General features: G+C 51.4%; 2 protein-coding genes and 1 long non-coding RNA gene across 3 annotated transcripts; 2 read left to right on the top strand and 1 right to left on the bottom strand.

The window, feature by feature from the left end:
- Nucleotides 1-8,012: 8,012 nt before the first annotated feature.
- On the top strand, nucleotides 8,013-23,260 carry SFT2D1 (SFT2 domain containing 1). Its single transcript, XM_055536175.1, has 8 exons — nucleotides 8,013-8,170; nucleotides 14,732-14,818; nucleotides 15,362-15,444; nucleotides 17,240-17,321; nucleotides 18,233-18,268; nucleotides 19,816-19,874; nucleotides 21,280-21,309; nucleotides 22,622-23,260. The coding sequence occupies exons 1-8, from the start codon at nucleotides 8,108-8,110 to the stop codon at nucleotides 22,659-22,661; spliced, it is 480 nt and encodes a 159-aa protein (XP_055392150.1). The 5' UTR covers nucleotides 8,013-8,107; the 3' UTR covers nucleotides 22,662-23,260.
- A 7,818-nt stretch (nucleotides 23,261-31,078) lies between these two features.
- Nucleotides 31,079-32,065, top strand: PRR18 (proline rich 18). Its single transcript, XM_055534719.1, has one exon. It carries the CDS (start codon nucleotides 31,079-31,081, stop codon nucleotides 31,853-31,855), a length of 777 nt encoding a protein of 258 aa, XP_055390694.1. The 3' UTR covers nucleotides 31,856-32,065.
- Nucleotides 32,066-62,214: 30,149 nt separating this feature from the next.
- LOC129619505 (uncharacterized) lies at nucleotides 62,215-62,742 on the bottom strand. The gene is made up of 2 exons (XR_008697916.1): nucleotides 62,569-62,742; nucleotides 62,215-62,453 (listed from the first exon to the last, which is right to left on the bottom strand). It is a non-coding gene; the product is annotated as an uncharacterized LOC129619505 (long non-coding RNA).
- Between the last annotated feature and the right edge of the window lie 983 nt (nucleotides 62,743-63,725).

Raw genomic sequence — 63,725 nt, 5'->3', positions numbered from 1 at the left:
TGGTTCATTAATTCGAAGCTGTGAGAGGTCCACTCGTTTTCAGAGGCCAGCAAAGGGGTCTCCTGCAGGTCTCAGACGGATGTGAATAGGACGCCTGGAAGCCCCATTCACAGCAGAGCTGAATCCGCCGCGGCTGCGGTGTAATGCTGAGGACGCCACCTGTCGACAGAGGGTGGAGGAAGACCAGAGTCCTGTTCTTACCGGCCAGGCCCTCTCTGCTCTTGGGAGACAGGATTCAGGGAAGGCATTTTCGCTCGTCAAGCAGCTCGAGGTGTAAAACCTTCTCTCGGGGAAGGCATAATGCCCATCAGATAATCAGAAAAAGAATCACTTTTGTGTCCTTCTTTGGAAAACCACATGTGAGTAAAAAGGAGAAGCGGGATATTTTCCAACAGAGCAGACCCCTGGGGAACACACCCCTCCACTTCTCACTCGGGGGCTCACGTGGCTCAGTGCCGGGGCAGGGACCCGGGGTCAGGGCACACTGGGCACCGCTGGACACCACCTAGCTGGCACATGGCCCAGGTTCCAGACCTACTCAGCCGTGGGGGAGGGCCGGTGGGCACCCGGGTGGAGGAAAGGCCTGGGTCATGTCAGCCGTTTGAATACCCAGCTTATCTTTCTAGATCTCACCAGCCCTCCGAGGGGGAGCTACACACAGGACGGGCTCCGCACTGTTCATATACTGACAACTAGACTAGCTTTCTCCCCACAACTAACTTTAGATGGCAGATGGAGGCAACTTTTGTCTCAGACTCTTTAAATATACTCTACTTATATTACTCATGAGAGTCCCTGGGACAGCAAGGAGATCCAACTAGTTAATCCTAAAGGAGATCAACCCTGAATATTCACTGGAAGGACTGATGCTGAAGCTGAAGCTCCAATACTTTGGCCACCTGATGCGAAGTGCTGACTGATTGGAAAAGACCGTGATGCTGGGAAAGATTGAGGGCAGGAGGAGAAGGGGACGACAGAGGATGAGATGGTTGGATGGCATCACTGACTCAATGAACATGAGTTTGAGTAAACTCCGGGAGATGGTGAAGGACAGGGAAGCCTGGTATGCTATAGTCCACGGGGTTGCAAAGAGTCAGACACCATTTAGTGGCTGAACAATAATTGTTACTCATTTATTCATTCTGAAAATATCCTCTGAGCATCTATCACAGGGTGGGGTCTGGACACAAGGCTGCCCTTGGCCAGGCAAAGCCAGGGAGAGACTGGTGACCGTGCTTAGGGACGGACACAGCAGCATGGAGAGCTCCAGGCAAGGGACCCTGGTCACGTTGTAGGAGTTCCAGGAGGGCTGCCCAGAGGAGACCGAGGAGATCAAGGGAGCTGGCCAAGAAAGGAAGTCTGGAGGAGCTCAGGGTGGGTGGGGCACACGGGAGCAAGATTTCAGGCAATGAGAACAGGGTAGACAGGCCTGTTGGTAGGACTGTGGCTTCTGCAGACTGAGCAGGAAGAGCTGGCTGAGCTGTGGGTCTGTGTGGGTGTGAACTGTGTGTATGTGTGTGTGTGTATGCACGGAAAGGCAGTTGCAGTGATGTGTAAGGCTGCAGTGAAGAGCTGGGCTGCGTCATGACCAGCTCTGCGAGTTACCCGGTTTATCCGGTCTTTTGTTACTTCGATAATGTCCTTCACTCTGAGGATGGAGGGGAGTTGTTGGAGGCTCTTCAGCAGAGGAGTGACATGAACAGGCTTAAAACGACCTCCATGCCACGTGTGGACAACGGCCGGAGCGGGACCAGTCTGGGCAGATCAGCTGGAGCTGACGTCAGCCACTTGTGTGCCGCGTGTCTCCCGGGACGGTGGTATTGTCACGTGTCATTTACTGGCTCCCACATCTGTCTGCCCCGGGGCAGGGGGTGGTCTGGTGATCATCTCAGGGTCCCTGCTGAGTCAGGAGAGAGAGTGGGGATGGCGCCAGGCTCCTGTTGCAGTGGGACCCTCGGAGCATCTCTTTGCAGGGATGTCGTTGGGGATGGCACAGAGGAATTGGGGTCTCTGCAGGGCCACAGGGATCATCAGAACTAAGGCTGTTTCCCTAAAGGCTTACCTCTTCTCTGCTCACTTCACCCACGTCCTCCGAGGCGTGCGTGCCTGCTAAGTCTGTTTAGTACACACTGTGGAGGTGTTAGTCATTCAGTCGTGTCTGACTCTTCGAGACCCTGTGGACCGTAGCCCACCTGTCCATGGGGTTCTCCAGGCAAGAATACTGGAGTGGGTTGCCATGCTCTCCTCCAGGGGATCTTCCTGACCCAGGGATGGAGCGCACATCTCGTCTGTTTCCTGCACCGGCAGGCAGTTTTGTGTGTTTTCTTTTAACCACTAGCACCATCTGGGAAGCCCATCTTTCTAGGTGAAACAGTGACAGACTTTATTTTCTTGGGCTCCAAAATCACTGCAGATGGTGACTGCAGCCATGAAATTCAAAGACACTTGTTCCTCGGAATAAAAGTTATGACCAACCTGGACAGCATATTAAAAAGCAGAGACATTACTTTGCCAACAAAGGTCCGTCTAGTCAAGGCTATGGTTTTTCCAGTGGTCATGTATGGATGTGAGAGTTGGACTGTAAAGAAAGCTGAGAACCAAAGAATTGATGCTTTTGAATTGTGGTGTTGGAGAAGACTCTTGAGAGTCCCTTGGACTGCAAGGAGATCCAACCAGTCCATCCTAAAGGAGATCAGTCCTGAATAGTCATTGAAAGGACTGATGCTGAAGCTGAAACTCCAATACTTTGGCCACCTCATGTAAACTGACTCCTTGGAAAAGACCCTGATGCTGGGAGGGATTGGGGGCAGGAGGAGAAGGGGACAACAGAAGATGAGATGGTTGGATGGCATTACCAACTCACTGGACATGAGTTTGAGCAACCTCTGGGAGTTGATGATGGATAGGGAAGCCTGGCATGCTGCAATCCATGGGGTCACAAAGATTCAGACATGACAGAGCGGCTGAACTGAACTGAACCGAACTGTCCCCAATTCCTTCTCTTCTACCCACACTTTGACAACTGGTCCTGACCCTCTGCCTGGGAGTAGCCTCACAGCCTTAATGGGAAACTGACTTTATTCACTCAGTCCTCACGGAGGGAAAGCTTGGTGTTACATTTCGTACCAAGGTTTTCTGTTGTGTCCCAAGAAGCAATTAAGATGAGCTGATAAGACAGAGTAAACGGCCAGTGATGAACTGTTATCAACTCTATCCCGAGTTCTGCACTCTTTCTAAGGTACTTCTAGCTGCACAGGTACTCAGATTTGAGTGTAATTTCCTAGCTGAATTGTCACTGGAGAGCGTCTGATACAACTTTCTACCAAGTATCGTATGAAACCTAAGAAATGAGAATAGGAAATTTGAGATGCTTTATATTATCTTTGTTTCAAGATGCTTAAAATGTTGCCATGGGGTTGGGTTCCCGCATACCTCTCCCCAGTCCCCTCTGGGAAGCCAGCCCCTGTCACTACCGTCAGCTGGTGGAGGGGTGGTGGTTGGTGCATGGGGTTCCTGGGGGCAGGGGTCCTGAGGTGGGGTGGAGAGGCCTCCGAGGGCTGCTCTGGGCCCGGCTTGTCTGCAGAGGGGACAACGTGTTCCCCGGTGGGGAGCTCCTCCTCCATGACTGGGGGCTCTGCCCCTGGGACCTGTGTTTGCCTTCGACACCCCCTCTCCCCTGTGGTCAGGTGAAGGGACGGAGGGAGGAGGGACGGACGGCAGGTCTGGAGACCCCTCCACCGGCCCCCCAGCAGGACTAGAGGAAAGCCAGGACTCTTAGCTCAGGGCCCAGAAAAGACTCCCTCAAGCCTCACTTCTCCCCTCTTGGAAACTTCTTGTCCCATTGCCTTGTGTGTGAAAAGGCCAATGGCTCCAGAAAGTTCTGTGTCTGAGAGGCAGGAAGAGGAAGGAAGTCGGCAGCTCCGGGCTTTTGTTCTGGGATTATGGGCGAGAGGTTGGTTTCCTTACAGACTGTTCGCCAGGATGTGTCTGCCAAAATATGTCACACGGGAGTCTGCAAACAGGAACAGTTTATCTGGGGCCTTAAGGAGGGCAATTTGGAGACACAGATTCAGGGTAACCCCAAAGGAGAAAGGATCAGGGGCTTCTAAAGACACAAAGCCAGGGAAAAAAAGGAAAAGAAAGAAGAAAACAAGGCAGGAAGACACGAGAAGTTGCCTGGAGAGAACTGTGACTGACGGATGCCGAGTCAGAAGAGATCTGTCCTTAAGGACTCCTTTGTCCTTTAGGACAAAGATTCGTCCTGAAATCATGTTTTTGGGCCAGCGTCCAATAAGCAGATAGACGGCTCCAAGTCATTTTAGGGTAAATGTCCTGGTGTCGTGGGGCTTCCCAGGGGCGCAGTGGTAAAGAACCAGCCTGCCAATGCAGGAGCCACAGGAGAGGCAGGTTTGATACCTGAGTTGGGACAATCCCCTGGAGGAGGAACTGGCAACCCACTCCAGTATTCCTGCCTGGAGAGTTCCATGGACAGAGGAGTCCCGGTGGGTTCCAGTCCCTGGGGCGGCAAAGAGTCGGACTGAGCCCGGCCGCCTGCAGGCACATCTGCCTGCAGGTCTGACATCTTGCCTTTCCAGCAGGTGTTCTGGACGACTTCATCAGGTCAAGAGGTCAGGCCCCCCTCCAGGCGGAGGCAAGCGAGTCACCTTCCTCTGTGGCCTCCCAGCTCCAAGTCACAGAGTTTGCTGAGCAATACTGACTCCGTTTAGATTTTCCTTCCACAAATGGGAAGGGAGACAGGGAACCAGAGCAGGAATTACACATGATGAAACAACAGTAATGATTACAATCACGAAACCCAACACTGATTCAGCACTTGCTGTCTACACCTACAGTCGGTTCTTGTTATCTGCAGGCTATGCTTGACCAAGTTGCCGCAAAACTGGTTTACTAAGACTGAGGCACTGCTCCTAGGAGAGTCATAGGTCAGGTTCCTGTGAGCTTCTGAGAGCACTTTCCTCAAATGATCAGCCTACAACCTTGCCTGATGTACTTCTGTTTAAAAACTTCTTAGCACACATTATTGATTCATTCACGTGGAACTCACAGCTGTCAGCGTATAACTCAGCCTGAACGCAGCTTCTCTAACACACATTCCCCTCCACAAGCTTTCTTGTGCTTAGGGCACCAGGCAGCACTTCAGCACGAGGCTTGGGGCCTATTTTAAACAGTGAGATCACCGACAAAAGGCGCAAATGTGTGAGAAATGTGGCAGTAGGCAGACCATGAAAGTGACGCTGGTTTGCAGAATGAGTGGAAACAAGGAGGCACAGCAGTCTGGCTCCACCCCAGCCCGACCATGAGTGCTGGGTGACCAGCTTTTCACGGCTCTGCCCCCAGTCACCGAGAACGTGCATGCAAGTGTTAACTTTGGGTTACAAATAAACTGTGGCCAGTGAGTGAGTTTGCTACATAGAACCCCTGAATAAAGAGGGTCAGGAGATGTGTTATTTTTATTTCATCCTCATAACAACCCTGCAAGATAGGAACCACGATCACCTTGATTTTCACATGACACAGTGAAAGGGGAGTGGAGGTTGATTTGCCCCCAACATCACAGCTACGCAACAGGGGCGTCAGGACTCTAGCCCAGGCCTCTGACTCCAGAGCCTAGACTCGATCATCGTTTCCAGTGGGTTATGCCTTCAGTGCATTTTACACAGTATTTTTTTCTTTTGGGAAACTAAGTTTGACTCACAGGGCATGAGAAGTGAGAAAGTCCGGATCACACTCTTAAATCTCCAGTGTTATATTCTAAGTAAAATTTCTTAAACCCAGGTACAGGTTGAAAGATGTGAAATTTCCCTTTTCAGGTTAAACAGAGTCAGACATTGGCAATTTCACATGGTTCAGCCTCACATATCCTTGGAAAGCTTTCTCCCCATTAATAGAGATAATTTATTCCATTGTTTTGTATACATAAAACTCAAGTTACTATACTTCAAAAGGAAAAATTTTTTAAATGGGATAGATGTACTCTTTTTGTTAAATGGAAGCATAGAGATTTACCATTTTACAGCAGATGTGTTCATCTATTTTCTGATCTTTTTAAATTAAGGAAAAAAGGGGAAGATCTCACACTTTAGTATAAATAGGCCAAATATAAGTATTTCCACCTAAAAGATGCTTTATCAGAGCAAGTGCATCATGTTTTTCTCGGGGGTCTTATGTTTTCTATCTCACTGAGATTAGATAAAATTCTACTGAAGACAGTTAGAATGGACAATAAAAGTTTTGGGGACTTCACCTTTTAAATGTGAGATTTTAGGGAAGGAATAAAGTAGGTGATTTAATAAGCAAAACAGTAAGCAGGCATTTTCATCACAATCACACCAAACTGTAAGGCAAAACGCATCACTTGATGACCTTGGAAGGAGCTCCAAGGGCTTTCCTGGTGGCTCAGCGGTAAAGAACCTGCCTGCCATTGCAGGAGATGCAGGAGACTTGGGTTTGATCCCTGTGTTGGGAAGATCCCCTGGAGAAGGAAATGGCAACCCACTCCAGTATTCTTGCCTGGGAAATCCCATGGACAGAGGAGCCTGGTGGGCGACAGTCCATGGGGTCACGACTCAGAATTGGGCACGACGTACACACCCAAGAGTCCGTGGAATTCACTGTACAGGAAGCCCTAGTTTCTCCTCTCTCCTTAGGGTGGTAGAGAATGAGAGAAAAAAGCCGCTACCTCACTGCTAGTGTCCACCCCCCTAGTGCAGGCGGGGAACTGTGTTTACTCTGTTCAGAGGTTTGCAGTGTTTATGTACAACTGGAAAGGGGCGTTGGATTAGCTATTCCTTTTACAGGTAGCGTTTCGCTCTTACAAACTTAAACACCTTTCACAAGGAAAAAGGAAGAAGGCAGCAGCCTCTTGCTTTTTCTTGAGACAGTCTGAAGTTCAGCTGACCCTTAAACAAAACAGGTTTGAAATACACAGGTCCACTTAAACTTGGACTTTTTCCAAAGTAAATACTACAGCATTACTGGGTCCTCAGCTGGTTGAGCCCAACATGCAGAGCCCTGGACACAAAGGAGCCAAAGACAGAGATGATTCACACATATGACAGCCCTGCTGTAAGCTATACGACAATTTTAGACTGCAGTTTGGGCTGACGCACCTAACCCCCACATTGTTCAAGGCACAACAAGGCTACTCTTTAAGACTGAACCCTTGTCCCTGTTTTCACATTGTACTAAGTTGCTCAGTGGTGTCCGACTCTTTGAGACCTTATGGACAGTCGCCCACCAGGCTCCTCTGTCCGTGGGATTCTCCAGGCAAGAATACTGGAGTGGGTTACCATGCGCTCCTCCAGGGGATCTTCCCGACCCAGGGACCGAACCCGCGTCTCTTACATCTCCTGCACTGGCAGGCCGGTTTTTACCACTAGCACCACCTGGGAAGCCCGTTCTGATACTAGCCCCCAGCATTCTTCCGTCAGGCCTGGACGGGGGTCTACGGCACGGGGCCTCGGGTCTGCGGCGCTGGACAGGAGTCTGCAGAATCAGACTCTGGTGCAGACACTGGACGTGCATCTGGGCGCTTGACCTCTGGCCTGCAGTACTGGACGGCGCCTGCAGTAATGCATATCCAGTCTGCAGAGCTAGACTTCTGGTCCGGACACTGGACCCCCTAGTCTGCAGGCCTGGACCTGGGTCCGAGGCACAGGCGTCTAGGACACCTGTGAGGATCCATATTCGTGGGCCTATTCATCCAACCAGCAATAGCCATGCGCCCGCTGGGTACCGACTCCTGGAGGTAGGGGGTAGGTAGCGACGGCTGAACTCGAGAGGAGCGGAACCCTACTCTGCGCGTTGCAGAGTAGCCGCTTCGTCTCCGGGGGTGCTGGGTGTTGGGGGGGCCGGCGAGCGCAGCACCGACGCCCCGCCCCAATCCCCGCCCCCCGCAGCCGCAGGGGCCCAGTCGGGCAGGCGGTCGAGCCCGGCGCGCATGCGCACGCCGCTAGGCCGGCCTCCGGGGGCGGAGCCGGCGCGCCGGAAGCTGGAGACTGGGACTTCCGGCCGGCCGGAAGAGTCTCGACTTCCGGGGTTTCTCAGGGGTCGAGAGAGGGGCGGGGCGGGCGCCGCGGCCGCGGCAATGGAGAAGCTGCGGCGGGTCCTAAGCGGCCAGGACGACGAGGAGCAGGGCCTGACCGCGCAGGTAGCGAGCCGGCGCCGGGGGCGCGCCCGTGCTGGGGCGGGCGCGCGGAGCTGGGTCGCGGGCAGGCGCCCGGCGCCTCCCGGGAGGGTCTGGGGAGCCTTCTGGGTGTGCGTGGAGTCTCTGTGGCGTCTGCGGGTGCCGTGTGGCCTTGAGACCCTCAGGAACCCGCTTCGGTGCCCGTCTCCCTCCCCCAGAGAGCCCGCCCGGCCCCGCGCCGCCGCCCCCCAGCCTCGCCCGGTGCTCCGCGCCCGCTGTGGACTCTGAACCCAGGCTGGCGGCGCGGAAGGCGCGCGGGTGCCCGTGCTGCAGAGCGGGAACCGTGAAGCTCCGCCGCCTCTGTTAGCCCCTGGGGTCAATAGAGGTGTTGTGAGTGTGTCTAGTCTTGTGGAAGGAGGGAGACTGGAGGGAGAAAAAGAAAAAACAAACCCGGATCATTGAGAAGTGAAATAATACGGAATCAAAAGCTATCTGTTGAGCTCTATTAAGAGATTTAACAAGAAACAAAAAAACCCTTGTCTCTATGGTTTACCCACGAGACTTGATCGGGGTTACTTCCTCTATTTAGAGGGTTAAAAATAGTGCAGCAGGAACTGCTGTGTAAGTATCTGTTATTTGCCTGCAGACAAATTCATGCTTGCCTGTCACCGAAGTGGAACATTTAAAAGGATACATATTACAGAAGGACCTTTTATTTGTCCCCTCTCCTGTCCTAACTTCTTTCCTTGTGGTCATAATTGTTCGGCACCTCTAGTGAACAGGATTCTGGACGACTATGTGAGGGTTCAGAGACTAAAAGCAAAGCGTCTGCTCTAAGTGAACTCTAACCAGTTTGGCAAATCATAACCTTAACATAAGAACCAGTAAATAGTAATATGAGAAACATCCATCAGGCAGCAATGGTTCACCCAGCTCATTTATTGAGCCACTATTCTCTGCTTCCCTTTTGGCTCTAAATCTGTGCTATACAAGCGGCAGCCCTAGCGACATGTGGCTGTTTCAGTTTAAATTAATTAGAATTAAATAAAATTTAAAATTACTTGCAGCCACACCAGCCACGTTTCAGGTGCTGGCTAAGCATGGAAGTTAGCGGCTGTCGCATAGGACATTGCAGGCTTGGGACATGCTGCTCAGAAAGTCCTGTTGAGCTGCTCTAAACCTTGGGGACAGGAGGGTAAGGTGCTTCTTCTCTTGAGCTCACTCTCTAGAGGGGAGAAAGATTGCGTAGAGAAGTCACTGATGGAAGCTGGGAGTGACTGGAAGGGACATGTGCTGTGAATTCAGAGAAGGTGGTCATTTATTCGTTCAACAAATATTTTGGTACCTACATGTGTTTGGTTCGGCTTCCCCCACATGGAATTTATGTTTTAATTGGGGAAAGCAGTTACTAAACAAGTAAATATAAAAATATGTCAGTCAGTGGTAAGCACCGTGGAAGAAGGTAAAGCAGGTTGAGGAGGTTGGGATTGCCTGATTGTGTTGGACGGTCATCGAGGGCCTGTCTGTCAGGGTGCCATTATGGCGTCCCTCCAAAGAGTCCTGGGGCTACCTGGGCTACTTACGCAAATGTAGATCCTGAGAACAGCGCTCAGTTTGTTGAAGGCCAGTAAAGAGACCGGAGTGTCTGGAGCGCAGGGACAGCACAGTGGGGCTCCGGATTACGTGGGGTCTTGCAGGACCCAGTGAGGGTTTCAGCTTTTACTCACAGCGCGCTGAGGAGCCGTGGGCAGAGCGGGGATGTGACTGATTTGGATTTTAAAGGATCCCGCTGGCAGGCCCGTGGAGAACACACTGGAGGGGCAGAGGACTCGGGGAGTGGTCCTGGGGAGAGCCCACTGGCTGGATCAGGGAGATGGGGGTGACGGTGGTTTAAAGTGAGAGTGGCCAGGCTCTGTAAATGGCTTGGGTGTAGAGCTGGCGGAATTAGTGGTTGACAGGTTGGATGCGTGAGTGCTCAAGGAGCCAAGGGCTCCTCTGGTTTTGAGCTGAGCAGCTGGAGAGAGGGAGTCTCCCTTAGCTGGAAGGTGCAGGTGGTAGGGTGGGGAGTGGGGAGAGTCTGGGTGTTGAGTCTGAGATGCCAGCTGCTGAGTTAAGAGGCAGGAAGGCTGCTGGGTGTGAGATGCTGGAGGAAGTACTCGCGATAACCAAGGGACTGTGGGTAAGCAGACAAGAGATAAGGCTCGGTTTAACCTCTGGGCCTTTCTAGTGTGAGGAGCTCAGGAGAGAGGGGGCAGCCAGGGAAGAAGCGGGGAACCTGGAGAGGGCAAGGGCGGGACAGAGACCAGATAAGTTCATATGAGAGCCAAAACTGAAGGGGCTCACGCAGCCATCAGTCACTTTGGCCTGTGGCTAAAGCCGGAGGACACACCAGCTGCATTGGGCTCCGTCTTCCCCCAGCGGTGGGTGTTGATCAAGGATCTGGTGGGGCAGTGAAGGCCAGGGGTCAGCCAGTTTTATGGCCTCCCAGGTCAGGGGAGAAGGGCAGGGACTGAGGGGTGAGTCCGCAGGGCCCCTCCCCTGCTGCCTGGCTCTCCTGAGGGCCTCGGGGCTGGGAGTGCGGGGGATGGAAGGACAGGCCAGCCGCCCATCCCTGACCGTGGGCAGGGGTTTGTACACCAGGCCTGCACCTTCCCCCAGCTCCTTTTAACCAAGAGCCAGACCCCTTGCCTGGCACTTAACACAGGCCCCCAGGAGCCCGCAAGAGGGCCTGTGTTAAGTGTTAACTTTGTTGAGTGAATCAGTGAATGAAGGAGCGGAGGCTAGAGGGTGAAGTCATGCTTTCTGTGTGTTTAAGATGGAAGAGGCTTAAGCATGTTGTCCTTGACAGTTGGTGGTGTGGGGGGTGGGGGCGGTGCCTTTGAGGCAATGCGGTTTTCTGTCGACCTTGGGGAGAAATCCGACTTGGTCAGGTCCCTGGGAGGTCAGAGGGTGTGGCATATGAAGCCCTCCTGTCTAGGTTGACCTTTGTCCTCTGTGGTGGTGGGAACCGGAAGAGGTGAGGGTCCCAGGGGACCCTGGTGGTGGGGGGGCGTCCGTTCCCTGCGGGAGATGGAGGAAGCCCAGGGAGGAAGCCCTGGTGCCAGCAGAGGCGCCTGGCGGAACTGGAGGCTGAAGTGGCAGTGGGGCGGAGTGGTCAGCAGTGGGAGGGCAGGGTGCTGTGGACAGCTATGCGCAGGGGAGGCCCAGCAGGCCGGGGACAGGGCTCCTGAAGTGCAGACGCCCTGGTTTGATGCCCTGTCGTGCGTGACTGCCCAGAGGACGAGCAAGGAAGGCTTGAGTCACGAGGGGGTGTTGGTAGGTGGCTGGAGAGAAGGGGAGCCTCTGCTGTCTGTCGAAGCGAGGCGCCCTGCCATTTGTGCTGGAAAGAGGGGCTAGTGCAGCGGTGAGGCGGGGCGCAGGGGGACGTCAGGGCTGGAGAGCAGCGGCCTGGGCTTGGACACAGGGTCATTTCAGGGCGTGAGGGACCCTGGGTCCCCCAGGGGCGAGGAGCAGAAAGCCTGGGCTGCCAGTAGATGCAGCAGTCGGCCCAGGCTCTGCCAGGAGGGGGCAGGACCTGCGGTTGGGGTCCTGGTGAGAGAGGGTGACCGGGAGAGGGACCCCGAGGGGCTCGAGGCGTGGCCCCTGGGGAGGGTGTACACGCCTGCTTCCCCTGCTGTCGTCCGGGTGGCTCCGTGTCCTTGCCGTATCTGCAGGCGCAGCTCTGGGAGCTCAGTGCTCAGCGGTTCCCTTGACTCGTGGGGTGGTGGCCTGGGAGGTGGGCTCTGGCCGCCACTGCCCGCCTTGCGCTGGTGCCCACTTCCCGACTCCTCTGTCCCCAGGCTCCGTTCCTTCACCTGTAGTACTGGTGCCGCCGGGAGGGTGTTTTCCTTCGATGTTTCCGACTCATTTTTTTCTTTTTAATGAAGTTCCAGTTGCAGGTGCTGTTGGTTTCTTGCCGCATAAAGAGGACACCAGAGGACGGGAGGGTTGCTCCTGCTTCATGAGATGCACTCTCTGCTTCCTCTCTCTTTGATAACGAGTGAAATGACTGGTGGCAATTTCAGTGTGTAGTTCTCTTCTAAGACTCAGTGTATGAGATCGAAGCACTTGCTGCTTTTGCTGGGCCCCTTCCCGATCCAGGTTGGACCACACATCGCACCTACCAGCTCATGCTGTCTGCGGGGTCAGGGCTCCCTTTGTCTCTCGCGTGGACAGGGCAGGGCCTGGTTTTTTGGCACTATGGATGGACATTGTAACGAAGGTTACAATGTGAGTTAAGCAATTCGTATTATGTTTTTGTGTTCTGAACAATCTGCAGGGCTTGCGACAAGTCATTTGCTTGTGGATCAAATATTCCAAATTTGCAAATGGAAAGAATTTTTCTGGCAGATGACAGTAAGAGGAAAAATATCTGCTGTTATACAAAGGACTGTGCTGAAAACCAAGTCAGACAAAGACAGTGGAGTGATTGAAGCTTGAAAAAGAAAGTGAATAGGGATGCTGGGTCCGCTCACCCCCTGCTGAGTCCCCCCCCCCACCGTCGCCGAGTGTCCGCTCTGACCACTTAGACACCGTTTCTAGCCTTTCACAGACCAGCAGATCGTTTCCCATGCAGTGTGCTGTGTTCAGGGTTCATTCTCTCCCATGTGGTTAAAATGTACTTGATGTGTATTCTTCCTGATCAGAATAAAATGAAATTTTAGATGTTGTTATAGGCGAGTTCTTTCTTTGTTTACAGTGTTTAGTTTTAGTATCAACAGATGACATTGCTGGAAACAAGATTGTTTGTAAAGCAAATTTAAAAAACATTTAAAATGTGTTAAAAAAATGATGGATGTTACATTGGCAGAATCTTGATTTAGTTGTTTTTATCTGCTTTTCATGCTACGTGAGGATTCACAGACTAATCTACTGAGGTAAGGAATGTAGACAAAAGTATTTTCAGCTTTTGCATTCAAAAACTATTTTTGCTTCCTTATTTTTGAAAATACATTATAAGCATGTGGTCTTTTAAGTATATGGTAATACACGTTAGAAATTTAAATTTTGAAATATAAATCCTTATTGTATATTTTTAGTTTTCTTGAAACAGCCAGTGTTAATACTTTTTCAGCCTTATTGTGAAATAAATTGTAATAGTGTATTTAGTAATATAAACATGTATTTACCATTTGCTACAATGTAGATGAACCTAGAGGGTGTTAAACTTAATGAAGAGAAAGACAAATGCCATATGTTATCACTTATACATGGAATCTTAAAAAACATGGCAGATGTACGTAACCAGACAGAAACGGACTCACAGGCATGGAAAACAAGCTACTGCTTACCAGTGGGAGGGGAAGCGAGAGCAAGACAGGGACAGAGGCGAGAGATGCAGCTGCTGTGCGTAAAGCGGATGAGCAGCTGAGACGGTATACAGCACAGGAGAACATGGCCATTGTTTTCCAGTGGCTTTAAAGGGAATATAATTTATGGAAACACTCCCTGTGCTGTACACCTGCAGCTGGTGGCACCCGCCGACTGCGCTTCCTGTGGAGAAGCTGCGTGCCAGACTGCCGTGTGCAGTAGATGGGGGCGCTTTTCCCATGTGATTTGCTTAGAATACACATGGCATCCCGAAATGTTTTTGCTCTAGAGTTAGTTATCATTTCAAAGCACATGTTTAATAACCTAGGTCTAGGAAATGCAGGCTTTTGTGACTTGGTTTTCTTTCTTTATTTCATGAGTTGGTTTCACATGAGCTTTTTGTAACTGAAGTTGTCGGGGTGCCCCGTGGCAGAGCCTGATGGCGGCACCCCAGGTCCTAGCTGTTGGGCGGATATACCCGTTGCCCATCAGCTCACAGCTGTCCTCTTGGGCTTGCTCTGGAGGTCCTGTGGCACGCTGGGCCCTCCTCATGACACATGCACCCCCCTGCACACACCCTGCAGCCAGAGCAGCTGGTGGGAGGTGGGTCGCAAAAGGTCAGCGGACCTCACGGCTGGATGGACAGTGAGGTGAACACCGAGGGCCAGCTGAGGTCACGGCCTCACTCACCCCTCCCCTTCTCTGCCCAGCCTCCCTGGGTCCTCGGGGCTTCCCCTGGGAGTGGGTCCTGCAGGACCACCGAGTCAGGCTCTGTGTGTGGGCACGTGGCCCAGATGCCCTCAGACACAGGGACAGAGAAAGGTGTGCGTCCCAACTCCACCTCGGCACCTGTCAACAGTTTGCCCGTCTTGTTTCATCTTTCCCCTGGTTTTTTAATCAGTGAGCATTTTATGTGTCTCATCGTGACATTGTCATGTGACATGTGTCATTTCGTCCGCATCAGTGCTCCTCCTGGCCCTCACAGTAAGAGTTTTCCAGACTCAGTGTTGTTACCTCATCTGCAGAGGTGACAGTGTCTCCGGGACTGCCCGGTCCCCAGACTGTTTATCTCCCGTCACGGCCGAGGGATCCTCATGTTCTTAAGCCACACCGCCGTGTGCAGAGCAAGGCAGGCTCATCGTCTGTGTTAAAGTGGAGGTTTGCTTTAATGTCATATAAAGCATCAGATTGGCCAAGTGGTGATTTAAAAACGTGTTCTAACTCCCCTTCCTTAAGGTCCTTGATGCCTCGACGCTCAGTTTCAACACCAGGCTGAAGTGGTTTGCCATATGCTTCGTCAGTGGCATCTTCTTCTCCATCCTTGTGAGTTAAAGCTTTACGTTGCTTGATAATTTCTGCTTCATGTGAGACTAAGCATTCCATTTATCTGAACTGTTTTGATGTAACTTATTTAGTCACTTGAAATAAAGGGGTAGAGATCAATAAAAAGATGTACAGACTAATATTTAGGGGGGTTTATGGATTGTTAAAATAATTTCACTGAAGAAAAACCACTGTGTGTGTTAGGAGAGTAGCAGTCAGTGGTTTAGAAGAGTTTATTACCTTTTGTAACTTTCCGTTTATAAAAAGAATACTTAAATAGAATGAGATTGACTTAGATATATATATAAGATTATGGAATACTTCATTTATATATACTTATATGCAGATAGGCATAAGATTCAAATTAGCAAATAACATTGAAAATTAACTACTTTTTAAGAAACTGTATAATTAGTGACCATATGTTAACACATTTTGCTTAAACATCATATTGTTACACACTGTCATCATCATAGCAGATTTATATTTTAATCTATTACAGTGGTAAAATTATCTTTAAATAACTACAACATCTTAACTCAGGGAACTGGATTGCTGTGGCTCCCTGGAGGCATAAAGCTTTTTGCAGTGTTTTACACCTTTGGAAATATTGCTGCGTTGGCCAGGTATGTATGGAAGTTTGGCTTCTCAAGGTGTTTTGTTTGCTGTCATTTTCAAAGTTTTCTTTTCTAACAGGATATATTTCTGTAGGTCTGTGCATGTCATGAGTTCAAAATGCACATCCCCTCAGTGAATACTTAGACCCCTGCCGTCTGCCAGCTGCCTCATAGGGTTTATGGTGAGAAGAGCCAGCATTTGGAGGTGCTGCCTCTTACCGTCCATTAGACGTCCAGGTGTAGTAACACGAGAGGGGGTGGTCAGTCCTTGGGGAAGTGCCGAGGGAGGTGACCAGGGTGGGGTCCCACCTGACAGCCCTCCGGAGTCCCGGCTTGTAGCTGCCTCGTGAGGGGTACAGTCAGATGCCTGGCTGGCCAGTGGGAGCAGACCCGGCGTGGCAGTGCCGTGCAGAGGGGTCGGGCGGGGCCGTGTGGGCACTGAGCACGAGGCGCGTGCGCTGGGCGTCGGGGGTCCTCTCTGCGGGCCTCGGGCGCCTCCGGGGCGCTGCTGCAGCTGCCACAGCTGTGCGCTCAGCATTGGCAGGTGAGCCCTGTCTGCTCAGGGGCGTTCCAGGCCAGAGGCGGTGGCGAGGGCACGGGCGTGAACCGCCGCTGGGCTCCGTCAGTCTCTGGGTCATCCCGCTCCTCAGACCGCAGGCTGGAGGAGCCTGGGGAGCGACTGCACACAGTCTTGCTGCTAGGAGCTCTACACGGGCAGTGCTTCTGGAGTCGACTGCACCGTTCATACGTGTCACAGGCGTCGAGATAAGGAGGCAGTCGCTGAATGGGCCCATGCTGAGGTCAGGCTGCCTTGTCTTCCTGGGCCAGCCGCAGCGGCCACGCTGACCCAGCGCTGAGAAGTGACTCTGCAAATGACTGAGAGGCATTCCTGTGTCATGGAATACACAGAGATTGAAGTTTCCTTCTAACTCTTGTTATTCAGTCTCTCAGTCATGTCTGACTCGTTGTGACCCAATGGACTGCAGCGCGCCAGCCCTCCCTGTCCATCACCAACTCCCGGAGTTCACCCAAACTCATGTCCATCGAGTCGGTGATGCCATCCAGCCATCTCATCCTCTGTCGCCCCCTTCTCCTCCCGCTTTCAATCTTTCCCAGCATCAGGGTCTTTTCAAATGAGTCAGTTCTTCACATCAGGTGGCCAGAATATTGGAGTTTCAGCTTCACCATCAGTCCTTCCAATGAACACCCATGACTACTCTCCTTTAGGATGGACTGGTTGGATCTCCTTGCAGTCCAAGGGACTCTCAAGAGTCTTCTCCAACACCACAGTTCAAAATCATCAGTTCTTCGGCACTCAGCCTTTTTTATTGTCCAGCTCTCCCATCCATACATGACCACTGGAAAAACCACAGCTTGGACTGTACAGACCTTTGCTGGCAAAGTGGTCTCTCTGCTTTTTAATACACGGTCTAGGTTTGTCATTGCCTGTCTTCCAACGAGCAAGTGTCTTTTAGTTGCGTGGCTGCAGTCACCATCTGCAGTGACTTTGGAGCCCAAGAAAGTAAAGTCTGTGTCAGTTTCCATTGTTTCCCCCTCTGTTTGTGATGAAGTGTTGGGACCCCAATGCCGTAATCTTCGTTTTTTGAATGTTGAGTTTTAAGCCAGCTTTTTCAGTTTCCTCTTTTCACCTTCCTCAAGAGCCTCTTTAATTCCTCAGTTTCTGCCATAAAACAGATTTAGTGAGATTGTTTAATTAAGCTGACAGGATTTGTTTTCTTTAAAGCACTTATTTTTACATAGACCAATTAACAGATCCATCTCTCATGTCTTTTGTTTCAAATAGTACATGCTTTTTAATGGGACCTGTGAAACAACTGAAGAAAATGTTTGAAACAACGAGATTGCTTGCAACAGTTATTATGCTTGTAAGTAAATAATGATCATTTTTAAAAACCTTTCATAGGAGCGTGTTTCTTTGGCATTATTTATGAATTATCGCCCACTTGTGTACAGAGGAGCCCATGTTTCCTTTGCTGAAGTAGTAGTCGCAGCCTTCAGCTGTGTGTGTGAAGAGTCTGGGTTACGCAGTACTAGCTGAATGACTGGCTGGGGGAACCTGCTTCTCGGGCATCCGCTAGCAGAGCAGCGCGGTGTGTTTCAGGGGGAAAGCAGAGCTGCGTGCGTTTCAGTTCCCAGCCCCGTGCAGCCTTTCTTACTGGACCACTGTATGGACTTGTTGGAGGGTGGGGCTGGAAGGTCGGGTCACTTCTGGGTCCATCTGAGTCTTCTCTGGGGGAGTCACCTGGCTTTTGTCCCTTCCCCATTGGACTGTTGGACAAATACCCCGTTCTGTGTCTTCAGACCTGTCCCCACTGTTTCCATCTGCCTGTCCTTTTCACTCCTTTGGGGACAGCGGTGTGGCGTGACCGTGCCCTCTCTGTATGAAACGATTATGGTCGGCTCCTTACGTAAAGCTAAGTAGAACAGGACTCACCGTACATTCACAGTGTGCTGAGTGCGGTGCTGGTGGTCGAGGTACTGGACGCTAACGTGAGCGTTCACACGGCCCTGGGAACGGCTGTTGTCACTCTCGAGCATTCGTGAAACAGTCTGTTGGCTTAGTCAGCAGATGACTTACTACGTGTTTCCAGTTTGCCGCCGAAGATTGCAGTCATAGACTTTAAAATAATAGGGAATACGTAAGGACAGTTCGAGGGAGCCATTTCATTAATTTTGTTGTGTGGCGTGTTATGCAAATGAGTGCAGAATCGTGTATACATTTTTGTTAGGCTTTTGAGAAGACTCAACATCAACCATTTTCCTTGCCTTTCCCTAGCTGTGTTTCGTGCTCACCCTGTGCGCTGCCCTTTGGGTAAGTTACCTCAGCCATGTCTATTTTCTGCTGTGTGGACCCTCAACAGGTAAAGTGTCATCAGGCTGCCATCTCAGAGGAGCTCAAAGTCTGATTTATTAAAACCCACCGAAGACGGGTGTCCTTAAAGTCATGTGTGTAGCGTCCAGTTAGTGGCCAGACTGGCAGTGGAGCCTGCCACCTGAAACAGATAGAGGTGAGATCCTTCCTGCTTCCAGGTCAGGACGGCCCCCGTCATCAGAGCGCCGTGAGGGGCCCTCGCTGAGCGTCCGCTGCGCTGTGGCTCTCGGGCGGGGAGGGCATTGCGGGCTAAAGGTGTCCCGGCAGTGAGGAGGAGAGGGCCAGCAAGCAGGCCAGACAAAAACGGCGCCAGGGACAAAAGGACACACTCTTGCACACTTAGAGCTCTCCAGGAGCCTCTTTGCACACTCACAGCTCTCCAGGAGCCTCTTTGCACACTCACAGCTCTCCAGGAGCCCCTAGAGGATCTGGTTCATTACAGCTCCGTTTACTTCCTGATGCTCCTGATCCTTCACTGTATTTGCGTATTGTTCCTGATCTACTTCCAAAGGGGATTGAGGTGGTCCTTGAGCTCCCAAGCACACAGTGCATTTCAAAGATGATGGGGTGGTGTATAATACACTTCAGAAATGTCCCACCAAAGTGTTCAGAGTTTAATGATATAAGAACTGGGCTTTAGTTACACAAGAATTCACTAATACCTCATTTCCCAATTGTAACTTAAAAGAATTTTCTTAAGCAATTTTTGCATATCCCTGTGGGAAATTGATTTCTGATGTGGAATGGTCCAGCAGTCTGTTTATAAGCAGTAGATTAAAAATAAGTGAAGAAGGAAATATAAAGATGGACACATTCTAAAAATGGATCATTTTAAAACAACCGTGGAAACTGTTTATATTATTCCGGAAGATCACAATAAAGTACAGTTTTACTTCAAAAAGTAACTCAAGGAAAGAAAGAAGTGCCAGTGAGTCAGATACATAAATTCCACATAGGATATAAATCTAACCAAGTGGGCTTTTCAATGTCGATTTTGTTTACTTACTTTAAAAAAATACTTATTGATGTATTTAGCTGTGGTGGGTCTCAGTTGTGGCGCAGGAGGTCTAGTTCCCTGACCAAAGGACCGGGGATTGAAACCCCGGGCTCCCTGTATTGGGAGCAGGGAGTCTTAGGCCCTGGACTGCCAGGGCAGTCCCTTGATGTTGACTTTGGAAAAGTTAGCCTTGACTCAAAAGGCCTTACATCAAAGGGGTTTAATACTTTGAGCCTGTGCACAGTCATTTCATTAACATTTAATGGCATATATTTAGCAGCATTTGAGTAAATGGAATCAGAATTCTAGAAAGAAAATACAATTTGGGGATATTTAATTTTCAGATTTACTGAATCTTATATTTGTCATAGTAAAATTTAATGAAATGAGTGGAGCTATCAGTTATGTCTTTTGAAAGGAAGGAATTGAACTAGGCTGTGAAAATATTTTAAACTGTTTAACTGGTTATATCTGTCTTTGCTGTTGTCAGTGGCATAAGAAGGGGCTGGCCGTACTATTCTGCATATTGCAGTTCCTGTCGATGACCTGGTAAGCCTTACACTCATTGTGTAATAGTTTCCTCAGCGGTGTTAAGCGTTTCGTTCCAAGCCTGTGAGCCGAGGGAGGTCATTGGTGAGGTTCTCCTGACCCCGGGGGAAAGGGCCTCCTGAGGGGTCCGGTGCCTGCGGCCTGTGGTGTGTCCCGGGTTGCGGTGATGGGCGGGGCGGAGACTCAACATAGGAGAGCTGCAGAGAGGCGGGGCCGCGAGGCGTGTCACACGGGGGCCGGGACACACGGGGCCGGGGCCGTAGGGCCCCTCTGACGTCACACCGGGAGGCGGGGCCGTGCTGACGTGTCACACGGGGCCGTGGGCCCGCGCTGACGTGTCACACAGGAGGCGGGTTCGCGCTGACGTCACACGGTGCTGCACGCACTTCGCTGTGCGAGAAAAGGCGAGCAATACATGGGGTGCTACCCGCATGCGTAAACCCAGGCCGGCCGAAGGCTGAGCCCGGGGGATGGCGGGGACCCCTCGCTCTGTGCGGTGTTGCTGAGCAGCTGCTGAGCGAATTGGTCGCTCTGCCGCCTCTGGCCCTGAGCACTCGCTGCAGCCCTGCCTTCCCATCTCCCTGCGGCTTCCGCCCCTCCGCCGGGTCCCTCCTGACGGCCGGCCCCCTTCACGCAGCCGCGTTCAGGGCTGGGCGGCACCGAGGGCCAGGTATGTGACTGATGGAACGTGTCCCCCTCGCATACTTCCGGGTCAGACCAGAGAAGTGTTTCTCGCAGACAGAAGGCTTTTCAGAGTGTTGTGCCTTTCTTCGGAGCCGAGTCTCCTTTGCTTCCTCGTAAGTCAGTGAACCCCTTCCTGGCTGCTGTGGGACGCCTTGGTGTCGGCCAGTCCGGGAGCTGCGTGTGCTTGGTGCTGTTCCTGCCTGCCCACTGAGGCAGTATCAGCACGTGTTAAAAGCGCTTCTTTGCCTGTCGCAAAATAACTTTGAGATACTTTACTCTGACATATGGAACATTTAAATCTTTCTTATTTTCTATTAATATGTTACTTTTTATTGTTGATGTGTACTTGATTGTTTTATCCTTAAAGGAGAGTTAGTTTATTCTGTTATTTTATAGTTTTTTTTCTTAATAACTTAAAAGGAGTAACCTGTTATAACAAGTTCAGACTTTAGCGGGCATCAGAATCACTTAAGAGTTTGTTTAAAACACAGATTGCTTATTAAAACAACAGTTTTTCATTCAAGAGGTGTGGGGTGGGCCCTGCTAATTTGCCTTTTTAGCAAGTTCTCCAGTGATGCTGTATGCTGTCTAGCTCATGCTCTGAGAATCACTGTGTAATAATCTGCTGCCTCCTTTTTTTATGCTGTTAGAATATGGCCATTTGGCCTAAAGAAAAACGTTATTCAGATTAAATTTCAACGCCCTTGAATTCTCCTTGCAGGTACAGTCTGTCGTACATCCCGTATGCAAGGTGAGCCCGCTTGGATTTCACCCTGTCGTTTCTGCTCCTCTCATTCTTTTTACAAAGATGTCTGAATTTTAGTAATTTTGATATTAAAATATGATTTACAGGGCTTTTTTAAAAATTGACTTTGACTTTTTTCCCAAAAGGAAATGAGTTTTTAAACGAGCTCGATAGAAGCTTGCCACATAAAGTAAAAACATGTGAACACGGGTCCCAGGTGGGCTGGGAGCTGACTGCAGATGTGGCCCCTGAACACCCGCAGGTAGGGGGTGTTGGCGAGAGATCCTGGATCCTTCCACCGCCGTAAACACCAGTAAATAGGAAGTGAGGCCGATGCATAGATGTTTGGTTTAAGCCAGCAGAAACATTTATTCTGTATGTTGAGGTAACTGCCATTTTAAAAATTTTTTTTTTTTTTTTTTTTTTTTCAGAAAAATGTGTTAATGTAATTGTGGAGGGAAAAACAAAACCACCTGCAGACTTAAGCGTGATAGGTTCAGAAGCATATTCTGTTGAGGCAGCTTCTTCATGAGCTCTGGGAATGTAGGTTGTGTATGAAAACAGCAGAACTGTATGCCTACGAGAACAGTGAAGGACATTAGTAGAAATAATGTTTTTATTCAAACGGGTGACTTTCTGACAAACACTTAAAAGGAGAAAAAGCAAACCAGGGTGACCTAGAACAAGAGCCGGCCCTCGGGACCTTAGCTGGGAGGGCTCCTGCTGTCCCTCAGCAAGGGGAAGAGGCGCCCTGGAAACGGCGTCCACTCCCGCGCAGCCGGAGCTCGCGGCCAGGGCGGGGCGTTGCTCCCCAGACGCGTGGGCCTCCAGCCTGGGCTCACCCTGAACCGTCTGTGTAACAGTGATCATGTTGAGACCAACTGTCGTGGAAGGTGAATGAGGTCTAGCAGGTGGAATTTTTTTTTTTTTTTTTTGGAGTTCTTACAATGTAGTTATAAGCATTTTTGTTTTAAAATCTTGTTCATTATTTCTTTTTTAAAATTTTTTTTGTTTTTTTTTTTTGTTTTTTTTTTTGGTACTTAATTTCTTCACAAGAAAATTAGCAATAAGTGCTGGTTAAGATTTCTGAGTAAATAAATACCATTTCAGCAACTAATAAATTATTTCCGTGTCTCAGTTCTTGATTTCAAGTGACACTCAAGAAAGTTTTAATTAACCAGCAAATGCGCTGGGGGTGTTCCACTGAGTTCTGATGGAAGAAGGTGATGGTGCCTTTGTGTTTTGGCAGGAATCTTTTTGCAAGTTCACTCTGCAGGCAAAATTATTATATTGTTTTTCCTTTTTTTTTTTTAATTAGGGATGCAGTAATTAAGTGCTGTTCTTCTCTTCTGAGCTGAAAGCTGTTTGAAAAGAAGGAAACTGTTTGAAAAGACCTTTTGAAAGCTGATGCTCTGTTTTTGGTGCCGTGTCCTTTTCCTGATACAGGGATCACTCCAGAACACCTGCACTGGCCATCTAAGACCACCTTGTGTACTGATAAAACTGCGCACCCGTTAAACTGCTAGATGCTTGTGACAGTAAATTCATTATGTGCCATTAATACGCTCTGTCAGAGATGAGACTTTAACCCTTGCCAAGTGTAAATGATTTTTAGCCAGTTTTTAAATCTTTTTTCTAAACAGCATTTGAGATGTGAATATTTAAGGATAAACCTACGCTGCAAGATATATTCAGCTTTTTTGGTGGTTTTTAAGGGTCTACATTTTAAAAATACCTTTTTAAAAGAAAAACTTTAAATGTGAAAGCTTTTACTTTAAGCTAAACCACTTTATTGTATGTAATAAAAAATAATATATAAATCTTCATAATTTTGAAATAAACCCACACTTGGAAGAAATAACATTTTCCTGATCAAGTTTGTGATTTTTGTTTTCAAGTTTATGTTTTAAGTGGGTGGTCTGTTGATTCAGTTGAATAAAATGGAGTTTGGACACTTGTGCAATCTTTGTGCAGTAAAACGGGTAAGGCGGGCTCTCTATCCTGGTAACTGCCTTGAGTGCAGACTGGTGAGGGGAGAAGACCGGGTGACTGAAAGCATTTGTTCAGTGTGCTGTGCAGGGTGGGCAGAAAACAGGCGGCGCGGACGCAGAGGTGGAGGGCAGGCCAGGCGGAGCAGCGAGGCAGGGAGGGCTGACCACCAGGATGGAGGAGCCGGCCCACCCAAGAGGGAGCGCTGCGAGGCGGGGCTGGATCGGGGGGAAGTTGGGACAGGCAGACGTCACCAGCTCTACCTGTGCCCCCGGCCTGTCAACGACCAGGTGCATCCGCAGGCGAGGGCCCGCTCCTCAGGAGGGTGGCCTTCCGGGCCTTGGTGACCGAGCCGGGACGGGAGGGGCTCCCGGGAGGCGTTGGGAGGACTCCTGCGTCGAGGGATCTGCTCGGAGTCAGCACGAGGCCGGGCTGCTGAGCACAGAGGGGACGCATCCAGTCCTGGGTGGGTCCTGTCTCTAGCCGAGGCCACGGTCGGAGCTTCGCCTTAGACACATCCACCAGTCCCCGGAACCGGCGGGAAGCCTGGTGCTGTGCAGAGGACCCCTGGAAGGGGCCCGGGGTGGCTGCGGGGGAAGCCGTGCGCCTGAAGGTGGGGTGCGGCCGAGAGTCCACCGAGTTGGGGCCGAGGGACCGACCGACCCCTGAGACAGCAGGCCGCAGCCCCGTGGAGCCCTCGGTCCTCACGGGACCATCTGTCCAGCCAGGCGGCAGCGGTGCAGATGCTCCGGCGAGCCACACCAGGTCCTACCAGGGAGGAGGGACCCCACGATGAGCCTCAGAGCCTGGGGTTTGAGTGGGACTCGGTGGACGCATGTCCACAGCAGGAAGGGACGGCATGAGAGGCCTGCCCAGGCCCTCTGGGCCCTGCCCTGGTGTGAGAGTGACAGATGGTCTCTTGTTAAACTTCCTCATCAAACTTTCCCTCATGCTTCCTCAGGGTGGGGGCCCCTTTGGGAGCTGGCCTTTCGTGGTTGGAGGTTCAGTCCTCCGCAGGATGGCCCCCAGGTGAGGTTCTACGGGTATTCGCTCCCTAAGACAGCGGCCTTAGAGTGGGTCCCTTGTGCCACCCAGCAGGCACTACAGCAATGCTCAGCATGGCCCGGGTGAGGCACCCTCCCAGCGTCCGCTGGGTAATAACCCTGACGCTGCGCCCTGTCTGGAGAAGGCAATGGCAAACCACTTCAGGATTCTTGCCTTGAGAACCCCATGAACAGAATGAAATGGCACCTGATGCGAAGAACTAACTCATCTGAAAAGACTCTGATCTGGGAAAGAGTGAAGGCGGGAGGAGAAGGGGGTGACAGAGGATGAGATGGTTGGATGGCATCACCGACTCAATGGACATGAAGTGTGAGCAAACTCCGGGAGACAGTGAAGGACAGGGAGGCCTGGCATGCTGCAGGCCATGGGGTCACAGAGTCAGACACAACTGAGAGACTGAATTGAACTGAACTGAACTCTGAACTGCAAGCTCACTGCGGAGCCCTGGGGCTGTAGACACGTGATCGCACAAGGTTGGAGCACAGAGCAGCCACTCACTTCTGACCTGTTTGCTGTAGAAAATATAATTTTCACTAAATATTTTACTAAGTTGCTCTTAAAGTCTCGGTTTAAATGTTTAGTAATGACATCAGTAGACAGAGGCCACAGAACAGAAGCTGTGTGGGTCCTGAGAGTGTCGAGGGCTCTCGAGACTCACGGGCACTGAGCAGAGAGTGTACAGGGCTCTTACTCCCTGGACAGAGCCCACCCCGGTCATGAGGTGGGCTGCCGGGGCAACCCTTGGCCTATTCATCTGGAAAATGCGAGTATTACTGGTTCTCCTCTCAGCAGACTCTCAACAGGTTTCAGTGAAGTAATCTAGATAAAGTGGCTTACCACCTTAATGATGGGAAAAGAGAAAGTGTTAGTCACTCAGACGTGCCTGACTCTTTGCAACCCCTATGGTCTGTAGCACGCCAGGCTCCTCTGTCCATGGGATTCTCCAGGCCAGAATACCGGAGTGGGCAGCCATTCCCTTCTCAGGAGATCTTCCCAACCCAGGGATCGGACCCAGGTCTCACACATTGCAGGTGGATTCCTTACCAGCTTAGCCACAAGGGAAGCCCTAAATGTCTTTCTACTCTCAAAGCCTTTCATCGAATCAGATCAGTGTTAGAAGAAGGTGGTTTTCGTTGATGTTGTTGTTGTTATTGACCAGGTTCTCAATTTCTCAGTAATAAAATAGGACTTTTAAAATCCATTTAAAAAAACGTCCTTTCTGTTTGGCTGTGCAGGGTCTTTGTTGCTGCCCGGGCTTTTCTCCAGCTGCAGTGAGTGAGGTCGCTCCCTAGCTGTGTTACTCCTGCTTCTCGCTGTGGTGGCTTCTCTCGTGGAGCGTGAGCTTTAGGGCGAGCAGGCTTCAGGAGTCGCTCTGCACGTGGGCTCAGCAGTCGCAGCTCACGGGCTTAGTTGCTCCAAGACATCTGGAGTGTTCCCAGATCAGGGACTGAACCCACGTCTCCTGCATTGGCAGGTAGATTCTCTACCACCAAGCCACCAGAGAAGCCCTAAAATGGGATTTTTTTAAAACCAGAGTTAGCTTTCCATGTTTTAAAATTCAGATTTAGTTTTAGTTCCAGATGTTTGAGTACTTTTCACCCTATCAAGTAAAAACTTTGAATCAAGTCAGAAAAGTTGAGCCTATGGGAAGAGGGTATAATTTTTTCTGAACATTGAAGTATATGCCTTAGTAGAACCAAGAACTTAAAATTAATGAGGAAAATGAAAGATTTCTTGAAATTATGGCTAGTTTCCTGGTATTCATGTGATCACTGGCTGTAATTTAATCCACTGGTAACTCCAAGGTGAGGACCAGTTGAGCAGTGTGTCTGTCTGATAAACAGCACATGTCCACTTTGGACATGTCTGTGGGGTCCAGGCGTGAAGCGGGAGCATGTGTGTGGCCCTTCTTCGTGGGCTGCAGTCATCATTCCACAGCCTCCATCATTTTCAGTTCAGTTTCAAACCTGTGGAACAATTGCCCTCTGTAATTTTACTCAAGCGTGGATATACTCTTGGTATTTTATTTTAGTGATTGAAATATTTTCTGCCTTTATTTTACTCATCCTGAAAATATTTTAAAGGGTGGTTATGATCGAGCGGCAGCTGCAAGGCGCTGGATCGGCGAGTGGCTGCGAGGAGCTGCCCCACGTCCAAGGTCAGGGGCAGTGGCCGTGAGGAGATACCCCACGTCCAAGGTAAGAGAAACACCAGTAAGACGGTAGGTGCTGAGAGAGGGTCTGTCAGAGGGTAGACAGACTGAAACCACGATCATAGACAACTAGCCAATCTGATCACATGGACCACAGCCTTGTCAAACTCAATGAAACCAAGCCATGCCGTGTGGGGCCACCCAAGATGGACAGCTCACAGTGGAGAGGCCTGACCGAATGCGGTCCACTGGAGAAGGACATGGGAAACCACTTCAGTATTCTTGCCTTTAGAACCCCACGAACAGTATGAAAACGCAATTTTCCAGTGGTCATGTATGGATGTGAGAGTTGGACTATAAAGAAAGCTGAGCACCGAAGAATTGCTGCTTTTGAGCTGTGGTGTTGGAGAAGACTCTTGAGAGTCCCTTGGACTGCAAGGAGATCCAACCAGTCCATCCTAAAGGAGCTCAGTCCTGGGTGTTCATTGGAAGGACTGATGTTGAGGCTGAAACTCCAATACTTTGGCCACCTGATGCAAAGAACTGACTCATTTGAAAACACCCTGATGCTGGGAAAGATTGAGGGCAAGAGGAGAAGGGGACAACAGAGGATGAGATGGTCGGATGGCATCACCGACTCAATGGACATGGGTTTGGGTGAACTCCGGGAGTTGGTGATGGACAGGGAGGCCTGGTGTGCTGCAATCCATGGGGTTGCAAAGATTCAGACACGACTGAGCAGCTGAACTGAACTGAACTATGATGAAAAGGAGCTTCCCAGGTGGCGCTAGTGGCAAAGAAATCTGCCCGTCAATGCAGGAGACATAAGAGACATGGGTTCAATTTCTGCATTGGGAACATCCCCTGGAGGAGGGTATGGCTACCCACACCTGTATTCTTGTCTGGAGAATCCCACGGACAGAAGCGCCTGGTGGAATACAGTCCATGGGGTCACAAAGAGTTGAACACCAGTGAAGCGACTTAGCACAAGCACAATAATGAAAAGTCTTTGTTCATACACTGACTCTGCTACAACAGTAGGAGAAAAAACTACTGATTTCCAAATGGTGGGAAAGTATTGTTGTTTATTTGAAATTTGAAAATAGAATAAATTTGAAAATTAAATATCATACGTAAAAACTATGGACAGTTCTGAATACATGTATTTGATTTTAACTGATCTTTCAAATCAACTAGCTTTATTTCAAACAGTAAATTTCATATCGTTAGGGTGAGATGTAATTCAGCATTTTGGAGATCACCTCTTGCCCCGCGGAAACGTGGCTGCGGAACTGATCATCTCACCACAGTGCCCTAGTTCCACTATTTGGTATATAAGTAGTTTATCCCCACTATTGTGTTCTGGGCATGTTATGCAAAAGCCCATGTAAATTATGAATTAAATCGGACTATATTTCTTGACTGATCCCTTTTCCGCTCCATCCCGTATTCTGAACAGAGGTCTGCTGTCTTCCCTGGTGTGACTTTCCTTACTGGTAACTGTCACTGGCTAACAAGTCAACCAAATAGAACGCGAAGCGGGCTCTCTAACAGCCAGCACGCCGGTGTCAGGGGCAGACACAGGCGGCTTTCGCGGGCTCCTGCAGGCCCAGGCGGGCTTTCCAGCCTCCGATGTTAGGGGGCTGAAAGTTCTGGGCAGAGGAACTCCTCAGCAGGGGGCTTTCGCAGAGTCTTCGGGCCCTAAGCCTTCCAGAAATGCTAACCCCTCCGTGGCCCCTGGGAGGGCAGCCCACCCACCACGAGGCTGGGGACTCCTCTCCCCCAAGGGAGCGGGGAGAGGGCGGAGGAACGGGTTGGGTGCTGGGGGGCGGCACGCGGTGTCCACCTTCCCGCCTCAGAGGCCAGGCAGATGTGCCGCGTGCCAAGTCCCCGAGCTCCGGGCTGGGACCGACGTGGGCGGACCGGGAGAAGCCCACGGACCAGGCTGGTGGGACTTCCGTATCCATCCGACGGCTCCCAGTTTCTCTCGGAGGAAAAGACCGACCTGCCGCTGCTGTGGGTGCTGCAGGCTCCTTACCCTCGTCGCCCCTCTCTCCTCTAGTGTGCTGATGGCCCAGACGTGGCCCTGGAGCCCATGGCTGGGCTGAGGCTCATCTCCTCCTCCCCTCCCCCGGGCCGCATGTGGTTGGGAGGTGTTTCCGCCCGGGAGCCCTGGTTTTCTATGAGACTGGAGACATTCAGAGGGGCGGGGCGGCAAGTGCCACACAGCACGTCCATCGTGTGCGTGGTCGTACACGGCTGTCGTGACCATGACATGCCAACCGACGCTCACCTCCCACTCTCACCCTTCAAGGGTCACTTCCAAAGCATCCTAAGAATTAGGAAACAGGGCTTCCCTGGTGGCTCAGAGGGTAAAGCATCTGCCTGCAATGTGGGAGGCCTGGGTTCAATCCCTGGGTCAGGAAGATCCCCTGGAGAAGGAAATGGCAACCCACTCCACTATTCTTGCCTGGAGAGTCCCATGGACGGAGTAGCCTGGCAGGCTACAGCCCATGGGGTCGCAGAGTCGGACAGGACTGAATGACTTCAAGAATTAGGAAACAGGAAGCAGGGAAACCCAATCGCTGATACCGGCACAGCTCCTGAAGTGCTGAGGTCCCTCCTGGAATCCCTCTCTGGGCATCCAGCTGCCCCGGGGCTGCGCCCATAGCTGTGGTCCCCTAGCCCCTCCTCCTCCTCCTCCTGCCTCCTGACCCCCACCCCGCCCATCTGCACCGGCTTCACCTGCTCTGCCACCCTCCATGCTCCTGGCAGGAGTGTTCCTGCCGCCACGGCTTCCACAGCTAGTCCACACCCACCCAGGAACAGCCAGGATAAAATGCCTGCGTGATTTCAGTGGCGCCACGGGTGTTTTATGACCTAAACGGTCTCCAGTGTGTTTCCCCTGAGCCTTGGAAGGAGACACGATGCCTTGAGACACTGGCAGGGACAGGGAGAAGGTCCAGGGGAAAGGACAGAGGGGAGCCCTGTCTGGAAACGGGGATTGTGTATTTTATGGAGAATATGGACACTCGGGGTGGTTTGAGGGTGATGGTGGAGCCCAGGCCATCAAGAGAACGTTTCCAGCCACCCATCATGTTCCTTCTTGCCGCGCCCTGAGGGGAGCACATGGGAAGGGGAGCAGCAGAGAGGTGCTGGTGGGAAGCAGGAGAGCCTGGAGAGCGGGACAGGGCCCCGTGCAGGGGGCACCGGCCACGTCTGAGGGCTCCCTGCTAACCCGGGCCATAACCCACACAACCTAGCTGTGTTCCTGGATGGCCCAGAAAGAGCTTCCCTGGGGATTCGGATGGTAAAGCATGCACCCGCAGTGCAGAAGACCCAGGTTCGCTCCTTGGGTCAGGAAGAAAGGAATTCCCTGGAGAATTCCTGAGAATTTCTTCCATTCCCTGGAGAAACGGATGGCAACCCACTCCAGTATACCATAGCCAGTAATATGCCCGGAGAATCCCATGGACAGAGGAGTCTGGCAGGCTACAGTCCATGGGGTTGCAAAGAGTCGGACATAATTGAGTGACTAAGGCTTTCCCTGGCCCAGAAAAGCATATCCCATGCATAGGGGAAAAAAACCTTTTTTTTTTTTGAGCTCTAAACAATGGATGATTCTCCATAAGTAATGCAGGGACTCCTCATTTGAAATTTTGACTTTAGGAGGCACTTCTCTGTAATTATTCAATGAATCATTCATTTATTTAACACACATTTGAAAACTGAAGGAATGCTTTCAGGTCTCTACCACTAGACTCTAAGTTGACAGTGAAGCTGCCGCATTCCTTTGAACCACTGTTAAAGAAGTAAATGCTTTCCGTGTGCTCACAGGAGTCTCCTGAAATGAACTGAAGGTCCTATATCACGATTTCACCGAAACTGGCCTTTTTTTTTTTTTTTGCCTCGTCAAGGAATACGAGGTTTTTAATTTTAAAATGATTGTCTTTCAACATGATCCAAAAACAAAACCAGAAGGATGCCCTGAAATGCCTGTGCCCGCCTCTGAGCTCTGGCCAGCTTCCTCCCGCGACACCGGGATGCCGGGCTGCGCACGGGGCCCGCGGTCCCCCCGCCGCCGCCGGCCTGCGCACCATCTTAGAAGCGCCGAGAGGTGGCACACGACTTTCTGGCCCACGTGCGAGGACCCCGCCTCGGGCGGAGGACACGCCCGGCCTTCCCCGCCTCTGATGGATTAGCCCCCGCGGTGGAAGGTCGCCCGGGGAGCCTCGGCCGCCCAGTTGCGGCGCCGGGCGTGCGGGCGCAGCGGCTCCTCCTCCCGCGGGCGCGCCCGGCTCCGCGTGGACCGGCCGCCGCTGTCCCCGGAGGAGAGCCGGCAGAGCCTCTGGCCCCGGAAGGAAGGCAGGACGGAGGAAGGCAGCGGGGTGCCCGGCCGCAAGGCCCTGGGTGTGGACGCGGGGGGCGTGTGTGCGCCGGAGATGCCGCGGCCCAGCCCAGGTGGGTGCGGAGGGCGGGCGGGGGGCGGACCGCGGCCCCCCGGGGAGGGCGCCGGGCTTGGCGCGCCCTCACGGTAGCCGCCCCTCTCCTTCCAGGGCGCTGACCACCATGCCGTTCCCGCCCGCGCCGCCGCCGCCGCCCACCCCGGCCCCGGGGGTCCCCGCCGCGCGCCCGCCGCCCCGGAAGCCCGGCGCCCCGCGCAAGGCGGCGGCGCCCGCCTGCGCCCCGCCCGGACCCTCGCCGCCCGCCGCGGCCGCCGAGAAGAAGAGGAGGCCTCCCGAGCGGCCCCCGGGGCCGCTGTCCAGCTCCTGGCCCTCCGCCACTCTGAAGCGGCCGCCGGCCCGCCGCGCCCCCGGCCCGGCCTCCCCGCGCGCCCCGGCCCCGTGCGCGTCACGGCCGGCAGGTTCCGGCGACGGCCCCGCGGGGACCGCGGCCTCAGGGGCGCGGACCGCCGCCTCGGGCGCCGGGCCCGACGCCGCCCTGCGCTTCTCGCTGAGCCTCACGCCCGAGGCCGTGCTGGTCATCCAGCGGCGCCACCTGGAGAGGCAGCTGCTGGCTCGGCCCCGGCGGGCGCCCCCAGCCGACGCCGGGCGCCCGCCCGCCCCCTGCCCCCGGGCCGCGGGCCTCGGCCGCCGTCTGGCCCCGCCGCCGCCGCCCGTCCCCGTCCCCGGCCCGCGGCCCGCCGACCTGCGCTCGCTGCTCAAGGTGTCGCTGCTCAACGAGCGGCACAAATACGACGACGTGGAGTACGAGGAGGAGGCCGTGGCCGCCGACGAGGGCCTGGTGCGCAAGTGCACCGAGTGGCTGCGCGGCGTGGAGTCGGCGGCCGCCGCGCGCGACCGGGCGGGGCCCCTGGACGCGCTGCCGCACCTGAGCTCGCTGTGACCACGCCCGCGGCCCTCCCGGGCTCCGGAGAGCCGGCCCCGCGGCCCACCACCTGCAGAGGACCGGAGACGGCCGCCGCCCCGCCTGCGGCCCTCCCGGCCTCCCCGCGGCCCACCACCTGCAGAGGAAGGGGGAGACTGCCGCGACCCTGCCCTGCCGCCGGCCGGGCCTCGCCCTGCGGGTCTGCCCTCTGTATCTGTTGGCCTCTTCCGCCCCCACGGGTGTCCTCGGGGCTCGTGGTTGCGGGGTGAGTCGCGGTACCCATGCCTCTCAGCCCCCACCCCTAAGGGTCCCCTGGGCCCCCCAGCCTCAGCGGGGGAAGGCCCGTTGGTGGGTGTGGCTTTGCAGGTGCAGGGGGCCGGGAGGGTGGCGGTCAGGTGCAGAGCTGGGCGCGGTGCTGGTGGACGGATTTGCTTCTCCTGAGTGGGAACCATGTCCTGGGGCCTGGAAAACCGGCGACGCAGGTGAACCGAACTTCCTGATGGCAAGGGGGAGTGTGCTGACCACCAGGAGAGTCTGCCTGGCCAGTGGGCGCTGTGATGGACACAGAGCTCTGCGGTCACCACGCAGACTCCTGGGGGCCGGGAGCCCACGTGCAGGGTCCCCCACACACAGGTACATGCCTGCACACTGACACATGCTTACCTTCACACACTCAGCTTTCACGCTCACACACTTGTGCTCTCATGCACACTTACACGCATACGTGTGCCTGCACACACGCACGTTTGCTTCCATACACTCAGCTTTCACACTCACACACTTGTGCTCTCATGCACACTTATCCATACTCACACTCACGCTTGCTCATACACACATGCTCACACCGGTTCCCATACAGTTCTTGCCCACCGTGCTCTCTCCACTCACACACACACATGGGTGAGCACAGCTGCGGGGACACTTCAGCATCCGGGGTGAGGTGGCAGCTCGGCGCGGCCCCGCTTCTGGAGAAGGCACCCTCTGTATTTTAGTGCTGCTCACAAGTGTCTTTTGTGCTACAGAAAGAAGGGGGGGAGGTGACGTGCGGAGAGCTGGACCCACATGCAGGGCGCGATGTGTGGGCCAGAGACCCGTTTCTGTAGGGACAGTGGGAGTGCAGGGCAGATGGGTGTTTTCAGTGCTTTTGGTCCCTGTGTGAGAATCAGTGACGTGGTGGCTTTGTACAGTTTATACAGTGATTTGGAAAAGGAAGTTTCTATTTATTATTTGAATACAGGGTAAGACTCCCCTGCTTTTTAGAGGTCATACTCTGCTCCACTAACTCCAGGCTGATTTCTAGGTATTCCTTCCGTGCACCTGAGTATATTTAACGCCAAGGTTGAGAAGGGGGAGAACGTTATACTCAGATAAAGCTGGTTATATGAGAGTGTAATGTATTACCTCAACTTTTGACTTATTTTATAACACTTAATAACTAGTTTAATGTTTATCTCATTAGACTTTAAAGTGTCAAGTCTTGTTTATATTGTACATTGAAGCCTTACGTTTTTAAAAACCAATTTTGTATTTTTCTTGCGGAGGTCTCTGCTTTTGTCGCTCTCCCATGCTAGGCACACATCTAGGTAGACACGAAGCATCTAAATTTGTGGGAGCTGGATCAGCCGCCAGATGAGATGCAGGACCAAGGACCTCCACCTGCTGAATAGCTTGCCTCCTGTATGAATGCCCAGAGCCGGACTGTGTTTTATTTTAAATGCGTGTCTTAATACCAGAGTGGCAAAGGCAGCAATCGTGCGGAGGTGACTTTAAGACACGTGTCTCTGTGAATGCTGCGGGCACCTCCGTGAAGTCTGCCGAGCTCGGTCCTGGGGGAGGAACGCTGCTCTGGACGTCAACTGTGAGGTCGAGGAGGGCGGCGGCGTGCCTTGGCCTTCTGTGCACTCGGCACAAACACCAGTGATTAACAGGCCCCGGTTCCTGCCCATCATGACAGTAAGGACATTGTAATGACTTTCCTGAAGGAGTCGATGTTTGCGGAGCGTCCTGCGTCTGTGTCTGTCCTGGCCCTGGCACGCGTGTTGTCTATGTCCGTGTCTCGTCCTTTGTCTCCCTCTCCTCCCCTCCCCGCTCCGCTGGACCCCCAGCCCCGTCTCGCCCGTAACTGGCCACGGACACCACGCACTTTTTCTCCTTTGCGATGTCGGATGGAGTTGTGTGCCTTGTTCTTCGTTTTAAAAGCAGATGGGTCAAACGTTCGTGTTGCTCTGGTTGACAACCCTCAATAAAAGACAAAAAAAAATGTTCTCCACGTGACACATGATGTGCGTTCATGTTGTAACTGATGTTTTCCAAGTCACTGCGCTGCGGTTTCTTCATGTTTAAGTAAAAGAAACGTGATGCCTGTATTTCTTTTTAGGAGGATATTAAACACTGGCCAGGAAGAGAAGAGATCACCAAGGTATTCCGAGAGCATTCCTGATGGCCCAGTGGTTAGGACTGAGAGCTTTCATTGCCCGGGACACAGATGTGTTCAGTCTTTGGTCAGGGAACTAAGATCCCACACACCATCAAAATAGAGTTCTTCTGAGATGGCCTCTCCCTGGTACTGCCCTACCTGAGGCTTTGGAATTTCCAGGGGTTAGCAAAGGGTCGTGCCTGCCTGCTAAGTCATTTCAGTTGAGTCTGACTCTTTGTGACCCCATGAACTGTAGCCCACCAGGCTCCTCTATCCATGGGATTTCCCAGACAAGAATACTGGCGTGGGTTGCCATTTCCTTCTCCAGGGGATCTTCCAGACCCAGAACAGAGTCTTATGTCTCTTGCTTTAGAGGGCAGGTTCTTTACCACTAGCTCTTAATTGCTGCCAGCAATGACCAGGATTTTAAGAATTCTATTGTGAAGTCAAATAATGTCATAATAAAACTATTTGGCCTTCCCTGGTGGCTCAGATGGTAAGAATCTGCCTGCCATGTGGGAGACCTGGGTTCAGTCCTTGGGTTGGGAAGATCCCCTGGAGAAGGGAACAACTACCCCCTCCAGTATTCTTGTCTGGAGAATCCCATGGACAGAGGAGCCTGGCGGCTACAGTCCATGGGGTCACAAAGAGTTGGACATGACTGAGTGACTTTGACAAGGCTACTTGCCAGCAGTACCTAACCTCTTGTGGGGTCCCAACCCCCATGAGCGCTAATTCCAGAAATACTCCTAAGAATATGCCTGCTAACAACCAAATCTGCGTATGTTTTAGGGAGCTCATGACCCCAGATTAAGAGTTCCATCTAGGCTCACTACTACAATGCTTTTCTTTTGCTGAAAGTAATTTCAGTCTGGTGTGTCATGCCAATCAGAAGAGTCCGTTTGAATGACGGTGAGAGCTATAGATTACTCACAGGATGAGGTCTGTCTTTGAAATCTTTGGGTCCATGGAGAAAAGGTAATAAGCGATGTCCATGGAAGGAAGAAGGTGGAACCCTGCGTTCTCTGGGCAACTGGTGATGTTCGGGCCTAATCCTCCCATCGCTGCCCTGCCCGTAGCTGGGGGAGCACACACTCCATAGGCCGGGCGTCTGTGCTATAGCGAGCGGACATGGAAGGTCTCTATAGAAGGGCAGGGCACGTGTGACTAAATTCTGCATATCTAGGAAACACCCTGGCACTTTAAGAGAGGTTTTATGCCCATCTGTTCTCTTCCTGGAAAAAGCAGATGCCAGAAATCAGAAACTTCGGTTTTGTGGTTTCCCAACAAATGACAAATTTCCAGGGATGGTGGTGATTTGTGGGATCTGGTCAGATGAAACTGACTCTGAATCTGTAACTTTGTACCCTTGAATCCAGATTGCCAGGAGAAATATCAGCAACTTCAGATATGCAGATGATACCACTCTAGTGGTAGAACGTGAAGAGGAACTGGAGCCTCTTTATGAGGGTGAAAGGGGAGAATGAAAAGCTGGTTTTAAATTTAGCATTAAAAAAAAAAGATCATGGCATCTGGTTCCATAATTTCCTGGCAAATAGAAGAGGAAAGAGAGGAAACAGTGTTGGGCTCCAAAATCACCGTGGATGGTGATTGAGGCCATGAAATTAAAAACCCTTCTCTTTGGAAGGAAAGCTATGTCAAACCTAGACAGCATATTAAAAAAGCAGAGATATCAGTTTGCCGACAAAGGTTGGTCTAGTCAAAGCGATGGTTTTTCCAGTAGTCATGTATGGATGTGAGAGTTGGACTATAAAGAAAGCTGAGCGCTGAAGAATTGAGCTTCTGACCTGTGGTGTTGGAGAAAACTCTTGAGAGTCCCTTGGACTGCAAGGAGATCCAACCAGTCCATCCTAAAGGAAATCAGTCTTGAATATTAACTGGAAGAACTGATGCTGAAACTCCAATACTTTGGCCACCTGATGCAAAAGATGCCTGAAGTGCCCACAGTCGTTCCTACCTGGAGGAACCCTGCAGGAGTATCAGAGCTTGGGCCTGGGTGTCCCCAGAAATCTGGGAGGGGCCCCCACGGGTGTCTCTGCTTGTAGGGGACCCACTCGGGACACAGTGCTGCCTTCCATCTATTTGTAGGCGAAGACAGTGAGTCCTAAGGGGAGAGCCTCTCACACCAGCACCCCGCTGCTGAGCTGCCCTCATCACCAGGCCCCCGAGTTCAAGTTCTTAACCTTCACACGAAGGATCTAGTGAGTGTGGAAGGGTGCACGGGTGACCGCCTGGGGAAGGCCCTCACAAGGGGCCACTTCCAGGTGCCTCCCTCAGTGGGTTTTCCATGGAACCAACTTTTCCATGGAGTATAGGTGTAAAATCTTTTATGGATAAAGATCACACTGAGTGAGTAAGTGAAAGTCTCTCTGTCATGTCTGACTCTAGTCCATGGAATGCTCTAGGCTGGAATACTGCAGTGGGTAGCCTATCCCTTCCCCAGTGGATCTTCTGAAGCCAGGGAATCAAACCAGCACCTCTTATGTCTCCTGCATTGCAGGTGGATTCTTTACCAACTGAGCTATCAGGAAGCCCTACACTAGAAATCAACAAAATAGGACACTAACAATACAGAAAACTCACAAAGTCTTACGTTGCTTCTTTTTAAAGATTAGTTGGGCTTCCCAGGTGGCCCTAGAGCTAAAAGAGCCTGCCTGCCAATGTAGGAGACGAAAGAGATGCTGGTTTGATCTCTGGGTCTGGAAGATCCCCTGGAGAAGGAAATGGCAACCCACTCCAGTATTCTTGCCTGGAGAACCCCACAGAGGAGCTTGACAGGCTACAGTCCATGGGGTCGCAAAGAGTTGGACACGACTGGGCAACTTAGCATGCGAAGATTAGTTAAAATGAGCAGTACCTGTTGTGACTGATCATGAAAAAGGACAGACAGAAAAAAATCACAAACTGCCAAGATCAGGAATTAGGGGGAATTTAACTGCAATCCTACAGATCTTAAGAGGGCAATCAGTGAAAGCAGGGGCAGGCAGAATCGAAGTAACAGCTTTCCCAGCCACTGCCAACAGTGCTGGTCGGAACAGGCGCCAGCTGAGGTTTTCTCTGTGTTATTTCAGAAACATTTCCTTTCCGAGGTCAATATCTAGTTTGCCAGACAGAACAGCTGATATTTGCATGTGTGAGGCATAAATGTTTTTTTATTTTGCATTGCGCTTCATTTGGACGCAAGGAGGATTTTGCCTGTTTCCTTAAGCAAAGGATAAACAGAAAACGTCCAGCACACAGTCCCAAATACGTTGGGAAAACTGCTTCCCTTTTACTGGGAGAGCCTGGTTTGCAAGGCCACGTCGTTCACAGCGAGGGGCCGCTCCTGTGCCCTTGCCCCTGGGAGTCCCACGGCCCACTCCTCCCCCACAACAGGCTGCGGTCTCTGTGGAGCCTCTGGGTTTAGTCTCTGCCCTGGTCCCTGCTCTCTGCCCTTTTTACTGTGTTGATAACGAGTGTGTGTGCGCATGCTCAGTCAGTCCGACTCTTTATGACCATGTAGACTGTAGCCTGCCAGGCTCCTCTGTCCATGGGATTTCCCAGGCAAGAATACTGGAGTGGGTTGCCATCCCCTCCTCCAGGGGATCTTCCCGACCCAGGGATTGAAACAGGTCTCCTGTGTCCCCTGCATTGGCAGGCGGGCTCTTTACCACTGTGCCCCCAGGGAAGCCCCACTAATAACAAGACTAGCCTTCTTTTCAGAGCACTTACATTTACCATCGATTTGGATGACACTCTCTGGCCAATTTTACAGACAGAAGGGGGACCTGTGATGTGGCCCAAGCACTCAGGTGTGAGTGGCAGCAACCGAACTGTGGCCAGTGCCCAGCAGATCCAGGCTCCACGGTGCTGGGGTGGCAGAGGGAGGGGAGCCCACCCTGCCCCACCCCCCAGACGCTATGTCCCACATCCGCGGGGCAGCATCCTGGGAAGTCTGTCTGGACATCTCCCAATGTGGACTCGTCACTGTCACTTCATGGGTGGAGGGGCCAGCACCCTCCATGTTACGATGCTCCTGACGGTTAGAGAGTCACCTGAGACTCACCGATGTGTTACCCAGGGCTGGGATGGGGTGACGTGGTCTCCAGGACGGAAGCCTTATCCCAGGGACTTGCTGAGAAGGTGCTCTTAGGGAAACTAAGTTTCTGGGTAAAGGAGAAAGCAGAGAGACCCTGGAGGAGACGGGTGACCCCGAGGGGCACTAGCAGTGTCCAGGGGTTGCATGGTGATGCAGGTGGGCTGGCGGTGCCCGAGCCCAAGGCCTGGCCCATCCCAGCTCCCCACGTTCACAGTGACCTCATTGGTCACTGTCTGCCCCACTTCCCGCTCTGGACCTGGGTGATGGGAGCTCCAGGCGGGGGACCCGGCCTGGCATGTGGTGACGTGGTGTTTGCACTCATAGGGCTCAGACCCCTGAACATGACCCCACTGACCCTGGGGCTATACAGCTGAGACAACAGAGCCAGAGAGTTCTGAAACAATCTCTCAGTGGTAGGGATGGGACTTCCAACAATGGGCCCATTCACGACCAAGCACAGCCAGTACCCACTCCTGTGCCGTCCCAGGACCTGCAGAGAAACACTGCGGGTGATGGGCGGGCCAGTGACAGACAAAGATGACTTCATGCTTATTATAAAGCACAGCTGTCCCAAGGGACTGCCTGGTGGGCACCAGGGCCCTGCAGTCGAAGCCGAATCACAGAGATTGTTCCACTTTCTTTCCTCACTTTCCGTCTGCTCAGAAGGCATGTCTGAAAGTCAGGGGCACCGTCACAAGGATGCCTGTCTGTGCTCAGAGTCTGGGAGCTCCCGGCAGAGATTACACTACTCTTCCACTAACAATGGGATATTTGACCATAGTTGAGAAAAATGTCCTCAAAATGTTAAACATGAAGCACAAAGGGAGGGGGCCCCTTACCAGTAGAAAAGAAAAGATGAGCAGACATCCGGGCAAAAACGGAGCTGTGATCACGTGAGTGGTGCCTTGAAGTCTGGCTGCACTGACCTTCGTTCTAGAATCACCAGGAGATCCTCATTAGGGAAATAAATGAGGGGACCGACTCTGGTGGTCTAGTGGTTAAGACTCTGCCTTGCAAAGCAGGGGACGTGGCTTCCATCCCTGGTCTGGGAACTAAGAGCCCACATCCTGGGGAGCAACCGGGCCCACACGTCACAAGTCATGTCCCTGCACCACCAGGAACGATCTTGCGTACCGCAAGGAAGACCCAATGCAGCCAAACAATAAATAAGTATTTTAAAAGGCAGTAAATGAGATGGGAAGGGCCGCAGTCAGCCCGTTGCCCAGTTGCCCTGCAGCTGCCCATCGACGAGTCCTTCATGCGCACTTACTGTCAGTGTTGTGAAGATTCTAGCTCTGCCCTGAGATGCCCCTAACTCTTCACACAGCTGTACAACCAGAGGCGGCCCATTTGCTCCAGAACAAATGTGGGGTTTTCTCCCAGCACAGGGAAGAGTGAGAGGCATCAGAGGAGGTGGGGGGTAGGGGGACTGCAGGACCAGGAGAGATGGGATAGGAGGATTGGTCAGCTGTGCCCACTGGCAATGTCGTGTCTGCCAGCCCTGGGAAGGGGCAGGAGAAAACTGGTGAGCAGAGAGGGGGATGAAGCCGCTAGGGGTGGGCTTTGTAATGTGCCCAAGGTCCCCTTGGCCCACCCTCCTGGGCAGTATACAGACCAGCCACCTCCAAAACCTCCCTTGTCCTCGTCTTCCTGGTGTGAGCAAACTCTCTGAGGTTTCAGAGAATTCTGGTACCTCTCCAAGGAAAACACCCTGAGTCTGTTTTTAAGGAAACAAACCCAAATCAGTGTCTCATGACGTCACTGTTCAAACATACATTTGAACGTAAGACTGGGCTTCCCTGGTGGTTCAGATAGTCAAGAAACCACCAGCAATGTGGGAGACCTGGGTTTGATCCCTGGGTTGGGAAGATCCCCTGGAGGAGGGCATGGCAACCCACTCCAATATTCTTACCTGGAGAATTCCATGGACAGAGGAGCCCTGGTGGGCTGCAGTCCATGGGGTCGCAAAGTGTCAGGCACGACTGAGTGACTATGTGCATGCACACACATTGGAACCCAGCTCATGGAGACGTGACCAGAAGTTCCGTGCTTGCCTGCTGGCGGGGTGCCCGCCTTGGAACATGGACGCCCCACACACACGGATACTGTCCCACCAGCTGGGTGGTGGACGGTCCTGAGCGGCCCTGTCCTTCTCCACAGCAGCACAGTCAGGCCAGCTGTACCTCAGAGCCCAGACTGTCCTTAACTGTGAAGGATCACTAACACCCCACCCTGAACTGCAGAGAAAGCAGGTCTTGCCCTTTCAGCTGGGGCCGTGGACGCCACTGTTCCAGAACATGACTGCTGACTTTGATTGGTATTACTGGCTCCTTCACGAGATCAGGAGCCCCAGTGCTGGTTCCCAGGGATGTCCACCTAGGGCATGTGGTATGCTGGCACTGTGGGGCGACACGCCCAGGGGTCTTGCAGGAACCTTGGATGGGTCCACGCAGAAAACTTGCTCTTCGATTATCATTGAGCTGGGAGCAGTGTGCTCCAGCAGGCTGTGCTGAGCTGGTGCTAGAAGGACCTGGAAGCTGCCCCGTGCCCTGTCCGCAGTCCTGGATAGGTATGTGATCTAGTCAGGAATTCCCCTGCATCAGCTGAACATCAGGCATCACGCAAGAGGAAGACTCAGTCACAACTTTCCTTAATCAGATTTAAAAAAATTACTAAATTACCCAAGCTCATTGTGTACCAGAGCTCAAAGGTACCAGATTTTTAAAGAAGAAGTTAGGAGTCTGCGTCCCCAGGATGAACCCTAACTTTGTTCCTCCAGCCTTCTGCAGGCGACCTCCAGTTTGCTCTTATCTTTCTGCTGGGTGGGTACTGCAATTTTGTGAAATTAAAAAAAAAAATTGAAGCCAAATGAAAAAAATTTTAAAGCTTATTAAAAACATTCATCTGAAGAGACTCCCTCATTTACCCACTAAAAGACTTTGATGGTTACTGGTGTGAATCAAAGGGACCCCGGTCCCAGCCACGTAGGGCAACCGTACTCGTGGCCACTGGGAGCCATTGTCCTTTGTCTCCTGAAGGCAAAGTGCCAGAGAGCCGGCTGTTCGAGCAGCGGCCCTGGCTGTGCTTTCCTGGGGGCCTCCCCATGTCTACACTCGTGGGGAAGAGCCAGCATCACCATCATCCCATTCCGGGTGGGAGGGAGATGCGGAGTCACAGCGTTGCAACACCCACCAACTCCGGATTTTCCAGGGACACGCCGGATCACTGAGGTTCGTCCCCAACGCAGGCTTTACTTCCGGTTCACTGAGATTCTCCACCCTGCCACTGCCCCACGCAGGCTTTATTGACTTTACTTCCGTCAGGAGAACTGAAGGCCAAGTTCGTTTGAGGCACCTTCCATCCTTCCCCTCCTCCCCTCAGGACTGCCGGCTGGAAGGATCTGAGAGGCTCTCTTCCAGCTCGTTTGCACCAAATAAGGGCCCCTTTGGTCCACGATAAACCCAAATCAAGGAAGTGATCGCTTTCATTCAGAAATCGCTCTGTGTCTTGGTCAAATAATGAGTCTTAAAATAGCAAGACCACAATGAAGGGCGGGTCCTGGGCAGAGTACACACCTGAGTGCGTGGATTAAAGCCACCGTGGAAACCATCCATGAGCACGGTCTCCACAAGCCCCAGCTTCTGTAGAAACCTATTTTATTTCTGTATTAACTAATTTGACTCCAGGATCCTATTCATTTGGCTTTTCCTTTATCAAAAAACTTAGTATATCATAAAAGTTTTCAGTCAAGTACAAATTTTGTAATTTGCAATAAATAGAGATACTAGATTTCCCCACGTAGTTTGTAATTTAACAACAACAACAAAAAAAGTCAGATAAGAACAAGAGAAAAGAAGTTGCCCAGGGGTCACATGATCTTGGTCAGAAAGATTCATTCTCTCTTGTCTTCCCTCTTCTTGTTTTCTTCAAGGAAAGAAATAAGTTAAACAAAAGCATTTAATGTGTTGGGCTTCCCTGGTGGCTCAGACAGTAAAGAATCCACCTGCAATACTGGTGACCTGGGTTCAATCCTGGGGTCAGGAAGATCCTCTGGAGGAGGGCATGGCAGCCCACTCAGTATTCTTGCCTGGAAAATCCCACAGACAGAGGAGACTGACAGGCTACATCAGAAAGAGTTGGACATGACAAGTGACTAAGCACAGCACGTTTCGGTATTATGTGCTTGGAATTAAACACCAGTGCAGATATAACACTGTGGCTGCCCTACAAATAGGTTCATCAGTACCATCTTTCTAGGTTCCATATGTAGGCACTAATATATAATATTTGTTTTTCTCTTTCTGACTTCCTTAATTCTGTATAATAGGCTCTAGGTTCATCTACTTTATCAGAACTGATTCCAGTGTGTTCCTTTTTATGACCAAGTAATATTCCATTGTATATATGTACCACAGCTTCTTTATCCATTCATCTGTTGATGGACACCTAGGTTTGGAAGGTGGATTCTTAATCTCAGGGACCACCAGGGAAATCCCATTCTTCAATAATCTTTTATATCCATTTTTACATAAACTATTAAGTAGCCTGATAAGGTTGGAGAAGGAAATGGCAACCCACTCCAGTATTCTTGCCTGGAGAATCCCACGGACAGAGGAGCCTGGCAGGCTGCAGTCCATGGGGTCATGGAGAGTCAGACATGATTGAGTGATTAACACACACACACACACAGCCTGATAAAGTTGTGACCTGGCAATTTTTCAATGGGGTAGCAGGAAAGAATTTGATGTCCTCCTTGCTAACAGGACTGTGATGTGAGTGAGGCTCTAGGAAGGACAGGGGGATTTGGACATTATTTCTTTGGTATCAGATCCTGCTAGAATGAACACTTGAATTTCTGTTTCACGGCTTCCACTAGGGGTGATCTGCAGCTCACCATTGGACAGCTTCTGCACTCTGAAGGGTGGGGCTGCCCTGCTAACTTCCAGCTCTTCCAAATGACTAGTTGAGGTTTCTTTGGGTGGTAACTAGATACTCAGTTCAGTTATTAAATAAAAACAAGCAACTTTTTAAGTTTGGTTTTCGCAATCCATAAGAGCATCTCAATAAGGAAATAGAGGAAGCAAAAGCTATTTTTAGTTCTTTGGTTTCTAAAATAAAAGCTAACTCTGCCTCAACTTGAGCAAAAAGAGTTCTGAGAAGGTTGAGGGATCTGAAAAGAATGGAAGTTGGGGGAGTGCCATCGGTGAGGGAGACTCAGAGGCCCACACCTCCAGCTTAAAATAAAGGAGTCGGCTGGTGAATACAGTCATTAACATTAGAACCACTTTGAGTGGCAACAGAGGGTAACTAGACTGACCTGGTGATCCTTTCCTAATGTGTAAAAATACAAAGTTACTATGTTGTACACCTTCAACTAGTACATACAATATTATAGGAATGTAAGTTAGTTATGGGCTTCCTAGGTGATGGTAAAGAATCTGCCTGCCGATGCAGGAGACATAAGAGTCGCAGGTTCGATCCCTGGGTCAGGAAGATCCCCTGGAGGAGGGAATGGCAGCCCACTCCAGTGTCCTTGCCTGGAGAATCCCATGGACAGAGGAGACTGACGGGCTACAGTCCATGGGGTCGCAAAGACTTAGACAGGACTGAAGCGACTTAGCATGCATGTAAGTGAATTAGACTTCACTTTTTAAAACATTGAAAGAATGGGAGGAAAAGCTGAGGAAGCAGGCTTTGGTGAGAGTGGTTATCCAGCCCGCAGGCAATAATGGGGGGGATCCGTCTTGGGTGACCCTGTGTCAGTCCCTGCGGGGTGCAGATTTGGGGGTTTGCTCTCACGTCGTGGGTGTGGGGAAGTGAGGATGTTTGCCCAAAGAGTGACAGGCTGGATGCCACTGGCCACTGCAGGTCAGGGATGTGGAGCACCGCCCTGCACCGGGCCCCTCTGAGCTTGTCCCCATGGTGACCATGGGCATCCACCTACCAAATCCGAACCTGCTGCCTCTGGTCTGAGAGCTCGGGGTGCATCACTGCACGTCCCTGTGGGGCTTATACGCTGGTGGTGGGAGATACTGAATACTGGGGGCGAGCCCTCAGGTAGGAGGATCAGCTCCGTGGTGGGACTGAGCCCCAGGGGAGCCCGAGTGGTGAATGGGCAGTGGGCCTGCAGGGAGGCGAGGGGATCACACAGGGACCTGCGTGAGTAGGCGGTAGGCAGTTCTAGGGAGGTGCTTGCCCGGGTCTGCACAGCTGTTCAGTGGCCGATCAGCGGTTCCGCCTAAATAGTTCTGTGCCTCCATGTGTGGCCTTCGCTCCCCACCCTCAGGGAGGACCTGGCCTTCTGTGAGCATCAGCTCACCTCCGGGATCACATCTCTGCAAAGTCCTCCGGGGAAGGAAGAAACGTGGTTCATTTGTCAGCTAAGTTGCTGCTTTTTCAGTAGTACCTTACGGAAATTTGAAACATATTTTAAAGGGTAATTAAATATCAAAAATAGCAGACGTTCACTTTTTGCAAGGAGAAATTCTATGGCTTGATCTTGCCTTGGTCACGTTTTATCGTTCTCGTGAAGCAAAGTAATTAAAGATGCTAAGTGCTGCTGAGCAAAGCCAGGCTGTGGTTAGACTGGTCCTCTCCTAAGTGCTGCACCAGTTATCGGGACAGAATGAGGACTCTTCCTGTTCATCCTGTGGGTGTCCTATGCACGTTCTGGTTACTGAGCAACAGTAGTCAAAGCATTTTCATATGCTTTGTCTCATTGTTCTATTAACAAAAGTATCAGATTAGATAGAGGGAATGCTCGTTTCTTAGGAGATGAGGTATTTGACAATGGTAAAATACAAACACAGGAAGCAACATGATTTTGAGAAGTTTTCTGAGGTTTTTGGTAACCATGAAGGAATTAGTAACTTAAGTGATTGTTTCCTCTAAATATCAAAGTCAAATAATGAGCTTTTGTTCTTTTTTAATAACTAGGTTTTTCTTGCTTATAAAAACCTGGGGGAATACTGAGAGATAAAAATCAGAAAATAAAAACCACTCATAATTCTGCTATCCACATGTCATCTCTTTGATCATCTTTGTGCCTCTTCCTTTTAGCATCTATGCAAATGTAAAGAGCCCTATTGAAAATTAACATGAGAATTCTCTCACATTATTAAAAGTTTTTCTACCACATGATATTATTGGCTGTGTAGCTTTCCCCTATTACTCTAATTTTTAAAACAAATTCCCTACACAAGTATTCAGTTTGACCTCCATTTGGGGGAGGCATTTTAAACACAACTACAGTGAGTGTGTCTGCTAATACTTATGCATTTGTATAAAGTCACTTTTTTATGTAAGTCATTAAATTTGGGGGCTTCAAAATCACTGCAGATGGTGACTGCAGCCTTGAAATTAAAAGACGCTTGCTCCTTGGAAGAAAAGCTATGACCAACGTAGACAGCATATTAAAAAGCAGAGACGTAATTACTTTGCCAACAAAGGTCTTTCTAGTCGAAGCTTTGGTTTTTTATGTATGGATGTGAGAATTGGATTATAAAGAAAGCTGAGCGCAGAAGAATTGATGCTTTTGAACTGTGGTGTTGGAGAAGACTCTTGAGGGTTCCTTGGACTGCAAGGAGATCCAACAAGCCCATTCTGAAGGAGATCAGTCCTGAATATTCATTGGAAGGACTGATGCTGAAGCTGAAGCTCCAATACTTTGGCCACCTGATGCGAAGAACTGGCTCATTTGAAAAGACCCTGATGCTGGGGAAGATTGAAGGTGGGAGGAGAAGGGTTCGAAAGAGGATGAGACGGTTGGATGACATCAACGACTCGATGGACATGAGTTTGAACAAGCTCCAGGAGTTGGTGATGGATAGGGAGGCCTGGCATGCTGCAGTCCATGGGGTCGCAAAGAGTCAGACATGACTGAGTGAGTGAACTGAACTGAACTGATGTAAGTCACACTTTAGTGAATAGGGATGTTTGTGCATCTTTATATGCATCTCTGATTTTTCTTGGAATAAACTTCTGGAACCAAGAATCTGAATATATTGATTCTTTTTAAAATAGCTTTTCTCTTTTAAAAATTTGATATTTATTTATTTAGCTGCTCTGGGTCTTAGTTGTCGTGTGCAGGATTTTTTTTTTTTTTTTCAGCCACAGAAAGCAGGATCTTTTGTCATGCCATGCAAAGTCTTAGTTGTGGCGTGTGGGGTCTAGTTCCCTGACCAGGGATCCAACTTGAGCCCACTGCTTTGGGAGCAGTAAGTCTTAGTCCCTGGACCACCAGGGAAGTCCTTACAGCTTTTCTTTGAGAAAGTCTGTGATAATAGACACTTCAAAGTGATATCTGAGAATGTCCTTCCCATTGACCCCTGCAAGCATGTGGTAAGATCACTTAAAGAAATGTTAATTTGATAGGAAAAAAAAAAAAAAAGACAGCTTGTGGGATTTTGTTGATTAATAATGAAGCTGAACTTTTAATTTATTTTCATGTTGTAACTATGGTCATTCTTCTTGGATAAATTGTTTACCTTGGCTGTTTTTTGAAAGTATTCTATTCAGCATATGAAAGGTGACCATAATTACTCATATTTAGAAAGCTTTTAGTGTCTCCTAGACTTGTCTCCAATTGCAAACTCTGCTTGGCCAAACTCAAGATCAGTTCCTGGCACCCCTTCCCCTGGGCCTCCTTCTTGAGGCCTGTCCTGGGCCTGCCTCGTCCAGGGGGTAGGGTGGGGGGCAGCAGGAATCCTGCTAAGTAGGGCTGGAGATTCCCGTCCTCGGTTGCTCACCCTGGCCTGCGCTCAGCAAGAACCCTCACCCTTGGCGTCTTTATCCGTAGTTCCCCACCTGCTGACCCCCCCGCCCCTACTCTGCTCCTCCACTCTGAATCCCCGGTTGCATTTGCTATATTTAGAGTTAAGCCCAGTCTCTCTTCCTATTGTGAAAATCTTGTTATTGAAGAGGGGAGATAATTGTTCCTTTTTTTAAAAAATCAGAGCACAGTTGCTTTACAATGTTGTTAGCGTCTACTGTAGAGCAGAATGAATCAGCCACACATACATGTATCCACTCTTCGTGGATTTCCTTCCCATTCAGGTCCCCCCGGGGTGCTGAGTTCCAGTGCCGCACAGCGGGTCCTCATTCGTCGTCTCTTTTATACGTAGCTGTGTGTGTCTGCCGCTGGTCTCGACCCCAGTGCAGTCGCCCAGGATAACACTTTCCTTACCGGTTTCACAAGTGCCATCCTTAACGCCACACAGCGTACGTATCTGAGTTCATTTAATTATCTTGACGTCCCTGTGAGGTAGGCACTATTTTGCAAACATGAAGACTGTGGCCCAGAAAGGCTGCTCACTCGGCCACTGTCACACAGCGGTCAGCGTGGGGGCCAGGAGCAGACCTGGCCAGTCTGCTCCTAATGCCGCCACAGGTACGGTCTCACGGGCTTCAAGGCTGGAGGGAAGGGGGCACTTAGATTTGCAATCAGCAGAGAAGTCCCCTTCTAAGCGGTTTTACTTTTCTTCATGTTAGAAGAAAAAAGTGTGTATATATATATATATATATATTTATATTTATATTTATATTTATATATATATAAAGTATAGTATATATATATATATTTACAAGTATATATATGTATATATATATAAAATAACATTTTCTTTATCCATTTATCCTCCGATGGACACTGAGGTTACTTCCTTATCTCAACTATTGTAAATAATGCTACAATGAACATGTGTTTAGATATCTCTTCAACATAATGACCTCTTTTCCTTTGGATATACACCCAGAAGTGGGATTGCTGGATTGCCTGGTAGTTCTATTTTTAAAAACATTTTGAAGAACCTCCATACCATTTTCTATTGTGGTTGAACTGATTTGCATTCCCACCAACAGAGAACATACTATTCGAACCAGCAATTTCACCGGAAAAAGCGATCCTGTGTGGACTTCTGTGAAACACTATGAACACAGCCCTTATTTGCCAGCACTCTGCTCCCCTCAGGGGGCCTCCCTGGTGGCTCGGAGGGTAAAGCGTCTGCCTGCAATGTGGGAGACTTGTGCTCCATCCCTGGGTCAGGAAGATCCCCTGGAGAAGGAAATGGCAACCCATTCCAATGTTCTTGCCTGGAGAATCCCGTGGACAGTAGAGCTGAGCGTACGAAGTCTGTCAGGGAGCAGGAAGTCTCTGTCCCTCTTGAGGGTAGCCGCCCACTTCCCGGGGGAGTGAAAGTAAGTGCCGAAGGGGCGGACCTTCAGCTGTTTCTCTGTACCGCCATGAACAGGGTCCACTTGCAGACACCCAGATCCCAGATCTGCCCTGGCCACACGTCTCAGCATCCTGCTGCCAGGACGCACCTGAAAGGGTGGACTGATGTGATTGACTGAAGAGAAAACAGATAATGAGGGCTACTTCCATAGTTACATAGTCTCCTGATGCGCCATCAGGCTATGACTCGCACATTTGTTCTCAGTCACGTCCAACTCTTCATGATCCCACGGACTGTAGCCCACCAGGCTCCTCTGTCCATGGGATTTTCCAGGCAAGAATACCGGAGTGGATTGCTTTAGTATAATTCTCCATTTCACGAGTGCCTGCAGCCTGTAAAAATGCAAACACATGTGGTGTTCCCAAGTGCTTACTGATTTCCAGGCAAGAGCAAAGATCCTAATGTTCAGGGAGCTTTCTTGGGGGGAAAGAATCTAAAAAGAGCAAGAAAGTTATGGGCTGAAAGCAAATCAGCAATAAATTCCGACGTGAAGGGCAGCTGTTGTTAGGATGGTAAACAGAACTGGCGATGCTGGCGAGGGGCCTGTGAGCGCCCGCTGGTCGCCAGGCACCGCTGGGATGTTGTGACAACCAGCTATAGAGGCTCAGGCCGGCACGAGTCCCCGGCCCGGACTGGGGGTGCACACACCGGGGCCGAGGGCCAGCTGGAGCTGCGCCCGAGTGCACGGAGCAGGCACCAGGAGCTCAGCGCGACGGGGGTTCTGCTAGATCAGGGTTGGGGTATGCAAGGCAGCAGAGGAGAGGAGAGGGCAGGATAAGGGGATGGGTACGCCGACCTCTCTGGCACCTTCCTCTCTGGGAGGCCACCTGGGCACCCTCTGTGTTGGCCCAGCAAAGACAGTGGGCCTGGTTGTTTTTCTAAGGAATTAAGAGGCGACTAGAACCACCATGAAAATGCTGCAGCGGGCCTGACAGTCCTTTTTATTTAAAAACAAACATCTCATTGTTTGGTAGCTTTAGGGTTTGTTTTGCAAAATTAAACCTGGCAGTGGAGATCAGATTTTTGTATCCCTTCACTTTTCATGAAAAAGACTCAAGGGAAAAGAAATGTATTATATTCATAAATGGGCTTCCTTGGTAATTTAGACAGTAAAGAATCTGTCTGCAATGCAGGAGACCTGGGTTCTATTCCTGGATCCGGAAATTCCCTCGGAGAAGGGAATGGCTACCCACTCCAGTATTTTTGCCTGGATTATTCCATGGACAGAGGAGCCTGGCGGGCTAAAGTCCATGGGGTCACAAAGAGGCAGACACGTCTGAGCAACTAACACACACATGTTCTTAAATACTCTTGGAAATAATGTGGAGGGTTTGATTTTTTTTTTTTTTGAGTCATTAAAATAAGTTTTAAGTGGCAGCACCATTAAACTGTCTTTTTCCTTCCAGCTGAGTTAACAGCTCTTCTGTGTCATGGTTGAGCGATCTGTGTTCAACCCTGGCTGCCCCTGGATCGTTAGGAACAAAACAAAACAGGAGACAACGCCTAGTGACTCAGATCCCCAGGTGGCCTGGGCGTCCTGCTGAAACTTCCTGGTGATCGTAAGGTGTAGCCGGAGTTGGGAACCTCTGTCTAAAACTGGACTACCCAGATTCCACACGCCCAGCTCCCCAGGGAGTTATTTAAGCACATCACATACACCAGCAACTTAAAATCCACTCGTGTTTCATTTCCCTTCTCACCAGCATTTGTAGTGGAGAAACCTTGGGAACGCAGGCTGCAGAGGAGCACCACCTTCAAGGTGTAACGCGAATAGAAGGAGATGCAGAGAGTTTCGGTTCCCAGAACGCAAACCCTAGGAAGCGGTATTCCAGCTTTCGGCAATGCAGCAATGCTGAAACGTGTCCAAGGCAATAAACCCGCATCGCACTAAACCAGAGCCCCGTCACCTCCTGCTGGTTTGGGTTACGGACAGGGTGAGCCCTCAGAGTTTGCAGCCACAGGGTCCCAAGATATTAACAGGGAGTCCCTGCGTCAGGCAGGTGAGGTCCTTCCAGTCCCATTTACAAATTAAGTTTAGTTCAGTCGCTCAGTCGTGTCCGACTCTTTGCGACCCCATGAATCGCAGCACGCCAGGCTTCCCTGTCCATCACCATCTCACAGAATTTAAAGGGAGGCCCAGCAGTCCCTAAAAGGCCAGAGGGTTAGACACATTTGGGTCGGGATCAGACACACCTGGACTGTTTCCTGTCCTTCCACGACTCAGCCATGTGAGCTTGGAGTTATGGGCCCAAGTCAGACTTCATGGCAGACTCTGGACACTGACCCCAGGGCTCCGCCTTGCTGGGCCCTTTCATGCTTCCAGGACTCCCTTGCCCCCAGGTGGCTCACTGCCTCTGGGGGGGTCTCACTGTCTCTGAGACCCTTTACCCTGGTCCCCAACCCCATCTAGTTCTCATTCCATTCAGTTCTACCACCATCATCTCAGAACAGGCACACTCATGTTCTCCTTTCTGGGTGCTGACTGGGTCTGGGTCATGTGCTGTGACTTCCTGGGCTGTGCTCCGCTGATACTCACCTCTGAGTCCCCGCACGTGACGCCCTGTGGACCCGCCCTCACGCAGTGTGACCGCAGGTGTGCCCACCCCCCACTGCCGCCCCCTGCAGACAGAAACCTCCATCCTCTGGGCAGCACAGAGCAGCGAGGTGGTCACAACATTGCTGCCTTCTTGCACGCCACCCTGGATTCATCGAGTTCAGCGTGAGCACATTTGCAAAAAAGCTTTCCTCCCATGGTCAGTGCGGTTGTGCTGGGGGACCCCCCGCAGCCCACAAGGTGTCCGGGTCACGTCAGCTGTAGGCCGGGCTGCCCCCTCCTCAGGGTCTCCCCTCCAGGGGCCTGGGACTGATGGAGAACGGAGCAGAGGAAAGAACGGTGGAGTGACTTGGCAACGGCCCCGCAGGGTGCACCGGCCACACCCCAGCGCCTGACACCGGGGCTAGCTGGGGGCAGGTCCCCGGGGCAGGCCCAGGAGGGACAGATGTGAGACGTGTGAACAAAGGAGGCCTTCTGTCGGCCTCTTCCCTCCTGGCCTCTCCTCCACATGCAGAATACATGCCTGCCTCCCCGCCTCCAGGCTCCGTGGCCAGAACCGAGGATCTGAGATCGCGGGACCACTGCTGGTGGGCGGTGGGCTGGGGTGTTTTTGAGAAGCTCCTGCCGCCTCTCCCCTGGAAGGAGGCCCCAGGCCGTGGTGTCTGGCTTGTGTCTCAGCCTTCTGGAAGGATCTGGTAGGGAAGCTCCCAGGGGAGGGGAGCTCCAAACAGCCTGTTGATGCCGCCATGTAGAGCTTTGCCCCATCTCAGCTCTTTCCCTGAAGACTGTGCTGTTAGAAGTGAAATGCTCATCTGACTGATTTCCACAGACTCTTACTTCCATACATCAACCCAGTGTCCGTGCTAAGTCGATTCATCGTGTCTGACTCTTTGCAACCCCCTGGGCAGTAGCCCGCCAGGGTCCTCTGTCCATGGGATTCTCCAGGCAAGGATACTGGAGTGGGTTGCCAGTTCCTTCTCCAGGGGATCTCCCCGGCCCAGGGATCGAACCCAGGTCTCCTGCATTGACAGGTGGATACATTTAGTGCCACCTGCCAAGCCCTAGATCAGCCCATTAGTTTATACATTTTCTTTGCTTCTCAAGTTATCTGGGGTGAAGAATCAAGTTTTTTTTCTATCTTCAATTTCAATGAAATTTTAAAAAGACCTGCAAAGTACATGGCAAATTTTTCTATTATTAATTCAACAGATGTAAGGTTTCTTTGACCCACGTTGTAGCCCAGATGGCCCTAGTGGTGAAGAGCCTGCCCACCAATGCAGGAGACATAGGAGACCTCAGTTCGATCCCTGGGGCAGGAAGATCCCCTGGAGGAGGAAATGGCAACCCACTCCAGTATCCTTGCCTGGAGAATCCCATGGACAGAGGAGCCTGGCAGGCTACAGTCCATGGGGTCACAGAGTCAGACACGACTGAGCGACTGAGCACACACGAAAATTTCTACTTTCAGTTTTCTAAGTGGCTTTTGATTCCTTCCTACCGGTTTCTGTGCTCATCTCCCAAGGACCACTTTGAGCATCACGGTTCTGAAGGACCTTTGCCTCCTGTGGGTTTGCGCAGTGCGTCACGTTTAGAACCTTCTAGATGTGACTTTGCTTCTGACTAGGAGCCTGAACTCAGCTCCTGACGAGCTGACGGAGAGAATCTATCCAGATTAGGGAGCTTGCATGGCACACATTTTATCGGGCCTTTGCTTTGGGCCTCCCCGGGTCTCCGTCCTTAAGCCCCACGCCATTAATCTTCTCGGTTGCTTTCAGGCAAATGATTAGCTGTGCATGTGCCCGGCCATCCTTCCTGTTGCATTGTATTTCAGGTGGACAAGTGTGGCCTTGTCGGGTGCAACCCCAGAGGCACCTGCAGCCACCAAGTCACCCCTCCCTTCGCAGGGTCCTCTTCCTTTTCTCTGACTCTGCTTTGGAGAGTGCTTCCTTAGCTTCGGGAAGAGGCTGTAATCTAACTCATCGTCTGTTTGCTCTGAAAACCAGCGTGGACGTGCAGAGGCCGACTGGATCACCATCAGTAACCGTGCTGCCGGTCTGCGAAGCCAGCCCGGCCTCTGAAGTGGTGAGTGCCGCCCTGCTGGTGGACGCAGGTCGGGTTTCCCTGGCTTTCTGTCAGCCTGCGTCCTTCCACCTTTCCTCTCCGTAATGACAGTCATCAAGCACTTATGTATTGAGCGCCTTTTGGTTCCAAACAAGGCTGCGTTAGTGAGACTCTTGGTCAGAAACAGTAGGAACCAATTCTGAATAACTTTGCAAAAAAAAATAAAAGGAATGGATGGGAGGGATGGTCAGCAGCTCACAGAGCTGATGCATCTAGAGAGCAGCTGAGGGAAAGCGGGCAGGATGGAGGAGACCAGGGGTGAAGCCACAGGCGGGGACCGTCACCAGGGCCTGCACGCCCCTGCTCTGCTGGCCCGGCGCCCCGATGCGCCCAGCCCTCAGGATCTGAACACGAGCTCTCCTGTGGGCAAATGCAGGTCCCAAGCTTGGCTGACGCTGCCAGGACTTGGCATTTGAGTAGAAGGTGGCGGGGGCTTCCACGAGCAGGTGAGTGTGGACAGTGACCAACTGGGGGTCTTTGCGAGCGTCTCCCTCTGGGACTGCACTCTGGCGAGTCAGGGGGCCTCGTGTGTCCTGCAAAGAGAACGGACGCCCCTCCTCCAGGCCAGGGAGGCCCAATCTCCACGACAATGACGGTTTAGGGTGGGCTGTTCTTGGTGGCGCCGGGTGGGCCGGCTGCCTGTGCACTGGGGGACGTCGAGCAGCACCTCTGGCCTCTATTCACCGAGGGCACGAGCCGCCCTTCCTCAGGAATGACGACCAATAGGCAACAGTATCTGCACCCCCCGACCGTGGCCCCCATCAGAGGTTTTGTTAAAGTTCCCCAGCCCATGTCAGAGCCCTTGGAACAGAAACCCCAGGACCTGAGGTTACAGTTTGCTTTTTAAAGTCTTCCCTGATGGCTTTATGCACGTTAGAGCTTGAGTGCCATGGATATTGGATCTTTGTAAGTGGTGGCAGGGGAGGGTGGTTAGGTTTCCCTTCTAGAAAGGTCGCTCTGACAGGCAGAGGAGTTTAGAAAGGCTGGGATGGAGAGGATGAAACTGCAATGAAGACCGAGGTAGACGTGGAGCAGAGAGACCGGATGTGAACTCTCGAGGGTGGGTCTCACAAGACGCACTGTGGGTGCAGGGACATGTGCCCGAGCACCCCTAGATTCCTGATTTGGAGGATGGTGTGACGGTGCCCGAGATTGGGAAAGTCAGGGTGACTCCCAGGAGAAGAGAAGGAGCTCAGAGTAGGACCCGTGGGGCTCCGGGGGCTGACGGGACCCCCTGATGGAGGCCAGTGTGGAGACGGGGTGTGGTGCCGTCAGCAGCCTGGGGGTCACCGCAGAAGGGACAAGAGGGCAGAAGAGAGCCCTGACAAGCCCGTGGCATGTGGGCAAGGGGAGGACCCGGGAGACAGACGGAGGGGAGAGGCCAGGGAGACGGGAGGAGGAGCAAGCGGAGCTGAGGGAGACCACAGGAGTGGACCCCCGGCCGGGTGCCAGGATGAGGTGGTGGACAAGGGCCAGGGGTCTCAGACTCTGTGGATAAGAAGTGGCCTTTGCAAGAGTGATTTTGGTAGAGTCATGAGAGTATAAATCAGACCACAGCAGCGATAAGTAAGGGGCGAGACGGTGAAGGAGGAGAATGCCGTCTTTGGAGGGAACAAGATGGTTGGCAGCACTCCCCGGGGGCTGAGAGGCAAAGGAGGATTTCTGTTTGTCCTTAAAGCTTTTGCCGTGTCGCCAACACAGTCCACCTCACGGACGTAAGCCCATATACTTTGGCCAGTTTTGATATATGTCTGCACCTGCGAAACCATCACCACGATCAAAGCGGTGGCTGTGTCCTCAGCCTCAAATCCCTGGTTTCTCCTGGGAAGTCCTCCCCCGGTCCTCCCCGCCCTCCCCTCTCACCCCAAAGCAACCACTGACGGGCTTTTCATCACGATCGATTAGTTTGCATTTTCCAGAATTCTATCCGAGTGGAATCCAAGCTATTGGCTGTGACGTATAGGGTTACTATAAACACACACGTGCACAGACGTTCCTACACTTTCTTCTGGGTAAATATCTGGGCTTGGAAAGAGGATTCAAATCGTAAACTATGATTAACTTTTTAAGAAACCAACGTGGTGGCACGTTTCACGTCCTCACCGGTTGGAGGCCGAGCTCTGTACCCCAGTCCACACTTGGTTTGGCCCCTTTTTAAAGTTTAGCTGTTCTCTTGGGCCTCTGGTAGCATCTCATCCTGATTTTGATTTGAGCAACATGTTTGTTTACCAACACTGGATCTTCTCTGCTGGGGTGTCTATTCACATCTTTTGCCCATTAAAAAATGTTGTTTCTGGTGATTTTCCTCATTCTAATCTTAAAGGGTCCCTGCACTCACTCTGTGTGCGTGCGTGCGTGCGTGCGTGCATGTGTGTGTGTGTGTTTGCAACCTCTCCAGGCAAGAATACAGGCAATATTCTCCAGGCAATACTCCAGGCAAAATTCTCCAGGCAAGAATACTGGAGTGGACTGCCAAGCCCTCCTCCAGGGCATCTTCCCAACCCAGGGATCAAAGCCCTGTCTCCTGGGTATCCTGCACTGTCAGGCGGGTTCTTTACCATTAGCACCACCTGGGAAGGCCTGCTCACTCACTGGAAAGGGATCAAATATTTAATGAGGAGAAATTATGAAAGGCTTAAGAAATGCTAGGCTTACACAGACACTGCCAGGAATGTGGTTTTCTTAAACAGTTTCCTTTGTCTTCCGTGTTTTTGCCCCTGTGAATGTGTCTTGTTTCTTCAATGACTGACAGATCAAAATGCAGACACCACAGCGTGAAGCAGCAGCAGGATCCGATAGAAATCCTGAATCCACTTCTCGAGGAAACCGCGTTGCAGCGCCGGGTCCCCTGGGTGCCTCTGTGGCCTTTCTCTCCTTTCATCTGCTTCATCACCGGCGAGGGGGCAGCCCAGCCCCCAGTCCGCGGTCCAATCCCGTGCGGAGGTTCAGGCTGTCTCCAAGGGAACCGGGACCGTCTTCCTGTTGCTTCCACCACCCGAGTCCTGTAAGCGCATCTCTCATATAACAGGAAAACACGCAAGAGGGGAGCTTTGCCTGCTGATGAGAAGAAATCACTCGGCCTGGCGGGTCTGCGGATGGGGGCTTCCCATCGGGCTCCCTCCTCCCCCTCTACTGTGGGCGTCAGGGGCCCGCGGTGCACGGAGCCCCCCAGACAGCAGGTTCACAGGCCCAGCAGCGGGGAGTGACAGGATGCTACAAACGTGGAGGTGGTGGGAGCAGGTTGCCATGACAACACAGGTGAAGGCCCAGTAGGCGCAGGGCCAGCCTGGTTTCTGTCTGCTTGTGGGTAGAACATCCTCTTCTGGTTGGAGGGTCGTGGGTGCCTCTCCCAACCCCCCAGCCTCACTGTGACCTGCAGAGGAAAGGAGCTTCACACTGGGGTTGTGTGTGTCCGAATCAGAAACGTGTGATGCCACGGTGCTCGCCCTTAGTATGTGAAATGCAATCTCTTCTCTTCTATCACAGAGTATGTTGCATTATTTTCTCTTCTGTTCCATAAAAAATGATCCACTAAACTGAATGCATGACCCTAGCCGTTGAGGTTTGGAAAAGTGCCCAGATTAATGGATAAACTTTCAGGCGCTTTCCTAAATGTGGTCAGAGGCTCACTTGCTTCCTTTCCTCTTTGAGGCAGAAAGAAACTGAGGCACAGATTCACAGACTTTCCTCCTGGGGTCCCAGCTGAGCCGGCAGGGTCTGGGCAGCCAGGTCAGGGTCCTCCCCGATGTCCACGGCCTCCTGGCTCAGGCAGGGAAGGGGTGTCTCCAGTTGCAAAGGAGAAGCTTTTTTTTTTTTGGCCAGTTTTAGCTGGGAAAGACTGAGGGTAGGGGAGACAGGTAGGGGAGAAGGGGGCGACAGAGGATGACAATTCATCTCAAGTTTAGAATATTTTCTGGGAAGGTGTCCTCCGATTTGTAAAGTCCACATACATTGTCAACACATTTTCCTCTAGAAATGCATTTCAATTTGTCTTTATTTTTGTTTCAACATTGAGTTCATTTAATTTAAATTTCTCTTTTTAGAATTTATTCTACCTACTTCTGAGTCATAGTTATTTGACACCATAGTAAATCAGTAGGGCCCCAGAATCATTAGTATAATTGCTTACTGAAAAAATAAGACTCGGTCACAAAGCATGAAAGTATGAGCATTTTCACAGGAGTGTAGTATTTACTTCAAATTGCACAAAGCCGGTTCTGTGCTTTCCTCTATTTTTTCTAGCCTGATGTTCTTTTCTTTCCTTCCATCTTTCCTTGCCTCACTTAATCTCTCTTTCCCTCTCATTTATCCTTGAGGCTGTGTGACTGTCTGTTTTGAAATGTCAGCAATCTTTCTCTTTAGTCATTTACACTCTGGGCCAGTTAAATATCCAGGCCTTTCTGTCTGTTCCATCCTCACCCTTGTCACCTTCACAGCAACGGGGTCTAAGCTGCCCAGAGAACGTGGACTGACTCAGCACAGGCAGGAATTCTGAAGAAATATGAGGAGACAGACAGCATCATTTACAAAGCTTCCTTCCAAAGTGAAAACATAACAGTTCCTGGAAACTAGCAAGGGCATGCTGGGTTTGGATGTGACAAATGATGGATAATAATGCCATCTTTCTTCAGGAAAACAAGGCTTCCTGAGCATGTGGGGAGCAGCGACAGTGGGTGGTGATCTCACTTCTGGGGGTGGATTGGACAGAGAGAGGGACAAGAGAGGCGACCAGCTCCCAGGCAACCCACCAGCTACTGACCCACATTGAGCACCATCAGGAAGGCTGCATAGCACCTGCCTAAAAGAGAGAAATCCCACCACGAGTCATCGGCATTTAATGCAGAATCAGCAGACCTGCCGTGAAAGTGAAAGTGAAGGTCACTCAGTCGTGTCTGACTCTTTGTGACCCCCATGGACTATACAGTCCATGGAATTCTCCAGGCCAGAATACTGGAGTGGGTAGCCTTTCCCTTCTCCAGGGGCTCATCCTAACCCAGGTCTCCCGCATTGCAGGATTCTTTACCAGTTGAGCCACAAGGGAAGCCCAAGAATACTGGAGTGGGTAGCCTTTCCCTTCTCCAGGGGATCATCCCAACAAAGGAGTCGAACCGGGGTCTCCTGCACTGCAGGCAGATTCTTTGCCAACTGAGCCATCCCATGGCGTAATGGTGAGCACTCTGGACCCTGAATCCAGCTGTGAAAGGCCAGCTTATAATAGTCCTTCAGAAGCAGAGACCAAGGTACCCACATGCAGATTGCTTTGGTACAAGAGCCTAGGAGCCGCCCGGAGCCCCTCTGCACACAGGAGTCAAAGTCCCCCCTGCCCCTGTCCTCTCGCACAGACAGCTGCCACCTCCCCCCAGCCCCCCAGTTTCAAGAGCAGGCTGTGGGACAGAAACTGGATCTGCACTTTGGGGTGACACCGTGTCCTTCACGGCATGAAGTCCCTTGGCTGCACGGTTCCCTCGGGGGAGCACCATGTCCCCTAGTGTCCCCATGCTGGCAACTGACTCTGCGAATGTTTTGGAAACTGAAACACTGGCATTTACAGTCGCATAAACCCTCTTTCAAAGGCAGAGTCCAATCTGTCAAACTCGCATCAGACAAGAAACTGGATCTTGGAGCTCTGGACTTGTGCTACCGTGGAAACCTCCAGAAATTTCAAGTTGGTGGCATCTCATTATCTCTGAATCCGTACCTGATGCTGAACAGAAGAAGAGCAACGCGAGAGCTGACATACCCGTGGGTTGTGGCTTTTAAGGGTCACCAACGTATTTGTGCATGTTATGTAATCACTATTGTTAAAGAAAACCGTATTATTCCAGGAAATTAGCTCCAGCTCCGTAGAATTTACAAATTGCACACTCAAATTTTTTCAAAATAGTTACAGAAAAAAAAGTATTTAATACTCTGCCACACAGGAATCAGCATAATAGATTATAATGCTTTTAATAGCCATGACTTCAGTAAAGAATATTTTCTGTTGTGAAATACAGTTGGTATGAAAACCTGAACATTAGTTGGTAGGGGATGAAGCAGAAATGTTGAAAAGTTGAAACCTGGTTTGCTAGCAGTGAAATGAAGTTGCCGAAATCCGAGGAACCCAGACCCTGAGGGGCGTGTGAGAGTCTCCAGTTGGGGGGGTGGCATCCGGTCTGCTGTCTGCGTGTAGTCTTCCTTCCTGTACAATCTGTGCTGCGGCAACATCAGTGGGTCAGGAAGAGAGCCTCACCTGCAGGGAAGGGACAGGCAGGTGCCTGGTGGAAACACAGCTCCAGCACCATGGACAGGGGACACGCTCTTCCCTGGACTGAAGCTGACTGGTGTCAGGGACAGGTCAAGAGCTGGGGCAGGGTGGAGGGTGCGGATGGTGATACAGGGTTAAAGAGGAGGGTAAGGCTGAAGCCAGGTGCCCAGCGCTCCTTTTCTCAGGCTTCTGCGGGATGCAACCAGGGAAGGATCTGACCACACAGTGGCCAGGGCACACACGCACACACACACACATCATCGAGGACGGGCACACGTGCACACATGCACGCACACACACACGTGCACACACATGTGCACACATCATCGAGGACGGAAACTCGGCAGCATAACCCAGGCTGTGGGGTCCAGAAGGAGACCCTCCTCCGGCACGAGACAGTGGGTCAGGTTGCTCAGAACTGCCCAAGAGCTGGGGCTGGAGCTGGTCACTGTTGGGGCGGGCCTTTGTTGACCTTTTGAACTGTGGTTTTCGAGAAGACTCCTGAGAGTCTGTTGGACAGCAAGGAGATCCAACCAGTCCATCCCAAAGGAAATCAGTCTTGAATACTCTTTGGAAGGACTGATGCTGAAGCTGAAGCTCTAATACTCTGGCCACCTGATGCGAAGAGTTGACTCATTGGAAAAGACCCTGATGCTGGGAAAGATTGAAGGCAGGAGGAGAAGGGGACAACAGAGGATGAGATGGCTGGATGGCATCACCGACTCGATGGACATGAGTTTGAGTGAACTCTGGGAGTTGGTGATGGACAGGGAGGCCTCGTGCACTGCAGTCTATGGGGTTGCAAAGAGTGGCACATGACTGAGCAACTGAACTGAACTGAACTTGGAGACCTTTCAGGAATTCCTTGGGTTGGCCAGCCTTGCACGAGAAGCTTGAGATCTACCGCCGTGAGAGTATTTGCAGCACAGAAGGGAGCCAAGGCCACAAGGCAGCACACAGCTGGAAGAGGCTGTTGAGGGGAGCGGGTGTAAAACGAGGGACACGCAGCTCCTCTGTCACTGTCTGAAGCAGCTGGAAGACATGCTTCCCAAAGGTGCCGGCCGCCTAGGCGTGAAGACCAGGCTCAGAGCCCGGGCCGCTCCGGCATCTCCCACACCTCTACTCCCTGGACGGTCACTCTCGCATGGAGGGTGTTCTGCCAATTTGCACAGTTGTGCCAATGCACCCAGGGACGTGCCCAGAGCTTGATGACAAGCACAGTTGGGGGCTGCTAACCAGGCCGGCAGGTACCAGGTGGTCCTGGCAAGGCCAAGCCTGAGGGCTGTGCCCGGGGCCCAAGTGCTGGAGCTGGGGGGGGCTCTCCCACCGTGGCCGCCACGCGTGTCTGGCCTTCCAGGTGTCTGGGCTCCAAGATGACAGAGGGGCCACATGGATGGGACTGCAGTTTCCTTCATTTGTGACCTTATTATTATTATTATTATTTTTCCTCAGAATTTAACAGTTTGGGTTTCTCTTTCTTCAACTAACTGCATTCATAACACCAACTGTCAGGTCAAAAGTTGACACAGAATATTCTATGGTTTTAAAAATAGTTTTTCCCGCAGTGATATAGGTAACATACCTGAATGTCAGATATGGGTAATATATTAGTTTGCTGTAACAAAGCGGCACAGAGTGGGTGTCTTAAACACCAGAACTTCATTGTCTCATACTTCTGGAGGCCAGAGATCATGGTTAAGGCTTGGGTAGGGCTGGTTCCTGCCTTGATGCTGCCCCCAGCCCCCAGTGATGGAGGTGATTCTTGGGGTTCCTGGGCTGTAGGTACATCTGCCCGAGTCTGTCTTCACCTTCATAGCGTTCTCCTGTGTGTGTGCGTCTGTGGCTGAGTTTCTCCTGTTTATACAGACACTAATCATGCGTGATCTGGGGCCCACCCTGCTCCAGTACGACCTTGTCTCAACTAATTATGTCTCCAGCCACCCTCTTTCCAAGTGAAGTCACATTCTAGGCGCTGGGGCTTAAGACATCAACCCACAAATTTTTAGTGAAGGTGATTCAACCCACCAGAGTTGCAGTCAATTATGGTTGCCATTTTTCCTTCGTAAACTTGAGCCTGTTTTTAGCATAGTGTGTACCCAGAACTCAGATTTTCAAATTAATTCAGTTAATTCTGTTATCAGCAGTGGGCTCTGTGAACGTTGTGAAGATAAAGATGTGAATTTCACAGCTCCGCGCTCATGCGGACTTTAGTCCTATTTTGACAAGATTGCCGTGTTCTGATGAAACAGCAGGAAGTAACGTTTGGGGTCAACATGATGGTGGTTTCTTTCTGTCGGCCTCTATGAGCTCATTCGCAACACTGATGCTGGTGAAATAGAGGGTCTGAGTCTACCTGTGCTTTAACCACGTGTGACACTTCCTGAAAGTGAAGGTGTCAGTTGCTCAGTCGTGTCCGACTCGTTGTGACCCTGTGGACTGCTGCCCGCCAGGCTCCTCTGCCCATGGGATTCTCCAGGCAAGAATCCTGGAGTGGGGTGTCATGCCCTCCTCCAGGGGATCTTCCTGGCCCAGGGATTGAACCCAGGTCTCCTGACAGTTCATATCTGTTCCTGTTTCAAGATTTTCTTCTTCTGAGGCTCTCTTACTTCTGTTACCATAGCAAAGCCCAAAACTTTTTTAGGAAGATGTTTATTGAGACCTCATATACTTTAAATAATAGCTTTAAAAGCATTGAGACAACTTGGATGTGAAAAGAGTTCAACCATTTTATTTCATGGTCAAGTTTAAACACATTCGTTTAAGATGCTCGGCGTCCCCGGGTTACTTCAACAGGAAGCTACTGCTTCTCACCTCTGATGGGGTTAGGATTTTCACGAGGGCGGCCGGGGCTCTCATCAGCTTCCAGATTCTTCTCTCCTCTGAGCCGCGTAACACACACTGAGCTCCAGGACCACGTACAGGTGCCTTCTGTGGGCCAGGCTGCATTCTCAGGGGAGAGACGACAGAGGTGAGAAAAACACAAACCCTCGGCCTCGCGGGCCCCGGTGCTGCTGCAGGAGACAACGCGGAGCCAGAAGAGTCAGTTGTTGTTGTTTACTCACTCAGTCGTTTCTCACTCTTCGTGACCCCAGGGACCATAGCCCGCCAGGCTCCTCTGTCCGTGGGATTTCCCAGGCAAGAATACTGCAGTAGATTGCCATTTCCTTTTCCAGGGCATCTTCCCGACCCAGGGATCGAAACCATGTCTCCTGTATCTCCTGAATTGCTGGTGGATTCTTTACTGCTGAACCACCAGAGAAATCACTTGTTAATATAAGTCAGGTAGAATCACGCACAAGTAAATTACATACATAGAAAGTTTGCCATGATGTGATGAGCAGAGTGGAGGAAAATGAATCACGGGTGCAGCTGAGCACCAGGGGTAGGGGAGGCCCAGCAAGAAGTGCGCTGGGAGGGGTGGGACGGGCCCGCAGTGCAGACATGGGCACAGACCTGCCTGGACGGAGCTCCCAGGGCAGCGGTTGCCAGGCTCCTGGGCCTGGGCGTAAGCTGGGGCCCTGGGGCACAGGTCACGTGGGCGAGGAACTTCCATGGCAACAAGCCTCAGGGAGAGGAGGTGACCGAGCCCTGTTCTGGAAGGGCAACAGGGGGGCAGCCCGGGTGCCTGCACGGTGGAAGCGGGCTCCCAAAGCCCCTCTGAAGCAACCAGCCCAGAAGCTCCCGGGTTTGTAAAGCACCTGCTGTTTGCAGCCTTGTGTAGGCAATGTGGGCAAGGGAACAACAAAGTCACTCTGACCAAGACCCGTGGGAGGAGGACACACACATGTTTTCACAACCCCCTGCAGGCATACACACGCACACGTGTACACACATCACATGCACATGTGTACACACATCACGTGCACACGCATACACACATCACATGCACACGTGTGCACACATACACTTAGACAAGTCAACACTGCCAACCTGGATGAGCCATAAAACCATTATGTGAGACCTGATAAGGGGTCACACAACCAGTGATTACATTTCTGTAAAAAGTACAAACATCGGAAGGTGAGGCACAGAGAAGGAAACCACGTTATGTTTTCCACTCTTGACATAAAAGAGCATCCCAGCCACAGCAAGCTGTCACCCCACAGTCACTCAAGTGGCTGTAACAAGAAAGGACAGACCGTAACGAGGACGTGGAGAAATCCAAGCCCCGTGCGTTACGGTGACAGGCTAAAACGGCGCAGCCACTTTGGAAAGTGGT

The sequence above is a fragment of the Bubalus kerabau genome, chromosome 9 (assembly GCF_029407905.1).
Source record: "Bubalus kerabau isolate K-KA32 ecotype Philippines breed swamp buffalo chromosome 9, PCC_UOA_SB_1v2, whole genome shotgun sequence".
In the NCBI taxonomy this organism is placed as follows: Eukaryota; Metazoa; Chordata; class Mammalia; order Artiodactyla; family Bovidae; genus Bubalus; species Bubalus kerabau.
The sequence above is the reverse complement of the archived record's forward strand: the minus strand, read 5'-3'. Positions and strand labels throughout refer to the sequence as shown.

Excerpts from the sequence above, each read along its gene's own strand:
- SFT2D1 (XM_055536175.1), top strand. The coding sequence starts at position 8,108 with ATGGAGAAGCTGCGGCGGGTCCTAAGCGGCCAGGACGACGAGGAGCAG. Across the intron at positions 14,819-15,361 it reads GCATCTTCTTCTCCATCCTT|GGAACTGGATTGCTGTGGCT; the intron begins GTGAGTTAAAGC and ends ATCTTAACTCAG. Across the intron at positions 21,310-22,621 it reads TCGTACATCCCGTATGCAAG|GGATGCAGTAATTAAGTGCT; the intron begins GTGAGCCCGCTT and ends TTTTTTAATTAG.
- PRR18 (XM_055534719.1), top strand. The coding sequence starts at position 31,079 with ATGCCGTTCCCGCCCGCGCCGCCGCCGCCGCCCACCCCGGCCCCGGGG.